Source organism: Cavia porcellus, unplaced genomic scaffold (genome assembly GCF_034190915.1).
Source record: "Cavia porcellus strain 051 isolate PalLab524CR breed Dunkin Hartley unplaced genomic scaffold, mCavPor4.1 scaffold_8, whole genome shotgun sequence".
NCBI lineage: Eukaryota > Metazoa > Chordata > Mammalia > Rodentia > Caviidae > Cavia > Cavia porcellus.
In genome coordinates this window covers 45297843-45367156 of record NW_026947491.1, presented here as the reverse complement: position 1 = coordinate 45367156, position 69314 = coordinate 45297843, and the positions used below count along the sequence as shown (strand labels likewise).

The 69314-nt window shown below is 48.7% G+C and overlaps 4 protein-coding genes across 4 annotated transcripts in view; all 4 read right to left on the bottom strand.

Moving 5' to 3' along the window:
• Positions 1–4159, bottom strand: part of Hoxc10 (homeobox C10) — a 5173-nt gene extending 1014 nt beyond the window's left edge. Inside the window, exons 1-2 of the mRNA XM_003476244.3 lie at positions 3292–4159; positions 1–76 (exon numbers count right to left, since the gene is read on the bottom strand). The exon at positions 1–76 is cut by the window's left edge and continues 1014 nt beyond it. Coding sequence (XP_003476292.1) covers positions 1–76; positions 3292–4042 — 827 coding nt within the window. The 5' untranslated portion in view covers positions 4043–4159. The remainder of the gene's footprint in view (positions 77–3291) is intronic.
• Positions 4160–12528: 8369 nt separating this feature from the next.
• On the bottom strand, positions 12529–16269 carry Hoxc11 (homeobox C11). The gene is made up of 2 exons (XM_003476246.4): positions 15252–16269; positions 12529–14032 (listed from the first exon to the last, which is right to left on the bottom strand). The coding sequence occupies exons 1-2, from the start codon at positions 15931–15933 to the stop codon at positions 13800–13802; spliced, it is 915 nt and encodes a 304-aa protein (XP_003476294.1). The 5' UTR covers positions 15934–16269; the 3' UTR covers positions 12529–13799.
• A 16094-nt stretch (positions 16270–32363) lies between these two features.
• On the bottom strand, positions 32364–33915 carry Hoxc12 (homeobox C12). The gene is made up of 2 exons (XM_003476247.1): positions 33312–33915; positions 32364–32602 (listed from the first exon to the last, which is right to left on the bottom strand). The coding sequence occupies exons 1-2, from the start codon at positions 33913–33915 to the stop codon at positions 32364–32366; spliced, it is 843 nt and encodes a 280-aa protein (XP_003476295.1).
• An 8502-nt stretch (positions 33916–42417) lies between these two features.
• On the bottom strand, positions 42418–50586 carry Hoxc13 (homeobox C13). Its single transcript, XM_003476248.2, has 2 exons — positions 49779–50586; positions 42418–44054 (listed from the first exon to the last, which is right to left on the bottom strand). Exons 1-2 carry the CDS (start codon positions 50509–50511, stop codon positions 43798–43800), a joined length of 990 nt encoding a protein of 329 aa, XP_003476296.1. The 5' UTR covers positions 50512–50586; the 3' UTR covers positions 42418–43797.
• Positions 50587–69314: the final 18728 nt, after the last annotated feature.

Below are 69314 nucleotides of genomic sequence, written 5' to 3'. Positions count from 1 at the left end.
GTATAGGGGCACCTCTTCTTCCTTCCGCTCTTTGCTGTCAGCCAATTTCCTGTGGTGTTTTCTGCCTTTATCTCCTCTGTTAAAAATAACATTATTTACATAAGTATCCCTTGAAGATGCAAACCCTCGCAGCAGTGCTGCAGCCTTGGCCAGCCTGCTGTGGGGCAGCTGAGGGAGCACTGGGGAGCTGCTCTTGCCCCACAGGCCTGGTAGGGGGTTCCTCTTGGCCTTGGGGCTCTTAGAATCTCTTTGAGGGTCTAGAATTTGGGCATGGGTGATAAAGGGAAAAGGTCCTTGCCTTCAAAGCATTTATTAAATTTTGATTCCCCAAGTCTACCTTAACCTGAGAGATTCTAAGTATTCTCACCTTCTCCCAGCTTGCTGGCTCTGGTGAGTGTCCTAAACCTCTCTAGGCAGCCCCCCCTTCAACTCTGGTATGCTCCAAATCTAGAAAAACTGAACCAGACAGAAAAGCACTTTTCCAGGCCTCAGACCTGAGTACAGAGTTTACCCTACATTCCAGGGGCAATTTCCAGAGCTTTGACCCTTTTCAACTTGGTGGAGGGACTTTGTCCCAGTTTTTGCCGCCAGAGGCCACTGACGCTGTCCTTGCACTAGGCCCCCAGGTCTTACTCCCATGTGAGCTGCCATAGAGTGAGCCTGCCCCAGTAAGCCTCCCATCACAATCTCTTCCTTTCCTGGCTCCTACCCCCGGGTGTGTGTAACTGAGGCAAGTGGAGGTCAGGGGCAATCGCTTGGGGCATGCTGAAGGGTCTTCAGACAACTTCCTGGCCTGAGGACCTAAGGTCAAGGTAGAGAGATAGCCTGAGGTATTCCAGCCTTCTAGAAATCTGCCCAGTCTGTACATAGTACATGTGTATGCCTGTAAACAACACATGTATACCTGTAGAGATCCATACACTTACACATACATACACACAGCACTGTGTACATATGTCTTCACTCATCTGAGGACATACGGTGGCATAGTATTTATTTCCCATTATGTCATTGACAGCTTCTTTCCTTGGCACACATTCTTTCTGAAATGGATAAGCCTTTTCTTCAAGCAACAGGAGAGAACTTGGCTATCTTTTTTTTTTTAAGGTAAAATATGGAATCCAAAGATCTGAAAGGAAGTACCCAGCAAACAACTCTGCTGATGACTCTGTGCATTTTTCTTTTCCCTTTGGCAAATGTACAGGCCAGGTTCCAGGATCTTATCTTGACTGGGAGTGGGGAAGGGAGCCCAAGGAGAACCAGGAAACACCAGAAAAATGCAAACTTGAAGCTAAAGGATAAAATCTCAGGGTCTTTAATTATTCTGCTTCTGCACCTGCAGCTTCCTGCCAAATTGTTTACAGGCTCTCCATAACTAACTCTATACAGTTTATTTTCTTACTGGGTTTGGGGAGGGATAAGAAAAATTACAAATGGAGAAGTTTAGCCAAAAGCTCTCTGTGGCTGGCCTGGTGGAGACACCAAAGAGTTTGGGGGGTGAAGAGCACAGGAGAAGTGCAGGCTAAAGGGATTAGGTAGATGGGAGAGCGTAAGTGGTGGCATGGACACCAGGAGAGAAAGAGGAGCTTATTCCAAAGGATGCAGTTAGAAGCTGGACTTGTTAACCTTGACTTTGCTTTTGGTGGGGCTAGAATACAGCTATTTCTACTTTAAATCGGTACTCCCAACAAAGCTCAGGATCTGCAGTGAGGGTATAAAATTAAACCTTAACACTGCAAGTGTGCCACACTTAAGGCTTAGTGCTTGTGTGTGCCTCACTCTCCTACTCAACCACACAAACATTGTGGTCATCTTCCAACCAGGGTCTCTGTGAACTGATTTGTCAAGGCAACCTTTGCAGAGAAGACCCAAGATGGTGAGGCTCTGTCATTGCTCACCAAAAGAATACATGTGCATATGTGAGTAGGCATGCGTGAGTGTGTGAGGAACATGCAAGAGGTGTGTGTGTGTGTGTGTGTGTGTGTGTGATACAGGTCACTGTCAGGCATGCGTGTGCGTCGCATCCATATACAAAGCAGGAGAAGACCCAGACCAACCCCAGCCTGCTCCCCTCTCCGTACTTCACATACCTCTCCACCTATGGAGCCCCTCTTACGTACTGCTGCCAGTAGTCACTGTCAAGGGGAGCACATTTATTCCTCCCTGTTGGGCCTTTTCCGATGTTTTTTAGTCCAACTTTTCGTTCCCTTCATGCTCCCTCCCTTGTTCCTGTTTCCTCCACATTCATTTCCCAGGTGTCACAGAAAGGTCTTGAAAGCCCCCAGTTCCTAAAGCAGAAATGAATCTTGAACCCTGAGCTTGAACTCTGTCCAGGTTTTCACTCTCTAACCAGAATCACAATGAATCCCAACCAGAGCTACACTCCTTTCAGAAGAAAACCTTCTGACACACACACAGAATATTTCCAACCACTCATTTGTAGGCTGCTTTTGGAAACCAATGGGGGAAAATGTGACTTAACTTAAAAAAAGGAAAGAAAAAAATTAAAAGAGAAGACAAAAACTTAAACGTTCCAAATGTCCTGTTCCAACGCCAATCTCAGGCCAGGCATCTGGAAGAGAGGGAGGGATGTGGCGGGCAGTCCTTCACCTCTACCTCTTCCGGCCTTAGTGCTGCTGCCCAAGGCCCCTGGCTGAGTCAAAAACCAAAGGAGCCCAAAGCGCACACAGAAATCAAACCCACAAACAACAAATCCTGTTTCTCAGGAAACAATTTCCAACCGAGAAAATTCAGAACAGAGAAATTCTTCATTTTCCAAGCCTTCCTTCGTTTCTAACCCAAGATCGCCATTTTAAGCTTTTTGTGAGCCTTTGACCTGAGTGGGGGACACTAGTTCCCCAGTATACCAGCGTTGGGAAGACAAACCAAAGCCAATACACGCCCCGGGAGCCGTCACCGACCCTGAGCAGCACAGGGCGTCCGCAGACTGCCTTGTGGTGCGCACGGCACCCACCCCCCGCCTTAGCACCCAGGGCCCGGGCACGGCACCCCCCGCCTTAGCACCCAGGGCCCGGGCACGGCACCCACCCCCCGCCTTAGCACCCAGGGCCCGGGCTGGCCCGGCACCTCCACGCCGTCGCCGCTTACCTTCCCCAGCTAAAGGTCGCGCCACCAGCTTGGCGCTCAGCAGACCCCTGTGGCAAGCCGGGGTCGCATTCCCCAGACATCACGTCCCCAGGCCTCAAGCCAACCCTCTCCCTTGCCCCTATCCCAGCCAAGAAGACCCAGTGCCCGAGAGTCCCAGCGGGCCCGCGGCCCAGGCGGCCTTACCTTTCGCTTCGTTATCCGAGGTGTCTGGGCTGGAGTCTGCGGGCTTGGCCCGGTCCTTTTCGCTCTCCGAGGGGCTGCCTTTTGGGCCCACCAGGCTCTGCTCCGTCTTGATCTCGTTAGGGCTGGGAGTCTGGCTGTCGGATTTGGGGGTCTCGGGAAAACTCACTTTGCCCCCAAGCTGAGGCGATTCCAGATGTTCCGCGCGCGGGTTGAGATTGGCCCGCTGCTCGAACGGGGCTTCGAAGTCGTTGGCCCCGGCACAGTGGGGCGTCTTGTCCAGCGCCGAGTAGCTGGGGCTGGCGCGGTAGTAGCTGGGCACGGGCACCTCGTGCTCCCCGAGGCAGGACTCCGGCAGGGGGTGGGAGTAGAGCGCTGCCTCGGGGCCACTTTTCGCCCGCTTCTCTGCGCTGTACATGCAGCAGACATTCTCCTCCTTGACACTAGGTGGGTAGGAGCAGGAGGACAGCGGCCTGCCAACAGGTTGTTCCAGGCGGTAGGCGGCTTTGGGGTCGCCCCAGGAGTCCAGCTGCGAGAGGTAGGACGGGTAGGTGTTGAGGGCGAGGTTGGGGCTGCCGCCCTCGTCCCTCTTGGAGAGCGAGGGCGCGAGCCCGCAGCCCCTCATCACCCCGCAGTTGAAGTCACTCCCCGATTGCATATACATGCCTGCGCTCCGGCTATAGCGCTCTCCTCCGCCGGGCGCAGCCAAGGGTTCCGCGTATGAGTTCGGAGTTACATTGCGAGGGCATGTCATTTTCAGAGAGAGGGGTTTTTAAGGAGCAATACTACAGCGGAGGAGCTGACATCTTTTTTTTTCCCCATCCCGGAAGGGGGGGCGGTTGGAGGGGCGGGAGGAAAAAGAAGGGAGGGGGAAATATCAGCTCCATAATTATCCGCGCATTCGGTCCTCACCATGTGACGGCTAGACCAATGGGATTTGAAAATGGCCTTGATGATTCAGACGGCCGTGACGTCAGCGGGGTCAAGTTGTCGGCAGGCGGAGCGCGCAGCGTGGAGTAACAGCGCCACCTAGCAGCTGCCTCGGGGTAGGGGCACCAGAGCCCTTCCCCGCGAACAAAGGAAGCGCCCCCCGGGCAGCCGGGGCGGGGGGTGGGGTGGTAGTGGAGGAAGGAGGTGGAGGGGTTCTGGGGAGAGTGGGGTTTGTTTTCCCGGGAACCAGCCAATAACTCCTGGGAAGAGGGGGGTCGGAGAGGGAAAAAATGCTGGACAGAGCAGCAAGGCAACCCGGGGCTCAAAACAGTCAAATTCAAATTAAAAGGTCAAGACACGACTCAGGTACTTCCTCCCCTTTCCTTACCTCGCCTTTCCTCGTCCTCAGTCCCAATCCCCACTTCCTCTTTAGGGGTGAGCCTTGGGTGAGGTGTTTTGCTTTTTGGTGGGGTGCTTTGGGAGTACAGAAAGTTAAAGAACTGCAAACAGGACTAAAGTTTCTGCTCTTCTGACTCCCTGGTTCTTCCGGTTTGGGCCTTAGGACTGGAAGCTTTGGAAACAAGGTCCTGGAGGTTGGTTGAGTTACAAGTTCCCTGTAAGGGTTGACGGGGAATCCCCAGTGTCTGGGGTAGGTCAGGGAGGGAGTCTCAGGCACGTTAGAGCTGTTGGGGACAGCAGGCACCTAGTGGAAATAAAGATCCCTGGAAGAGAAAACCCAGGACCAGAGGCACCCGGTGTGCTTCCTGACCTCAGCCTCAGCGCCCGGAGCTGCAGCTGCCGCCTGGGCCGGGCTGGGTGGGCAGCTCCTGGGTCACCATCTCGGGGGTTTGGCCTTGGAGCTGGTTCAGCTGCTTCAGGCCCTGGTGGCCGGTGCTTTCTGCTTGACCTTGCCCTCACTAAAAGAGGAGTATATTCCTGGAGCGAAAGAGAGAACCTGTGAGACGTTCCACTGGGTTGGGTGAGTTGTGAATCAGCACAGGGAAAAAAAGAGGACATGAGTCGCAACCAAATCCGACCCAGAGAATGTCCTTTACAGTTCGATTGGGCTGGGAGCCTCTTTGTAAGGAAAAGAGAGGATGATCTATTTTTTGTTTTAAGTAAAGGAAAGAAAGAAGGGGAAATGTTTGTTTCAAATATTTCCGTTTCTCCATTGCTTTTCTCCTAAAGCGAACTAAACTCTCCACCCCTTCCTCAGGAAACGGAATCCAGAAAAGAACTTGCCTTTCCGGTAGCCCCGCATTTTTCCCTGGTCAGAGCCTGGGGTTTTGACTTTCCGAAGGGCTAAACCCTGGCCGGGGAAAGGACCTCAGTGCCGGTACCCTGGCGTGGACGAGTGAGGAGGCTGGACTGCTTCTAAAAAGGCCCAAGCCAGCTCAACTAGAAGAGGACTGCAGAAAGAAATCTGCTGAATTCCCCGTCCCGGGGTTGGGAGATTAAGCACAGAGTTCCCGAATCCCCTTAAAACTGGAAGAAAATGAAGAGTATGTGTCTTGCTCGCGGGACTGGCTAGGGGAGATTTGAAATAGTTTTGTATTTTCATTTGCAGGGGTCCCGGTGGCCTCAGCATGGGGGTTGTCCAGGGCAAGGTTAGGCTGTTTAGGCCCCAGACCAGACTTGGGACAGCCCAGGCAGCAGTCAATCCAGGGAGCCATTTGTCCCATCACCCATCCCGCGGGAAACAGCCGAGACTTTATGGCCACTCTGTTTGTATTATCTGCATAAGTCTTTCCCCACCAGTTTGATCGAAACCGTTCCCTTTTACGAGGACCCAACGAAAATTTCCCGTCATATTTATCAGCTGGGAATAAAAATTTAGTATGGGAACTGATATTTCCTCATTTATGGGATGATGAAATTAAAGACCAAAGCAATTGAGAATTATATGGCATGGGGGTTCCCTCCCCCCTTCACATCTCCTTTATTTTCCTGCCTGGTGTGTCTGTCCCTGGAGTTTGTCTTCCCAGTCCTCTGCCCTTGCCTCCCATTTTAGAGTCTGGTGGGCCCTTTTCCCATGGCCAGGTGCCGCGGGGACACCTCAGCTTTTTCTGGCTTTTCTCTCCGTGTTAATAGCTGGGAGTGGAAGCAGCACCACAGAAGCCTCTGCCCAGGCCAGGTTAGGACCCGCGGAAGGTTAGGAGGAAAGAGCCTCGCAGGGGAGGAATCTGAGCTGAGTGTGGGAGGGAATAGTGGGAATCAGCAGGAGAGTCTGAAGAAGATAAATTTTAGAATACTCCTCAAAAACACATCCCTATGCATAAGCTGGGGAGAGGAGCTGAGTCACTGGCTTGTGGCCTGCCTGTTCCACCAGGCGGACCACAACCCAAACCCACGTCTAACCTCAGCTTTGGGAGGGTGTGGAGTTTATTCAGAATCCTTGCATTATTAATGGAAATAGTACCCCCAGGGAAAAGCCTCCCGCCTGGATTCTCACCTCCTCACAAGAACGAATAGTGTTTAAAGTTGAAATAATTAGAAGTATGATAAACACAGCCCATTAATGAAAAAGGAAATCAAATTCATCAGTCTTAAGTGGGACCCCCGGTGGGACAAATGTTTGCCTTTAATTACTCAAGATAAACGAAAACCTAGCACTGTTCAACAAGAGCCCGCCAGCTCGGAAGATTTGAGTAACTTGTTGGGTTTTTGCAGACTTTGTGATTCTGCCTCAGTGGAGGAAAAAGGAAGACAGAAGTGAATGTGAGGATACAGTGAAGAGGACATTCAAAGGGTCCTGGAAGTCCAGCCTGATCTGGATCCCACCCCTGCCCCCTCGGGCTCCGTCTTTCCCCGAGGCCACGAGCAAAGGCAGTTTCCATCCTATTGTGCCGGCCTGGCGTTCAAAGGCATGTGGGCCGCCACGGCCATACCGTCTGCTGCCGCTGCCTGGCGCCCACAGGGCCAAGGCCCCTCAGCCTGCACCCTTGGCAACTAGATGGGAGTCCAGGGGAAGTCTGTGTTACCAAAATCACCACCATACTGGATTGATTTAAGCCATTCCCCAACTTCCCCGGACTGCGGAGAGACTTGCGCCTTTCCCAGATTCCGGGGTTCCCCCTTCTTACCTCAGTTTGGGGACTTGAAAATCCGGGGGCTGCTTTCAGACTGTTCCTGCACCTTGACAAATCCCACCCACCTCTGGAGCCCTGGCCTCTTTGCTCCTCCTGCCTGGTACCCAGACCCTGAAGGGGCAGCAGAGACGGGGCTGGCCCTCCTGCCGCTTGTGCATCTGTGAGCAAACAAGCCGAGGAGCTTTCAGGAGCTCCTTGTGTGCTCCAGGAGAATCCAGCGGTTCCACAGGGCAGGCCAGGAGCCAAGGAGCTAGGGGTCCCCGTGCAAAAACAGAAGGAAAATGTAGCGCTCGCTCAAAGAACAGAAAGAAACCTTGACTGTTCTCTCAGTTGTATTCCTGAAGTCACTTTAGAAGTACCCTGATTTTTCCAATGAAAATTGCTGGAGTTTACCCAAGAGATTAAGGAAGTCATCTGGCAAATTCTAAAGGTGAGAAGAAAAAGCAAGAGGGTGAAATAATAAAATAGAAAAAAATAAAATGCGTACATAGAAATATTCAAGCGAAATGACAAACAAGGTCACACTAGTGATTGCAGGGTTTTTCTTCTTAGTTTGGATGCAGAGAGGAGATAACTTATTCTCTTCCCAAATCTTGAATACCAGATTTGTTTTTCTTCACTGGCCAGGCTCTATCCCAGCTGAATGGTGAGCAGGGCAATCCCAGACAAAATGAGGCATTCTCAGAGAACCAGAAAACAGGTTTTCAAACAGGTATGAAAACAGGAGGCCCAGGAGAATGAAAAAAGCCCATGATCTACCTCAGATCTCAGAGCCACCCGGCAGCCTGGCCAGCGCAATCACTCTCATATCTGGACGTTGTACACACTTGCACCCAGACGCTATGGACTTTAGCGTATGTCCAATTCGCATTTAACTGCAGATACACAGCCACAAACATTCGCTTTTACCCAGAGCGCTCCCTGAGATCCTGGAATCTTGAAGTCTGGTAATTTTCGCCAGCCTGTTTCCTGGCCCTGCTGAAGCCGAACAGTTATTTAACTTTGCTTCCTAAATCAAAAGAAACCAGACTGCAAACACCTCGAAGAGAAGCGTTGGGAGGAGGAGCCCACCGAGGAGGTTGTCTTGCGGGGAAGGCCTTGGTCCCCACTTTAATGGTTTGTTTCTAAGTTGCCCCAGTAGGTCATTTCAGAGAAAACCACCTCTCTTGCCTCCCTGAACAAAATTCTTTTTTGAAGATCTATTTTATTCTTTCTTTTGTGTTTTCTTGTTTTATTCTTTTATTTTCTCCTTTTCCTTTTTGTTTCCTTTGCTTTCTAGTCTCCTTTTCCTTCTTTTTCTTGCAATTCATTTTCCTTCCTCTTTTTTTGATCCTTTTCTTAATTTGTTGTCTTCACTCCCCATTTCCTCTTTTTCTTTTTCCTTTATTATGCAATGATTCCTTTGTTTTTTTCTTTCCTCCTCAGTTCTTTCCTTCTCTTTAACTTTCCTTCCTAAGCCTTCTGGCCTTCTGATTTTATTCTGTTATGCTGGGCTCAGTGTGTGTGTGTGTGTGTGTGTGTGTGTGTGTGTGTGTGTGGTGGGGGTTGCACCAGGATTATTTGCAGGCCTCTGGATCCTGGCCACTCGGGCTTGGAGTTGACCTTCTCCCGCCTTCAGCCTTAGCTCGGCTTCTCTCAAAAGGCGAAGTGTAGGACTGTCAGGCAGCAACCAGGCCTCAGCCGTCGCCATTAGAGGGAAGGAAAAAAATAAACCAGCTCTGGGGTAAACCTCCAACCAATGCCAATGGCAATTTGAAACGCCAGGTTTCAGGGGACGATTATCTTCATTTCCATTACCCCCAAGTCCACCAGGGTTGCCCCTGGAGAAGTTGCCCCACCTTTATACTGGCCATTAGAGCCACACATTAAAATGGCCCAAAGTTAATCCCAGTTATTTCCCCAAGGTTAAAAGAGGAAAATGAGGGAGGGGAGTCTGTCACTTGGAGTCATCATCCATGGACTTGGAAGCCCAAGGCCATGTCCTCACCTGGGCACCTTTGTTCTTTGTGCTCCTGGACTGCAGTCTGCTGGCCTCTGTTGCCTTTGGTTCTGTAACAACTGCAATCTCTGGACAGGAATTTCTTGGCATTTTTGGATTCTATTTTTCATCAAGCTCGTTTTAGATTTTACAGGCAGCAGGGATGCGGGGCTATGTGTGCAGAGACCATCCCAAATCAGCAATCTGAGTCAAGGTTAGGATCCTGTCCACTTTGTGGTGGGAGGAGGTGTTGGAGGTCAGAGTGTGCAGGGATGGGAATGGTGGGGAGAATAGTGTCCGCCAGACAATCAGAGAGTGTGATGGTGAAGGTATTGTTGCTATTGTTGAAATTTTAGGGGTGTATTAGGATATATCCCAAGAAGATAAGATAGCATACATTACTCTCCTGCTAAATCCTGCAGCCTCAGTTAGCTGGCAGCCCCCACAGCTAGGTCCAAGGCAGGCTTCAGGAAGGAAAGATTGATGTTAAACTTTAAGCCTTTTTGCCTTTAGCAAAGACAGGCAGCTTAAGATCCCCCCTCTTCCAACATATACACAATGAGCCCCAGAGCCCTCTCTGTTTTCCTTCTCGAAGACCTGAGATTCCAAACTAAAACTTTTAAGTTACTTTTTTTAAAAAAACAGAGGAAGGAATCTTGTAAAACTTTTATGCTAAACAAAGTTATAAAAACTTCCCGGGCGTTGCCTTTTCCACAGTTTTATATGAATAATAAAGAGAGTTAGTCGCGTGCACAGTGTTCTGCCTGGCTCTGAACTGGGAGGGTTTAGCAACAGCATTATCCAGCCCCAGGGCACCAGGAAACCCCAAGAGCTGCCCCCTTCAGGGAATATTGGCCCAAAAAGGAATTGTCCTACAGTGTCTTGAAGAGGGGGTGAGTCGGGGGTGGAGAAAGGAAGGGGTGGTGCCCTTGACTCCCTTGAAGTTCAAAGTTCTTTGCCCTGAAGAGGAAAGTTTCTGTGTTCTCAACCCCAAGATAATTTCCTCCCTCTGATTGAGAGCCCGCTGCAGGTAACCCCAACTCATCCTCTTTCAGACACCAAGTCTAGCCTTTTTTGCTTCCCCTTGGGTCCCACCATCTGGGATTTTTAGAACCCAGGAGTTTTCTCTCAGAGGTGCTTAGTGGTAGTTGTGAGCTTTCTTCCCAGGAACCCTTGCATTGCCATTCCCTAGCAACCTAAGGTTGTGATTGACAAAGTAACCCCAAACCCAAGGCTACTCCCCAACCATTTCTCATTTGGAGTGTCCCTGGTTCCCTGCACCCCCAAAGCCCATGGTGGGAGGAGGAGGGGCCCCAGCCCACACCACTTAATACCCTTGTAAACTCCCACGTGCGCTATAAACTTGGATTTTTACAACCAACATTCCTCCTTAGCTCCAGGAAACTTTGAACTCGGCCTCGGGTTTATTTACTTGGAGGTGGGGTGGGGAGCTGGGACTTGAGAAAGAATAGAGGAAAAGAGGGAAAATGTGGGGCAAAAGGATGATGGGGTGGGGGGTCGGGGTGTGCTGGGAGAGCATCCACTGCAGGTTTGTTTACTATTTAGGGCGGAAGCATTTTTCTAACACAGGCCAGACTGGGTCGTTAAGGGCAAAATGAAACTGGGTTTAGAGGCGCGGAGGAGGGGGGGCGCTTTATGGCGGCGTCTAGACGAGGATCTTTTGTTCCCGTGCAGCGCTGTGGCTGGAGGGGATTACCCCAAGAGGTTGAGCTCAGAGTGCCCCTGGCCGGTGAGGGGGGCTGGACATCCAGCGTTCTGAAGGTGGGTTTGCTTAGGGGCTAGAACTCCTCTTTTTTCATTTTCAGAAGGTCGCCAAGGAATGGCAGGTTCCCAGGCCTGGGTCACAGAAGCCTTTGTTTTTCTTTCATGACTACCGTCCTATATCCTTCAGAAATCTCTTCTGGAGCTAAGGTTCCTTTCTGAGCTCTACATTACAGGGAGAGTGGTAGCTGCCAGTTTTAATATTTTTCTCCAAAACCAAGAGCTCTTTGGAGGTTAATAGTTTGCTTTAGAAATAGATTTGCTCTATAGTTATCTTTATCGTATTTAACACAGAGCATGGCCGGCAGGCTAACCATCCTTGAGAGTGGCCACTGGACAAACATACCTGGAGAAGTGTCACACACAAACACACAGAGGACCTTCAGTTGCATTCCTGTACATGCTCATTAAACAGTGCTAATGGTTACACAGTACGGAGGACACAAGCTCTAGTTGTACATGTGGTCAGGTTTACTCCACACTACAAGCAAAAGCACACATAATATCCCTCCTCATGTGCAAGCATAGGTACACTGACTTAAATAAAATCTTTGTGTGTGGGCACATGAGGGGATTATGAGTCACATATACACTCTAGTTTGCAAATCATGTCTCAAAGACCCATATTACAAATTAGAGACTCAGACATCTAAGCTGCAGGGATCACTGCTATCAAAAACAATGGCAGAGCCTAGATTTGATAGTCATGGTGCATTTTCCTTTCTGCCAACAGAACAATACTGACAAAAGCTTTTTAAAAATTACACAAAAATAGAAAGAGAAAGGAAAGATGAGAAAATTGGTCCCAAACCTCTGCCCCCAAATAACGAATAAATTGAAAGCAGACACAGACTGTATCCTCACTGAAAGTGCTGAAAGCACCACAATTATCCTTACACAGAAGAAACATACAGCAAATACAGATGGGTGTGGCAGCTGCTCCCACGGGTCACCTCTTTCCCCAGTGCCCCACCTCATGCCAGGCCCTACAAAGCATATCTCTGCAGCTTTCTATGCTGGACACCTAGTGTATAAACACCAGGATGGCCCCAGCCTAGGCATCTGGTTGTGTCTGGAGGAGCCTGGCCATTTGTGCCCAGGGGGAAGGGGCCCTGCCCCACCTTCCCACACTCAGAGGCTTCAGAGAGGACTAGAAGGGGGCTAGCTTCTCCTCTTCTCCCTTCCTTCCTTCAAACTGTATATAAAAATTCCAATAGTCTTCTCATAGAGAAAAAAATCCCACGAAAATCCTACCCTCAACCCTACATATAACTGCGACAGACGGAGACATCTGGCAGGAGGGCGGTGGAGCCAAGAAAATTCCTATAAATTTAAATTTGATGATGGTTGCAATTAACTCCACAACAAACGTGTACTTAAACAGAAAGAATTGCTGGGCATTTGGATACAGCTCAAGCTGCACGTGGGAAAGGAGAGCTTAGGAGTAGCCAGGGAATGCCCTTTGCTTGAAAGCTGGAGGAAACCACTGCCACACTCCTGGCTCTGCCAGTGCGAGGGAGCTCCAGTTGCACCAGCACCTTCCTGCCTCAGCTCTATGTGCCCGTCCTCACTGGCAGGGCTCCTCTGCCTGCCTTCTCCTCCTCCACTGTCTTGGGAGCATGGAGAGTTTTAAGAGGAGAGGGGTTAATAAAAAGGTCAAATAAAATCATAATATTGAACAGAATGAAATATCTTTATTTGCCACCAAAAAATTCACAGCAATCCCACTGGGACAGAAGCAGGGTGGGGATTGCACATGTACACACACACTCACGCACATGGAGAGAGATGGGCGATTTGAATCTCATTCCAGCGCATACTCCCCCATCCTCTTTGGGTAGAAAGAAAAGCTTGTGAAATTTATTTACAAAAAAAAAAAAAAAAAAAAAAAAAAAAAAATCAGGCCCCAGCAAGGGAGAAGTGCCCAAACCCATCTACCTTCTGCCTCTTCCACTGCAATCTACCTTTTTTTTCTTTCTTCCCTTCTTTCTCTAAAAAAAGAGAGAGAAGGTAACAACTGCATAGACTAGTTATAAATCCATGGAGTGGGGCACTGCTTGGAAAAAGGTTAGGGCACCTCAATGCACCAGTTAAGAAATTTCAAAGGAGTGCTCTACACATTTAGAGGGAGAACAACTAGGCTCAGGTGAGGCCAGAGCGCAGACGGAGGTAGGACACGAACTTTGCACACCTAACACCAGGTTGAAGGTACAGGAATTTCACAGCAAGGCAGGAGGATCACATTTAGCTACCCCAATCGGTCGGGTAAGGTATAGGTGCAGGGAGCCGGAGCGGTGGGTCTCCCCTTGCAGTCAAGGTGTCTTAGCGGATTTTTTCTGGGGCAAGGGAAGGCTCGCAGTTTCAGGATTGTTCGCTCAGGCGCCCACCACGCTCGCCCCTCCCCCACCCAACTCGAGCAGCGAGACGTCGCGAGGTGTGTTTCTTTTAAATAAAGAGTCTTGGGGCTTCGGCGCTAACGGGGTCCGCTCGCCTTGGGTCAGATACTTCCTCTCACCCCTTTTGCCAGGCCTGGCCTCTGTCCCCACACTGAGAGTCAGACCGAAGGTGAAGGAGGTTCCGGAAGGCAGTGCCAGCAAGGGCAGTGGGGGCAGCCCTGGCCACAGTCTAGATTTCCACCCGCGGAAAGAAGACGAGTGAGAAAATAAAAAATTAAAATAAAATAAAATAATTTCCCCCTTTCCCTCCCTCCTCCAAAAGAACCCGGTCTGCAGTTACAGCAGCGGATTTCCCGAAAAATACTGCAGCCGGTCTCTGCTCAGTTTTTTTTCTTTCATCCTTCTGTTCTGAAACCAAATTTTCACTTGTCGGTCCGTCAGGTTCAGCATGCGGGACAGCTGCAGACGCTTCTCTTTGTTGATATACACGTTGAAGAAAAACTCGCGCTCCAGTTCCCGGATCTGGAATTTCGAATAAGGGCAGCGCTTCTTGCGGGTGCGGGGGGCGTCTGGAGGGAGGGGAGGGGGCAAGTGCGAGGAGAGGGGAGAGAGACACGTGAGAGCCGGGCGACCCCAGCCGCTGAGCGTGGCAGCCCAGCTCCCAGCCCTCCCGCCAGGCCGGCGGTCTCCACGCTCGGCCGGCCACAGGCTGGGCGAGCTCGACCCCCCTGCCGGCCTCGCTGGCCACTGAGCCACTCGCGCCCCGCCTCCCCCGCGCGCCCCTCGGGCAAGGGGCCCTAGCTGACCGGGTCTAGGGGAGAAGGAAAGCCACGTGCGTCCCCTTGGGCCCCCTGCCTGCTCCTTGGCAGCCCTTGCCCCTTCTAATGGTTCTGAAGGTCCACTAACGCCTCCCCCAGAAGTCTGGGAGGAATCGCGGAGAACAGGCGCGAAGAAATGAGATGTGGCGAGAGCCGGAGAAAGCCTGGAGGTCACCAGCGAGCAGGCACCTAGACACCCGCGAGCCTCTTTGGGGCCCCGGCGCCCCAGATGCCAGCCCGGAGCGCCTCGCACGGCGCCTGGCTAGGCCGCCCCTGAGGCCGCAGACCGAGGGCAGCGCGGGGACCCCCGCCTGGAGCGCAGCGGAGCCCGGACTCGCCTCTCCCCGCTCCCTTAACGCCGCTAACCCCCGGGCTGCTCGGGTTTCTGCTCAGACACCCACAAACACACAGTTTGAACCTTTACAAAAACAGTTTTCGAAAAGCAGCGAGCAGCGGAGCAGCCCCGGCTAGCTTCTCGGGTCTCGGGTTCTGCTCCATCGCTCTTCTCCTCCACTCTCCCCCTCTCCCCCTCTCTGGGTTTCTCCCTGTCTTTCCCCTGCCCTCCCCTCTCTCCCCCTCACCCCTCCCCTCCCTCCCACCCCTCGGCAGCCTGGCTCCCATCCTTCCTTAAATGCTCCTCTAAGTTCACGATCAAAGTTAATATCGCCCGCAATGGTGGCACTTCTAAAAATTTCACAGACCGAGGGAGATAACGGGGGAGGGGGGTTCACCCGGCTTTTCCAAAGAGCCCGTTTCCCTCCCTCCCCACCCCTTCTCCATCGTAAAAAGTCGAGTCGTTGGGAGAGAGGGCTTTGTAGGTTATAATAAAATCCTTTGAATGCTTATAAAACTCCACATAAAATCGGACTGACCCAAAACGCGAGGCTGCCCTGCTCCCCAGCTCCCCCCGCTCCAGCCCGCCCTCTGCTCCCTCCCGCGCCGCCCGCCGCGCCCGGCCGCCGCTACCTACTGGGGGCGGCTCCCTTGGCCGGCTCCTTGGTCGCCGAGTGGGCAGAACCGGACGAGCTGGGGTTCGTGTTCTCCTCCTCGGCCTCGGCCTCTGCACCCGCCTCTGCCCGGGACGCCAGTCCCGAGGCCGGGGGCGCCTCGGGCTCCCCCTTGGCCTCGCCCTTGCCGGAGCAGGGGGGCTCGGCGGGCGCGTCGCCGCCGCCGCAGTAGGCGTTGTCGAAGAAGCGGTCGAAGGCTTGGGGCAGGACGCTGTTCTTGCTGACTGAGGAGTAGAAGCCGGCGGGGGCTGCGTGCGGGGCGCTGGGGTGGTGGTGGCCGCCGTAGGAGCCTTCGTTTTTCATGAGGATCTCGGTGACGGTGGAAGGAGGAAGGCACTCCCGGTGCATGAGCTCGTCGGCCGCCGCATAGCAGGAAGAGTAGCTGTTCCGGGGGTGCCACTTGCCGGACGGTTCCAGGCCGTAGGAGACCTCCCGGACGGGGGGCACTTGGGCTGAGTAGGGATAAGAGATCTGACGAGAGGGGGCCTGGGGCAGGAAGGAGGAGACCGTGGAGAACTCGGGCACGTAATAAGTGCAACTAGGCAGATAGAGGTTGGAGGCGCAGCTCCCTCGCTCGCCGAAGTCAGCGCCCCTCTCCTTGCGCGACGGCGAGCAGAAGTTGCCCAGGTTGACTGAGTTAAACATCGTTCTCCTCTCCTGCCGGCTCCGGATGGAGGTTTTGGACCCGGTGTAGCGAGGGGGGAAAATTTGGGAAGGCGAGATGACGCGTTATCCGTCTTAGTCTCTCTCCCCGAGCACGTGATCCAAAGTAGATATTGTCATATATCAGTTCGGAGCACTTCGCAGACGTAGGAGGGGTTCTCTCTTAGGTAAGATCGGGGACGTTCAGGCGATTGGTTTGCAAACACCGCAGAAACATTATGAAAATCAATTGCAGATTTGTATTCGTTTTTCTCTCGTCACTCCCCTCCTCTCCATTCCACAGAGCGAGCAAAGGAGGAGAGAGAGGGTTGGGGTGGAGTGGGCGGTGGGATGGGCGGGGGCGGGGGTTGGGAGGGGGTAATTGTATTTTTTTTTCCTAGCTGCTGCTTTTTCCCCCAGGATTGGGAAGGAAGACAGCCTTCAGTATGGGGGTCTTGCCTCCGACCTGTGATCAGCAGTAAACTGGGAAGATAGTGAGGGCTTCTTTTTCTATTGCTTGATTTCCCCAAGAATAGTGAATCCTTCTCCCCGTATCTCAGGGACTTTTACCCTTCCAGCTGGACTCAGTGCCTGTTTACAAGAGTTTGAAGAAGTCAATTAGATTATGTACCTGGCCAGAGCTGAATGTCAGGACTGCAGGTTAGGTCTTTGGAGAGGCTCCTTGGAAGAGTAATCCGAAGTTTCCCAAAGGTGAGGCAGCCCAGCTTCCAGCCAGTGTCCCAACTTTGTCTGGCTTGCTGTGCTGCTGCTGGCTAGGGACTCCGATTAGTCATAAACCAGTAGTGAGCAGTGCGCCAGCCGCCCAGCCGGTGCCTGGCAATGTCTGGGAAAAACCTTCTCTAATGTTGTGTTAAATATTTAGTATGAGAGAGTGGCCCTGGGTGAATATTTCATGCCTGCCTTTATTGTCAATCAATGTGCAGAAAGCTACATCCACTGTGAATTTTTAAATCCCAAACCCCAAAGAAAAAAGACCAGACTGAGAGTCATGTATTTTCTGTCAGGGGCCCTTAGGGTTGGAGGCTGTGCCTCAGCTAGTAGGCTGAAAAGAAACCTCGTGTCAGGGCCCCAGGCAAGATATGATGAGGGGTTAGATTTGGGTTCCTGTCTGTAAAGGATTTGCGGGGCAATGAGGTGGGCGGTAGGTCCAAGTATGGGTCTCTAGAACAGTCTGAAAGCACAGTGGAGCTGTGGACCCTGAATTAGGCAGGAGAAGATGAGGGGCCGCTCCCCAGTGGGAGCCCCCAGACCTTTTCCTTATTGCCTCCTTCCAGTTTCTCAGTCCCAGTACCGCCCTCCCTCCTCCAAGTGTGTCACCCTCCTGGATGGCTGTGGCCCAACGGGTAGGCTCATGTTCTGTCCTTCCTGGCCTCTTATCTCTCTGGGCACCCTAAGACACACCTACGTGGCTAAGAGTCACTATTGAAAGGTTCTGGCCTGGGTTAAAGGAGCCAGAGCAACTGGCATGAGCAGAAGGCAACCTTGGAGACATCCATAGGGCAGGATTTGTTAGGGAAGGAAGAGAACCTGAATTCCTAAGGGTTCAGTTCACTGGGCTCTCAAAGAAAGCCAAAAGTGGCTCAGCACTCTCTTTATACCCCCTAACTATTGGCTAAAATTAGTTTTCACTTTTAAAAATGTGTTTGGATTTGATTTTCCTTACTGAAGTGAGAGGAGGTACTGAGGCCCCCAAACCAGGCAAGGAAGACACTAAAATAGTATCGTGTCTTCAAATACAATCCCCCAAATCCTTTCCTTCACTTTCCTGCCTCCCTAAAATTTTCTAAGCCTTTACAGTAATACCTCAGTGGAGTCTGCCTCAATTTTTTTTTTTTGGCCTCAATTATGAGTGACTCTGGAACAATCAAGAAATAGCCTCTCCCTACTCAGTGTGGGACACACTGAATCCTCCTCTAGTCTTGGGCAGAACTTAACTGAGGACAAAGAGGAACTAGATTGGAGCTTATGTATGAGATTCTGCTGGGAATAGACCACAGAAAGAAAAATCTGTTGAGTTTTCTCTTTCCTCTAGCCCTTTTCATAGGGTGAGCCAGAAGCAGCATTTTAAATTATAATGGCGAGAAACTATGGATTGTGGCTTTTATGGGGTTCTCACTGACCTCATTAAACTTGAGTTTATTAAGAGGCAAAATGTTCTCCAAATAGTGCTAGAACCAGTGTGAAGGAGAGAAGCACCCCTATCCTCTGCAGGGGTGGCGGTGAGGGAAGTCCTAGTATGTGCTTCTCCCACTTCCCTACAAGGTTTGTTTCCTTTCCCATCCTGGCCTCCTGGGCAATGTGGGGCCCTGTCCCCTAAGGCGCACTCTGTACTGCCAGGGCCAGAGAGGGTGGGCTGCTTCCTGTGAGGAGACAGCTGTGGGCCTGAGCACTTGAATTTGACCACCAAAGTTTATTCCCGGGCCACAATAAAAGTGAGCCAGGCGCCTGCAAGGAACTGCTGGCAGCCTGATTTCCTCAAAACAAAAAAGAAAAGCAAAAAAGAATGTTAAGGAGTTGATGCCCAAGAAAATTTTGGGGTCTCCCGATAGAGATAGACACTTCTGGAATATAATACTTTTTCTTAAAAATAAGAGGTGGTGCTTAATTTTATTTCTAGTATGGGTCTTTTAATTTGTCAACAACTTTTTAAAAATCCCAGCAACTGGCAGCTGCTGCTGGGGTCTCTAAGGTCAGCTAGCTGTTGATTGACAAAAATGGCCACGGTGTGGGGTAGAGGCCTCCCTGCCTAGTCTTGAGTCCAGTCCACCCCAAACATCCTCCATCCTTGGCTGTATCATCAATCTGCAGTGTCTGGTCAGGGTATTAGTGTCCTCCTCAGTGTGGGGCTCTTTTGTGACCTCCAACCCCATCCTTTGCAGGCCCCACTCTAGGTGGTGGCTATTTCTTTTCTCACCTGGAGGGCACCCAGTAGCCTCTCCATCCCCCTGGAGTCCGAGCCTTCACCTGAAACTATACAACAGGCCCATCCTTGCTGGCTCCAAGTCTTTGCTGCTAGCCTGCCTGGCATTAGCAGGCAGCTTCTGTGCCTTGGTGATCCGAAGCAAGGAGATTCTGGCGCCCTTCCTTCCCACACAGGGACATCAGGGGTAGCTTCAGAAGGGGTGTAATATCAACCAAATGTGGCCTGGGCAGCTCCCAGGCAAACTCCTGCACACGTAGGTGGCCTTGCCACTCCTCTGCCTCCTCCTGCTGCAGAGGGCAGATCTTGGTGTGCAAAGGGGTCCACTCCCCAGACTGTAAGCTAGGAAGAAAACCCTGGGACAAGAAATTCAGCCCCATGTTGTGTCAGTTTAAAAGGAAGGGAGTCCCACTGGAGGACACTCTCAGTTGTTCCTAGGCTAGTCCAGTAGGCAGGAGCCCTCATTATGAATTAGGTTGCACCTTTTTGCACATTCTCTTGCATATTTCTTTTCCTTAGAACACATTGCTGTGTTGAATAATTCCTTCAGAGTGCTTTGTGGGACCTTTAGGCCAGTGGTTTTTCTGGCACCCGGGGTGCCCACAAGCCTGCTCCATCCCCAGCCAGGAAACGGGAAAGTGAGGAACTTCGGATCTGCTGCTTTCACCTCTTCCCAGTTCTGATTATGCCTCAAGGCCAAAGCCCCAAGTGAGGCCACCTAAGCGGGTGGACACTGCCTACTCTTCGGTCTATGGAAGAGGGAGAGGGGCGGCAAAAGGGCAGCTCCTTGGCCTTCACAGCCCCACCCAGCATCCTCCACAGAGGGACTGTCCCTGCAGATCAGCAACTCGACCCCATTTCTCCCCATAAAAGCCCCATTTTACGAGCCAGTTTCACTGGCCCCCTCACCAAATGCTCTGAAATGAAGGAAATGTCTTAAAAGCAGTCTGGAAATGGAATCGCTGCCACTGGGCCTTAGTTTCCAAAGTAAGTTGAGGCCCCACAGAAAATACATTCTCTGGGGGAGGTGGCCCTCTTGGGCTACCGGGTCTCCCGCCTCACTGCAGAGCGGAGGACCGGCTGGCTGGAGCCGCCATTCCCGGCTTTAGCGCCTACTTAGGCTCCGGACCCAGTCCTCGCTGATCAAAGTGAGCTCGCGGCATTTTTATGAGATGAACTTCAGTGGCGCTTTACTTGTAATCAGACTCCTGAGTCGAAAATGCAGAAGGGAACAGCCCATCAGTCCAAAAAGGAAAAGGAGAGAGAGAGAGAGAGAGAGAGAGAGAGAGAGAGAGAGAGAGAGAGAGAGAGAGAAATTCAAGTGACAGTGAAGAGGAGTCTAGTCAGCAACAATAACAAAAAAAAGAGCTTTTGCCCCCAGCAAGAATGGTTTGTGGGTCTGTCCCAGCTTTCAGGCCCTGTCTTTTTGCCTGAACATTTCACCCTGATTTCCGGGATCCCTGATGCCAGGGCAGACAGCAGAGCCTTAATTTGCCAGTGCTGGTAAGCTTGGTGTTAGAACTTCCTCCACACTGTGGACTGCTGCACACACGGGGTAAATGTGACAGCCTACCCTGCTCTCCCAGTGAGCAGGATGACTTAAAAGTCTCCCCCATTTTGCTTTCCTCTAGGGTCTCCACGGTTCTCTCCTCACTTACAGACAGAAGTTGAGTTACAGGAAGATTCGCCTAAGATTTATCGCCTGGCCCCAAACTTGGAGAGCCTCGTCATAAACAGCCGTCTATTGTCTAGACTTTTATCTCCCAGTATGGATCTGGATCGTGCATTAGTGAGGCTCAGGGGAACACGGGCTGACTCTGGGGTGTACAGTGCCGCCGGTGCCTGCCTGTGTCACTTCCAGGGATTTCTCTGGGTCAGTTTAGGAGAGTGAACAAATTTGTGTGTTTTGGCGCTGGGCAGGTATACGTGAGTGTCCACCAGTAAAGGTAGGGAAGGTCTCTTTCTGTGTGTCTGAGAACATTTCTGTGCATGTAGTTGTGTGTTGGATGAGAATTTGTCACGGTTGTGTTTTGTTCTGGGGCATTTTAAGTGTTCCTGTCTGGGCTTTTGCGGGTTTTATTAACCTGCATCCGCTTGGCCTGTTTATGTCCCTTCAAAGCAGATCATCTGGTGTTTTTCAATATTGAAGCTCATTGTGTGTGTTCCATTTTCCTGAGGAAATGGTTTTGGGTAATGCCGGCTCAGCCTTACTCTCTCAGATTTCTCAACTCACCCTCAGTTACACCTCAGCCTCTGCCTTCACAAAGGTATCTGCCTTGCTTCCCTCCTTATAAGTCTTAAATTTCCAGAGTGCCTGCCAATTTTCTTTCACAGACATGCAGCATATTTTTGAGGGTCAGCTCTAGTCCTCTCTGTCTATCTCACACTAGGGGAAAGCATCCCAGCTGGTAAACCCTCTCGCTTTTTGGAGCACCTCTTCACAAACTGAGGCAACATCTCACCCCATTTTAACATTTAAAAATACTGGGCGTAGACCTCTAGAACCCGTCAGGCAGCACCTTCCATCCCCTCTTTGGGGCTTCCTAGTAACTAAGGTACCCATCCCAGCTAGTCTGTAGCCCTTTGAGCCCAGCTACCTTGTAACATCAGAGGCATTTTGCCCAGATTTACTATCTATGGGTGAAACATTTAATTTACCTCCTTCTGGATTGGGGTCAGAAGCTACGCTGAAAGCCAGGATATTTTACCATTAGAAATAATCAAATCATACCTCTTTGTTTTTCATAATCAGTAAACAGGGTAGGAGGGCACCAGGAACGAAGGCCTGGGAACTCTACCAACTGCACCCCCCCAGCTGCTGCTACCCAGGCCCCAGGCTCCATTTCAGTTTTCTAATTGTCCTGAAGTGCTCCTAACCAGGTGGGTAAAGTAAGAAGGGGCGATTTCAGGGGCCAAGTTTTCTAGTTAAGGAGGGCAGAGATGACAATTAGGGTTGTTTAGAGCATTAAGTTTAACCGGAACACCCCACGATTACTTCCTGATCATTTTCCTTTCCCTTGACGTTAGAATTCCCATTTAAAAAGAAATAATTGGAACTTAAAATGGCTGTGCCAGCCAAGCCAAAGGACTGAAAAGCAAGCTGTGAGGGCCAGGAAAAAGGTGAGCCCTTTGTAAATACCCCTACACTAACAATACCTTCTCCCAGCCTTTGCCAGGCAGGCTCCCAGTATCACTGCAACCCTGGAGGAAAAGGAGCGAGGGTCCCAGTGCAGGCTTCGTCTCATTCCCGAACCTTCAGCTGAGTCCACCCACTGTCCACTGCTGCCTGCCCGCCTGCTGTGCCTTCAGCTCTCTCTCTCTCTCTCTCTCTCTTTCTCTCTCTCTCTCTCTCTCTCTCTCCATCTCAGGCCGACCATGGCTCCGCCTTTCTCTCCATGTCTCCCCGTCTTCCTCCATTCCTGCTTCCCAACCTAGTTCCCTGCAACCAACAAATACCTAATATACTTGCTTCTTCCGTACCCAGGCCCGGGCCGAGCCGCTCTCCCTAGAAGATCCCTGCGGCAGTTCTGGGTCCTCACACAGTCGCACTTTGCTCCCAATCCCACCCACTGCAGCCTCCTTTCTCCACTGCTGCTGGGCACAAAACGCTTTTCTCTTACTTCCCTGCTTCTCTCCCTTTCTTTCAGCGTCTGAATCCAAGGAATAAATAAATCCGAGCCTCCTACCGCACCGCAGCAGCCCGCCCCACCCTGCTACTCCACACTTCTCCTTACCGAATATACTGCTTTGTTTTCTGAAGAAACCCGTAATATTCAGACATGTAAGCTGTAAATGAACTTTCCTTTATGACGTTTAATTTTCTTTCCAATCCTTACGTCCTGCTGCGCTTCGAGGTGAAATGAAACAGATTTAGAAGTCTGCAGTAGGGGAGAGAGGGGGAGTGGAGAGATTGAGCTGAGAGTTACCCTGTTGAAAAGACTCAGAAGACTAGAGAGAGAGAGAGAGAGAGAGAGAGAGAGAGAGAGAGAGAGAGGCGGGGTGGGTGAGGGAGGGAGCCCCAGCTGGCAGTGAGCGGAGCCAGACCAAGCGAAAGAGAGAGAAAAGTTTCCTGGAGTCTTCATTAGTGGATTTCCCTGTCCGAAGCTTCCCCCAACTGGAAGGACTCACCCCCAGTAAAGGAAAGAGGAGAGGTTTTGGTTTTTTTTTTAAGTCCCATACAGTCCAGTGTTTACAAGACCAGAAATACCACTGCAAGTCCTTCTGGAGAGAAAGGCTGAAACAGAGGACTGTCGCCTTCCTTATAAGGTACGATGCTAACTTGACCTTCACTTTGTCATGATGCCCCCGCCCACCCAGACTGCTGCGAGCCTCTGGGCAGAGCCCGAGCAACCACTGAGCCTTGCCTGGCCTGCCTCTGCTTTTCTCCCTCTTGTCTCTCTTTCAATCTCTGCATTTTGTTTTTCTACCTTTGCCTTTTGTATCCTTCCCTCCTTTCTTTATTTTCTGCCAGTGCCCTTTCTTTCACTTATTCTTTGTTGTCTTGCCTGTGGTTTCATATTTTTCCTCAATTCTCTTGCCTTGCTCTCTGGTTTTGCTTCTACTGCAATCTCTTCCCTCCTCTCCCAAAGCATTCTAGTTTCTTGACTCCCAAAAACAAGATGAAAATATTTTCAGTTTTCCCCTTATTCCACTTTGAACTGACCTTTGCAGTGCCAGTTGGGCTTTTGACACTTTGTGTATTTCCTTGGGATAGAGGCTCTAGGAAAGAAGGCCAATTTGTGATCAAATTCACTCTGGGGTGAATTACACCCACTTGGGGTGGGTAATGAACATGAACATGGATCGTCATAAATCTCTTCTTGTTGTCACTGATCTCACCTGGCACATCTCCATACTCCTAGTGGCTTGGTGCTGTGAGCTAAGTCCTTGATTGTGGGGATACAGGGAAAGTAAAGCCCTCTGCTCCCAGACTAAGAGGGGCAGAGTTCAAGTACCAAGTAGTTGTTTACTCTTCTCTAGGTTTTATACTCCTAAAACCCTAGAGATTTCCCTCTAGATGTTCAGGGAAGGAGTTTAGATTATTAGGGTTTCTGAAAGTTCCCACATATGCAAAAATAGGAAAGAGTAGGATTTTTAGGGCCTCTCTACCTTGGCTTTTGCTGCCTCGCAGGTCCAACAAATCCTCTGACATTAACTCTAATCATATCTTGTGTGGTTATAAAATAATATAATTGACACCCCTATAATTATCTATAACCCGCTTACTTGTGATGATTACAATACCAGAGGAGATAGATCTGTGTGGTGAAAGGGAAGCCAAGCAAATATCAAAAATGAAACTAGATCTCTTATATTTTCTTGTGTGTGTTTCAAAATCCCTAAGCTCTTTCTTGCCTAGGCCTCCTTGACTTAGGAGTAGCCATTTTGTAGGATTTAGGGTAATACTGAAAGACTACCATCTTCTTTTTCTCCATTTTCCATACACCCCTGGCCCCTCCTCCTCTTCCTCTGCACAGACACCAGAGAGGGTCAGACAATAAAAGGGAAATGCTTTCTCTTACTCCCCCTACAATTATCCGGATAATTGCATGAATTCTGCCTTGAATACCAGTGTGGAGTTGAGGTCGGGATTTGAGCAGGAAGTTCAAGGGACAGGATTCCAAATGGGGGAAGCTTCCTTCTTACATTCCCAGACTTTATAGTTCTGTCTAGTGTTACATTGTTTCTTTAGGCAAAGATCTTTGTTCTCCTTCAGTCATATTTTTCTCTTCCGCCTCCCTTTCTCCCCACAATTGGTCCCTTTAAAGAAGACTCAGATCATCTGCTCTTAATAGATAACTATAAAAGTAAAATTAATTCCCCCTTGCCCTTTAATATCAATATCTCTCTGTTAAGTATGCACATCGGCAAGAATAAACAGAATTAAGTGCTACAACCTACACCAGCAATTACACCCAAGGTGTTTCTTTCTTTCTTTCTTTTTTTTAATTTTATTTTTATTGGGTCTGGCTTATCTGGGGGTGTTCACTCTGGTGTGAGATAACCATAGGGTATTTGCATTTTTTTTTTAACAAGCTCTTTGGAGTCTGTGCCAGCACCGACCTGGTAGAAAAAGCAACCACGAAGCAGAGAGAGTGAAAGAGCCAGAGGAAGAAAGACGCTCAGCTCTTCAGAAGGACATGAAAGGAAACCACGCAGAGCACTGCAGAGAGGAGCAAGGTGGCAGGTCCCGGAACAAATGTCGCAGAGGGCAGAACAGGCACTCAGGAACAGAGATTTATGTAGTTTTAATTTTTAAATCTGATTTTGGGCTCCACCATGAAAAAGGAAATTTCAGGGAAGGGAGAGGGGGAAAGAAACACGCAAGGAGAAAAGAAGTGTGGCTAAAGCCAAGTGGGTACAGGGCAGCCCCGGCAACAGCCTTGCCTGCTCGCTGGCACACTGCAGGGCTGGGCCCTGGAAGCCCCCCCTCGTGGCCGCCTGAGCTTCCTGGCTCTACTTATCATCTCCATCTTTATGACGAAGCTTGTTAACAAGACCAGCGAGCTAGCCACGCACATCTATCTCAGCCGCGTGCGCTCAGCCGAGCAGTGGCCGGCGGGGGGACTGGGAGGCGCTAATTAATTGATTCCTTTGGACAGTAAAATACGACCGAGTGTACACGGAACCTGCGGACTCATAAACAATATCTCTGCTAGATGTGAGCACACTGTCTTTCAAAGAATTTTGCCATAGGTATGTGTCAGAGAGTTCTGGATTTTTAGTCGATAAGACCCAAGTGGGACTAATTTTTAGGAGGCTAGAACAACTCAGTGTCAGAAAATGACTCTCCAAAAGCACTGGAAGTGGCTTTTGTTGAGAAAAAGGAAACAAAATAAACAAAGAAAAAAACCCTTGGGTCATGGGCTAGTCTTTCTCTGTTGCTTGTGTAGACCCAGTTGAGTTTAAGCATGGGAGTCTGAGCCGGGGGCTCCCGGAAGGCCTGCATTGTTTCAGCCCTAACTAGGTTCCAGGGAGTGGGCCTGCTCCCAGATGTGTGAGAGACATAGAAGCGCACCCTTTGTTTCATGTTGCTTCCTAGACACAAGAATTAAAATAAAAATGTAAAACTTAAGGAGGCTTAGCCTTCAGGGATACTTGAGGATCCAACACACATCCAGGAATGAAAGAGCCTGCTACATGCCTCCCCAGATTCAGGAGGCTTTCTTATTCCTGCCTGGCAGCCAGAGTGTTTCTTATAATACATTTACCTTAGGCCTAGCAGAGTACATTGAGACACATGCGGTAACATAATTATATAGTGCTCATTCTACATGGTATGAGTATGCAGCAGACCGCACTGCAAATAAGACTTGGTATGTTCTAAATATGTACACAGCTTCAGGTCAGAGCTACAATGCAAATCCAGATAGGAGATCGCTTATGATAATGCTTAAAGCCAGAGGTAGAAAATAATAGGAATGTAAAACAGCAGGGGAAAAAAAAGGTTCCTCAGATAGAGATTGCAATTCTTGATGCCCAGACTCCCCTGCTACTCTTATTTTTAAGAAATATGTAAGAGAAATATATATTATAAATGCAATATTTGAACCCAAAGAATATAATTGGTACACACACCATTTGTGTAAACATTCTCAGAATATATTTTACACAGTGGGTAGATATGTACTTTGTATATGTATGATATAGTTTTCATACATTTTACCTGTATATTAATATTTGAATTCGTGTCCCATGCACTGATTCTATGTATCTTATGAAGTATATAAGCATATGGGTAAATAGCTTTGGGGTTGTATATTCTCAATGTAATATATATATATATGTATATATATGGGATGTTTATATATATAATATATATGGAATATATATGGAATGTTTACATCTGTGTGTATCTTTATATATGTAAATACATTTTTATATGTGGTGAATATATGTGCTGTATGTAGTCTTCCCCCAATATTTTGCTTTCCCATGCAGTAGATAAAAGTGCCGCTATTGTATATTTCATAGAGAAACATTTTTCATTCCTAAAGTGCACATGTAATACAGGCATCTGTGCATTAAGACAGCTCCTATGTATTGGTTCCAGCCACAACACTACCAGGGATGTAGTTTGTAGAACATGTTTCTATAGTACTCAGTCCCTGTGAACTGCATGTCTTCCCAGAGAGCTTTGTAACCTGTCCTTGGAGGAAGTTCTCCACTCATCAGCAGAAAAAACAAAGTGAAGCCTTGTCTCTAAGTACCCAGTAAACACTTTGGTTTGAATAGAAGAAATCGCCCACCGGCAATTGGCTGGTTGGAACTAAAGGTCGCACCGTGTTTAGTCTCATGGCAGCCTGGTTTCTTGGCTCCTGTGGTAGGCTCCAGCGGATGGCACAAGCTTTCAAATTCCCAGGTCGGAGCGCCAGTGCCCAGTACCCCGGTTGGAGGGCCGACGGCCACTGTGGAAATACCGTGTCCCTGCAGAGGAAGGCACCTAGAAGAAAGCTTTGGTTTCCGCAGCGCAGGCAGCGCCTCAGGCTCTGGCTGCTCTTGGAAGTGTCTCCCACAAGCTCCCCCAAGGTTAGGGTGCTGAGGACAAGGAACTGGGCGGGACGGGGTCTGGAGAGACAGTCTCCGCGGCTCCGGCCAGCAGGGGTCATCCCGTCCTTCCCGGGGGCCGGCTGCCCTCCGGAGGCGACCACAGCTGCCGGCGCTGCGGAGCAGAGAGCTGCGCGGACCCGCGGGCTTCGGGCACGCCGGGGTTCCTCCTCCCGGAACCTTGGACGGCGGCTCTGGGATGGACGCGAATTGGACCGGAGTCTCAGGGCCCTCTGAGGGACCTGGGCACCAGGGCTCCAGGAGTGAGTCGGGAGCAGCCCGCTCACCACCAGCTGCCGACTCGCCTTTGTCTCGGGCCTCCCCAGAGCAGCAGCCGCGACGCGGAGCCGGCCTGCAGCGGGAGCGGCGGGACGGCTGGGAAGCCTCGGTTAGCGGCGCGGCCGCCAGCCTCTCGCGGAAAATCGGCAGCTGCGTCTCCACGGAGGCAGCATACCGAGGGCCATTCGGGCCAAAGGCAGGGCATCTGAGGGGCTGCAGGATCCCCGGCCTGTAGCTCACTGCGCGCTGAATTACGCCAGAGCCTTCAGCTCCTCCAAACGCCCATCTTAAAGAGAAGTTGGGCGGTTCATGGGTGTTTCCCGTGCCATCCTGGAGCCTAAAATTCGCTCTTGCTTTCCTGGATACTAAGGGAAGGGTGGGCAAGGGCTCTAGCTTGGCCAGAACCCGAAGTTCCAGGGTTTTGCTTTGTTTGCGTATCTGGGCCCACAGTTCCTGCTGGGCTCTGGGTCTCAGTCATCCATCCGATTGCACTGGGTTTCCGGCTACATTAGCATCCACAGAACCCAGACTGCCGGCCCACCTCCTCCTGGTTCGCTGGATCCTAGCTTTAAATCCCCAGCTTCTGAGGGGGCAGATCAGAGTGAAGCAGAACAGCTTCATAGATGATCACACGAAACAGAATTCATTTGCATGATATAGGCGTAGATACACACAACAAAAGTGATTCCCTAAATTATTTAGATAATTTGCCCAGTTTCTTGCTTCTCAAAACTCAGAGACATGGAGTGCTTTATGTCTTAATGTGGAGTACATTGTAGTTTGGGATTTAAACTAGACAAATAATTGCAACATAGGCAAAATCTTCACCAGGACCCGAGCTTTGCCCTGAGTATTTAAGCGTTAGACCCAATCATGGCCTCCTTTTATTGCTGGAAGACCAAAAAAAAAAAAAAAAAAAAAAAAAAAAAAAAAAAAAAAAAATTGCTTTCTGTCCCAAGTAGAAGACTATAGTGTTTTCCTTCTCTGCTAATTCCCTCAGTTATTGAATGTAGAAGCCTGGATAGACGCTACCTAAAAAGGTGCTTTCTCTCTCAGATTAAAAGTGTCTGGGAATAAATTAAGGACCAGTTATCATGGTGTCTTTACATTTCTTCCATTTTTTAAAAGCCAGATATTTCTCCACTGTTGGCCCTTCCTGTGTAGACAGATCTTAAGAAGTGAATGGTCTTTTGCTGGACTCATGGGGTTCAGGCCACCTGCTCCCCTGACATAGCCACTAGCTCTTTCTCCATGTCATGGCTACAAGGTGGATACCCCAGGCTTTTCTTGCGTACTCTTAGGCCTTCCTATGAATACTCCCAAGGCTTGGGGTCTAATTCCTTCCTGTACTTTCCTGGCTCTGCAAGGCAGCTGGTGATTAGAAATAAAGACAAAAATGAGATTTGTTTTAAATTTGCTAGATTCTCTGATTAAAAGAAAGAGAGGGAGGGAGAAAAAGATTTCAGGGTAGGAGGTGTGTGGGTCTGAAGTCTGTTCAGCTGGGCCCCCTGGTATTCCTGGGAGAATGGAGGGGGAATTTGGAGGAGATTCCCGTGTCTGGAGCCAGACAGGGTAATTGGTGGGCAAAAGAGGTACAAGGATGGAGGCAGACGGAGTGTGTTTCATAAAGAAAGGGTGGGTGGAGGTGCACAAGGCTCATGGGGACATGCATCCCACTGCCACTAGCCTGGACCTGAGCCTATCTGTGGCAAAGCATGCTGGTTTCAAGAGGTGGAGCTTATTTCACCAGCTCCAATAGGCCTTTAGTCCCTTGCTCAGTCATCTAGCGATGTACAAAATGTCTTCTCAGAGTAAAGCCTCTGAATTAGAATCACAGCATGGAAACTCTGAATGCACCAACTCCCATTTCATTCTCTGTCCAAGGGACTCAGTACTCCCAAGTCTCAGCTCAGCTTCTATTTTTCTAGTTCCTGCAGTGTAGACCTCATTTTCTGCAGCTGGTTTCACACTTCTGGGTTGTCCACAATATTTTTACAAGCCCCTGAATCCTCAGAGCTCCCTCTCCTCCCCTAGTCTATCAACCCCCAATTTTCTCTCTGCCAGTAATTGCTTGGGATTTGAGATGGCAGCTCATCAACAGATCTTGGTTGGTAGTATATTTTTGTTGTTTCTGCAACTGGTCTTCCTTTAGTATACATTTATTATTTTTATTATTCACCTGAGGAGAAAATAAAGTGGGAAACAGCTGGAAGGCTGGAACTCATTCTTTTTGGGCAGGGGAGATTATACTTGGGGACGCAGTTTTAAAAATTATTCTCAAAAATCACATCATCATACATCCATGTTTTAATTATTAATATTAATATTAATATGATGAAGCAACTCTGTACAAGGACTACATAAAGAGGAAACGTGCTAAAGACTGACATTTGAATAGAAGAGTGCTCTACAGAGAATTGGCAAGAAAGGTAGGGAAGGGGTAACTATCCATAGGGGCTACATTAGGTATTAGCGACAGACACAGAACAGGACACAAATAGAGAAGCTCACTGAAGGTCAAGATTAAAGCAAAGAGAATATTGCATATATTTGCCCCCCACCCCACCCCACCCACTCCTTTTTGGAGTGTTCTGGTCTCTTTTCTATTAGGCTGTGGGAGTCAGGCCAGGGTAATGGAGCTTGAACCCAGCACCCTAAAGCCCACTAGTCATAGAAAGGGCTCCTAAAAAGGGTATAATAGTTGACCAGGCTGGGGTTGGAGAGTAGTGCCTCATTCCTAGACCCAGTCCTCAGAAGACTGTGTAGACAGTTGGAATGAAGGTGCTCTCTGCTACATGTACTTGGGTAAAACAAGTGGAGGTTGGTGAGATGCTTTCAGGGCTCAACTGCCCTGCCTGGTAGGAGATGAAGGCATGTGATTGTATCTCCTCTCTCTATAGGGCTGTATGGGCTATGAGGTTGCAGGTCTGTAAGTGCAATAGGGAGAGTGGGGTGGGCCAGAGGTTTGCTGGGTTCAGCTGTGTGTATGTGTTTGCCTATGTCTCTTCACAACCCTGCACAGGGACTTGAAGCTATGTGCTATTGGGAGGGTTAGATACTCTGGGGATTGCCCCAGGGGGGAATAGAAACCCTCTCTTGCAGGAAACACTGCAAACTAGCAAGCCACTTTCACACTGTCCAGGCTGCATTTAGGTCCCATCAGTTTCCTGTTTCTCACCCTCTTGCTTTCACAAGGGAGGGAGAGCAGGTGGGAGGATGGAGGACTCAGAAATACAAATAGAGTGCATGAGAACTGGAAGGGTCTTCCAACTGCTCCTTTCCAGGAGCCAGTCCAGGATCTAGGGGATCTAAGCTGGAGTTTGAAGGAAGTTTATGGAAAAAGCCCGTCCCTCTTTGAGAAGCCACTCCAACTGCTTCTAAGGGAAGTGCCTCCCAACCCCAGCTCTAGCCCTTGCACTCAGTGGTTTGCTGGCCTGAAGGCAGAGGCTGTGCCTTGAGACAAAGGGTGACATTGGGGGGGCGGGTAGGGAAAAAGAGAGAATGGAGTAGGGTGGGGAACTGCAGCGCCCCCCTCCTTCATTGTCACCAGCCTGGGAAATGGCTGAGCGGGGCCTCCGAAGCCGGGTAGCCCCTTTAAGGGCAGATTCTCCTCCTGCCTCGTAAATTATGCCAGTCCAGCCTCAGGCCGGCCGTGACCGTGAACGCCAGCAGGGAAGGGAGAAACAGCAGCGGCCGCCGTGGATATCAGAAACTGCCTGGCAATAAGTGCCTCGCTTCAAAGCCCCTTCCGGAGTCTCTTGGGCTTCTCAGAAGGCCAGACGGGGGTCCCTCGGATGGCTACTGACCCTGTAGTGGTGTCTTCTAGGCTCTCTTTCTTTGCTCGCCACTTCAGCCTTCAGCCTTAGGCGGCAGGAAGCCTGGTAGCATCATACCTGTGAGCCAGTGTTTCCCCTGGGGCGGGCAAGGGACTTGGGGCAGGGCTGGGGACCAGGAGACTGTTCTGGCAACCGGTCCCAGAGGGAACATAAAGCTTTGTCCATAGCCATAGTCTGCTAAAGAGGGTGCTTCAGCCCCCTCTATCCAGGCCTGGAGGACCCAGGCCACAGCAGAGATTAAGTTTGCAGATCATTCTCTTCTCCCATGCTTCACTTCTTCCTCAGATCCTCCCTTCCTTCCGCCCTGCCAGAGCTATCCTAACCCATCTGCTCTCTAAGTTCATCCTCCATTGCTGGTTTCTCTTCCCAACCTCATGTAACACCGCCAATAGCGAGTCTGGGTGCCTTGTTTTCACTGCCGTCACCTCCCTCTACTCCAGGTGGAGATTTAAGACTCTGAAGGGAAGCAGAGGACAGGGGCTCGTGGGCCACTGTTCCTCAGATTGTAGACTGAAGCAGAGGTGCAGCGCCCCAGTCCCGCCTCAGATAAACCAGCCTCCTCTGCAGTGCCCCAGTGTTTCCTGTCCCTGCCATCTTCTGGCATTTGTGGCCTTCCCTTTTCCTAGGCTGGGTTTCCTCTCTTCTCTCTGGAACCTGGCAGGGCCTTGGGGGGACGTGAGTGGGAAGGAACCTCAAACAAAACAGACAAGAGAGAGCCTGCCAGAGACAACTGGCGTTCTAAGCGGGGACTTTGTCCCAGGCGGCGCCCCTTCTTGCTCTTTGCCAAGATAGGCTCAGTCTGGGGCTGGCTGGCGCCCGTGTTCTGCACCCTAAAAGAAGGAGAGAGCTTGCTCCCTCAACAGAAGTCTTTTCTTTTTCATTCTCCGATTCTGAAACCAGATCTTGACCTGCTGGTCACTAAGATTCAAGCGGTCCGAGAGTTCCCTCCGGCGCTGGCGTGTGATGAACTCGTTGACCAGAAACTCGCCCTCCAGCTCAGCCAGCTGCAACTTCGAATAGGGCTTGCGCTTCTTCCGTGAGCGGCTGTGGATCGGGTACCAGGGCGCGCCTGGGTGAAGATGAACCGCAGGGTTGGCCAGAGGGTCAAGGGATGACCAGACCCCTTACACTTTGTCCTCACAACAGACCCCAGACCCTTCCTTTCCCTTCTTGCCTCCAGGTATTCCGATAGCCTCTTGTGCCCAAACCCCACCCCATCTGTACCCCCACATTATCAGTCTCTTCCCTTTCACTCCTTGCCTCTTCCAACCTACTTCCTGCTGTAGTATCTGTGACCCTTCTATGTTTCTATCTACTTATCCCCAAATCTCTCCCTATCCTGGCAAGGTCCCTCTACACAGCTGAATCCCCATCAGTTAGAACGAACACAGGCAACTGGTGAAGAGTGAACAGTGTCCACTGGTGTTTCCTTTTTTAAAAATGTAGGTGAGGAGGGCCTGTGGGAAGGCAGAGGGAGAGGCACCTGGGAGAGGAGAACCGGGATCTCCTTCCCACCTCCATAAGCCCAGGCCTGGGGAAGTCTGGATCAGAATACCCCTTCTCCGGAGCTCCCTGCCCCCTCCAGCCGCAGGCAATCTCTCCAGTTCTTTTATGGGGATATTTACATGTTTATAGGGCACCCCCCATACACACTTCTTTTAAAAAGAAGCGCCAGCTCACCGCGCGTTCTGTCATCCCAGGGGGCCCTAGCTTGGTCCTTCCCTGCCTGCCTGGAAAGTCGGTCTGAGTAAGCGGCACCCGTGGGCCGGGGTCCTTACCGCTGGCCGAGAGTCCACCGCCGGGGTTCAACGGCGATACCAAGCTGCCCGGGTCGCCTGTGCCGGCGCCCTTGTTGCCCTCGTTGAGTAGGGACGAACTGGAGTCGGATTCCAGCGACTGACACGAGGGCGGGTCGTGGGGGGGTCCCGCGCCGCCGTCGCCACCCCCACCTCCTGCGGCGTAGTCGTACTTGAAGCCCAGCGCCGGCGGCCCCGACGGCTCCAGCGGCAGCAGCGCCGCCCCCGGCCCGGCTCCCGGGTCGCGCCCGCGCTCCTCGCGCTTCAGGCCCCCGCCGCCGCCCTCGGCGCACGGCTCGCGGTAGTAGCTCTTGCTGTCCTCCACGCGTGCCAGCTCGCACGCGCGGCCGAAGGGCGGGTTGAGTGACACCGGGCTGCCGAGATAGGGCTGCGGGTAGCCATTGCACGGCTCCGCCGACGGCCAGGGCAGCGTGCACACGTTGTCGCGGCGTGGATAGGACAGCGAAGGCAGCCCGGGGAGTTGCGCCCCGGACGCACGGAAGTTGGGGAAGTAGAAGGTGTCTCCCGTGTGGATATTCACCAGCGGCCCCACAAACCCAGGATTCAGGAGATTATGCTCGCCCATTTCCGCGGGGCCAGACCGGCAGCTTCTACTTTATTGCTATCTGACATTAAACATAGTTAAACCTGCACCCGCCACCCATTGGCCGCCCTGCTCACGTGGGCGCCGCCGCCAGGGGGAGGGGTGTGGACAGCCAACTCCCCCCTCGCCCCGCACCAATTCCAACTTTCCCTTTCCCAGTCCCGAGTGGGGGTGGGGGACGAAGGGCAGGGGCAGATTTATTCGCTGGATTCTGATTTCTAAAAAAATCATACAAAACCTAGGGCAGAAGAGTGAAACAATCGCCTGACACGGGGCGAGAGGAAAAAAAGCCACACCAAAAATACCGGTACGAAACACACCCCTGCACCCCTCACACCCCCTCCGAGATGTATTATCTTATCGTTAACAGCTGGCCAGGCACAGCCCGCCCCTCTTTAATTAGCTCCTTTATTAACTAAAACCGTTGGAATTTACAATATCTCCCCAATAAATTACTATTAGATATTGTGTCATATAAAGTTTACTGGCTGTTTAAGGAGACGGATGAGCCCTTTGGCTCGGGTTTATTTACAGTGGAGGGGAAGCAGGAGTAAGGACAGGCTTCCCTGCAGCTACCTTTCCCAGCCTGGCTGCTGCTGTGCTCATCGTCATCATCAGCTCTTTTTCCTTAGGAATTTGGACAGATACTTGGGATCCTCATCCAATTAGGATTTCAAGAAAGTTGATAATTGAAATTGACAATATCTCTGTGCTCCTCTTACTGCTACAGGAAGGATGTGAAAGGAAGCAGAAAAAGGAGGTGCCCAGCTTGATATGGGCATCTCCTTGAAAATCTGGGAGTTTGGGCAACTCTTTCACTGTGACTCCTGGGGCACTGAAGGGTGTCTGAGATCTCCTGGAATTTTTGCAGCAGGAGGCCAAGGACCCTCAGCAGGGCTTGGCCAGCCTTAAAGACACCCACACCCCTCAACCGGGGGTCTACCTCAGGGACCACCAGTGGGCTACTGAGGTGAGCTGGGAGTGAAGGGCAAATCCTTGGAGAGTTATCTTGTGGAAGGGTTTAAAATTGTGTGTGTGGAGCAAGCCTCAGAATTTCTTTCTGGAGAATGTTGAGCCCAAATCTGGCCACTAAGGACATAATCCACATCTGTAAAACCAGTCAGATCTGAACTAGGTGCACAGAACATGATCAAGTGGATTTAAAAGAGAAGCAAAATCCTTCCCCAAACATGTATCTTACTGGAGCCATAGTAAAGATTTAGATTTCTGTGTGATTGTTTTAAGCTCCTATTTAGGCAGCCCCTTAAGTAGTACAAGTTTAGGTAAAAATAGCTTATAAAACATATATATATATATATATATATATATATATAAAACCATAGACAATTGGGGAGACAGAGAAAAACCCATATTGGTGAAACTTACACATCTGCAAATTAGCCGCAGATTCTTATCTCCCTCTTTTCTCTCGCTTCCTCCCCTCTCTCCTCGGCAGGACGCGGCAGAAGGAAACACGGATTCTTCGAATTCCACCGTTCCCCGAGTGATTTCATATCCCAAATCATAGCTGCTCACTCCGACAGAAATGTGTCCCCGCGGGCGCCGCCCTTACCCGCGCAGCAGTTCGCAGCCTGCAGCTCGGCGCCCGCCCCTAGCCCCGTTTGGAGTTCCCCTTTCTCGCCTCCGCTCCACCGCGGGGCCTCTGAAGGCTCGCCGGGCCCTCCCGCTCCCCGGAGCCCGCACTGTGCCTGGCCCACTTGTCTAACCGAGGCCCAGCTGTGGGATGCCAGCCCCGCTGTCAGCCTCTGGGCACAGCCGGGAGAGCCACCGGCGCCAAAACTAGAGATTATCCCTGGATTAGCCTTTTTGTGCTGAATTGATTAAGGGGCTGGGAGGCCGCAAAAGGAGCATCCTTCAGCTGCAAATTCCGTGTCAAAACATCTCCAACATTTATTTATTTCTCCTTTTTAACACACATTAATGAGTGTCATTTAAAATTTGATTTTTAAATTTTTTACTTGGGGGTCATTTCTTGTCATAAAGAGGGTGTGGCTTTAATATTGCTGATTTCAATCACAACACTGCCCAGGCAATGAGGTCTCCACCCAGGCTCTCCAATTCTGGGCTCCATTGCTATTGTTGCTGTAAGGCTTTGCAGAGCTGTCCCTGTTGAACAATCACTAGCCTTTGTAGGGTAGAGTCTTGTCTGCATTCTCTTTTTCCTTTTCAGGTAACTCGAATCCCCTAAAGAGAGAGAGAGAGAGAGAGAGAGAGAGAGAGAGAGAGAGAGAGAGAGAGAGACAGAGACAGAGAGACAGACAGAGACAGAGAGAGAGACAGAGAGAGAGACAGAGAGAGAGAGAGAGAGAGAGAGAGAGAGAGAGAGAGAGAGAGAGAGAGAGAGGGAATGGAGAATCTAAGAGGAAGATCTCAGCCTCTCTCCATCCCTTTCCAGCTCAAAAATCTTAGCTCTCCGCGCTGCCGCTGCGTCCTGGGCCTGACGCTGAGTGCGTGCCGCAGCGGCCACAGGGCGGCAGATGCAATGCTGGGGAAATGAGGATGGGAGAGGTTTCCTTCTTCCAGACGTGTATTTCTCCCAGTCTGATTCGGCCCCATCAAAACATGCACTTTTCTCCAGGTTTCAGACTCTGGGCACAGATGGATGCGCCCATCCATCTTCCTGCAGCGGGTCCTAACTCCTTTCAGGGAGAGCTGCCAAGACCATCAGAAAAATTCGAATCCCCAGAGTCTGGCTCCCATGAGGCCAACGTGAACTTGGGGATTTTTCAGGACCCTTTGGCGGACCCAGGCAATGTAAGCATTGTCTCCCCATCTATCACGGTGGTTCTAAGTAGCCCAGATGCACACGCAGCTCAGATGCCTCTTTCTCAAGCAGATTGGGGGGAGGGGAAGCCGCTCCCAACCTGGATCCCCGGGGCCGGCGGGAGGCTAGGGCAAGAAGCTACAAATCTCAGTCTAGCCTACACAAGAGCTGCTGGGGAGCAGGCTGACGGTGGACGAGGAGACTAGGAAGGACTCGCAGCTCAAGGCGTGCACAGCTGCGTTTAGCGGGATTTAATGCCCTGGACTCCGCTGCTCACGCGCAAGACTATCTTGGTCAACGCAGAGCAATTGGACGTCCACATCCAAACTCTCCTACACATTCATCAAATCACAAATCTACAAGCAGTGGCTTGCCTGCTGGTCCCTAGGCCACTTGCTCCCGCAGCAGCTGGCCACGCTCAACCATGCCCGCTCATTAATTCGAGGGTTAATTAAAATTGAAGGCAAGGATGCAGTCCGAGGCTTTCCATGAAGATCCGAGGCAGCCCGCGTCCTTCAGCTCATCCACCAGATGCCCCTCTGTCTCTCCATTTCTCTGCCTGTGCTTCCATCCCTACAGCATCCTCGCGGCCTCTACTGCCCGGCGACAGCAGTTAATTATAAAATCTACACCGCCGGCTCCAGTGGCTGGGGAAAAAAAGCTGCGGAGGCATAGGCCTCGGGAACCAGCAGCTGCGTTCAGGCTCCCGCGACAACCCAGGGTCGGGAATGAATGGCGCGGAGCTGCCTTTTCTGGATGGCCCAGTGGCCGCGGAGGCTCAGTTCAAGGTCACTGTCTAGTCTGCAAAAAGCGGTTCTGCCGCGTATGCAAATGAGACAGGGCCGGGACCCCTAAAGAACTGGAAGAAGGCGTTGCGCTAGCTCAGGACAGGATAAACTGAAAAGCGGTAGTCCGCAGTGCCTGGGCCCCGCCCAATTCCTTGACCTGCTCCGTCCATCTGTCTGTGGAACAGCGCAGACTTGGGACCGGACCTTAGCTGGGTTCAGAAGGGCTGGGTAAGGGTAAGGGGTTCATTCTCCACTTCCATCGCTTCGTGGGCTCCTCTGGGGGTCGGAGCTCACCTGGCTCCCAGGCTTCCCTGCGGGTGTCCAAGACCTAAAGATCATGTTGGGCAACCCTTACTCCAATGCTGCTTTCTGGCGATATGCAGGTGGGAGGATGAGGGCTTAGAGTAGGGTTGGGTGAGGGAGCCCAGGCAGGCTTCAGCCCCGAGTTCCTCTGAGCTTGCTGCACTTCTGGACCCCCTCCCACCAAATCCTCCCAGCCTAATTGCCATTCAGAAAATGGGGAGGCGAAGAGAGTCCCTAGGCGAGACTGTTTCTTCACATACAGGCGCCCCACCTGATCCTTGCTAAATGAGCCATCTTCCCGGGTTTTCTCCCTGGTTTTGGCGGCGCGCTAACAGTTAAATATAGCACAGCTCTGACATTTTCCCCCTCCGCCAGCAGAGGATCTCCTCTGCCTAGTGAATTACTGAGTGTCAGGAAAGGTGTGGGGAACAAGTTTCTTAAAAAGACAGAGTATGCCACACCCACAGCCGTCTGTAGAGCAGTTCCCAGCCCTAGGCCTGGTCCCCACAGGACCTGGAAGCTGGGGTCCCGGTGGGATAAGGATTGCCCCAGGTGCCCTAGCCCCTGGGCCGGGCCGCTGACTCTGTGTCCACAGAGCAAGCCCAGCTGTGGGAGAAGCCTGAGATCTGCATGTGTAGGTACCTGTCTGTTTCCCAAACCGAGAGCCAGTCCTGGTGCAGGGGTGCCAGGAAATTGGGGTTGGAACAAGCGACCCTGGAGGCTGGTGGGGGCGGGAGAATGTACTGCCAGCGCTCAAGCTGGCTGGGCTGGGAAGGCGGGGGTCCACTTACCTTTGGAGACTGAAGAGGAGGAGGGGCGGGGGTTTTCAGCCTCCTGAAACCTTCCGGATGCCCCCTCCCTCAGGCCGCCGGCGACCATAAGGAGGGATCCGAGGGGCGGGGCGGGAGAGGCGGAGGGATCGGCCAGCGGCTGGCTCCGGAGCTGAGTTGCTGCAGCATCTCTGGAGAGGCCGCCTTTTATGGGCGTTATTAGCGCCCCTGTCTAGACTGGAGACGACACCTCCTCTGTGTGTAAACAGAGGCGGCGGGCCCAGGCGGGAAGGGGGATGTCGCCTCAGTGGGGCAAGCGGGCCCTCCCCTTCTCTGGCCACCGGAAGATCAAGGCCTTTTTTACCCTCCCCACCCCCCTTCCCCCTGTTTCTTGTGATGTCAAGGTCAGAAAGACCTAGTCATGGTCAAGGCTAAAAGAAGAGCCTGGTTGGTTGTGAAAAGGTACTGGCCCCCTCCCCCTCCTCCTCCCAGAAGCCTGGCTCCCCAGGGCCCCTCAATCCTCCACCAACCTAGGTCTAGATATACATCTGCCTGAACCAGCACTTGGAGTTTGCTTGAGGATGGCCCATACCCACACTCAGACAGATCCTCCAGTTTTGTCTTTGGAATAGGATGAAGCCTCAGAGGGGGCTGCTGTAGAAACCCCCTTCAATAGGAGGACTTTTTAGAGAGATTGGGCCTAGCAACCACACTGGCCTGCTGAATTCTTCCCTCCAGTGCTGACCCAGCTGTCTGTGGATCAAACTTAGGAGAAGATGGTCTCAGGAGCAATCTGCCAGAGAACTGTTGGTCTTGTTCCCTCAGGTAGGTTCTGGGCATGCGACTAGTGGATAATTGGCCTATATAGCAATGGCCCTGGGTCTGAAACTCTTACCAGAGTTTTTCCACGACATTTTCTCCAAAAAAAAAAAAAAAAAAAAAAAAACAACAACAACAAAAAACCCTTTGGAAAGGATTTGCTGAGCACAACCTCTAAGTCTGGGAGAGTGACCTGCATATGGAGAGTCCTGTGAGGCCAAGCTCATCTGGGCACTCAGCCCTGGCATCAGACTGTAAGAACTGTGAGAAAGACAACAGGAGCATCAGTCCTTCACTCCGTCAGTTTTCAGGAGGAAGGCAGCCGCATCAGCCTTTTAGATCCCTCTTGACCCCCTCATCCTCTCTCACAAAGCTTTATTCTAACAAACACTAGAGACTAGACTCAGAGAGAATGACTTCTAACAGTACAAGTAAAGTGGAGAAAATTTTCTCTACACTATGAGATGGGTATCCAGAATGACAACTTTGTTATTTATACATTCACACATACAAGAGACAGGAATTCTCTATGGCTCAAAGCCATGCACACGCACATGCACACCTACCTTACAGAGAGCCTCCCATCACAATACCAGCTCTTATTGGGAAGATAAGAGGCTAACACAATCAGGCAAAGAATAATATATTTCTCAACTTTGTCCTCCCGGAACATGTACACATACACAGTGTTTGCTTGCTGTTACAAAGGATGCATCGGCAAAGCCAAAATTAATCCAGGCCTTCGCCTTCAGAAACAATCTGGGTGTGTTTAATGGGGTGCCTGGGAGAGTCCTATATACCCTCGCACACTAGAACCGCAGTCTTTCCCTTATTGGTATCCCAGTACAATCCAAGTAAAGTCCCAAAACTTTCCTCATTTTTCATCATCCCTTTGGGGTCTGAGATGGTTTCCACAGTATGGGAAGGCTATTTTATTTTCTTTTTTGAGAACAGGGGGCCAAAACTTCTGTACACAATGATCCTTTTATCTCAGCCTCCCAAGCACCTGAGACTGCAGACACACATCATTACACCCAGATAAGACATAATCATTTGTTTAATTGTGGGTGTGGTTGCAGAAGGAGAAAAACTGCTGGGAGAACTCTAGATTTTTCTTTATCCACAGAGTCCCCGGCTTTCACTGTGTCTACAGTTTTATCATGGGACTACCCTAAACAGTAAAGAGGGCTGGAGACTGATATCAAAAGAGCATCACTGTTCTTGCCCAAACACACATTGGGTCTCTAACTGAGGAGAGAACCAGGGGTTTTTGGAGTGAGGGTGATTGGTGGGAAGTTATGGGAAATGGAATTAAGAGTGAGTGTTATGGGGCTGGGGATTTAGCTCAGTGGCATAAGCACCTGCCTTGCAAGCAGGCGGTTGTGAGTTCAACCCCCGGTACCGATAAAAAAGGGAAAAGGGAAAAGAAAAAGACAAAAAAAAAAAAAAAAAAAAAAAAGAGTGAGTGTTATTCCTTGGAGTCTTATCTATTCCCTCTCCTCTGCCCTGTGTGTGGTTCTCTGGTGCTCAACCCAGAGTTCTGATGACTAGAACAGAAGTGGCAGCCACATCAGTAAGCAGAACCTCCAAGAGGATGAATTACAGGCTCTCCAGTCTCTTTGTCTTTCAGACTCTGTATATGTGTGTGTGTGTGTGTGTGTGTGTGTGTGTGTGTGTGTGTGCATGCACACATGTGTGAGTTTCATCTCATTTAAATAAAATTTTATTTATTTATTTACTTATTTATTTTTGGTACCAGGGATTGAACTCAAGACCTCATGCTTGCCAGGCAGGCATTTATGCCACTAAGCTAAACCCTCAGCCCCTTAAATGAAATTTTAAAAGCTTCAGCCCCATCAGGCAAAGAGACAACAGAGAACTCTGATTTCCAACCTGGTATATCCACCTCCAGTTTTTCGGTGTCTCAGGAGAGGAAAAATATTATATATAAATAAAATTGCTGCAGTAAAGATTTAATCTGAGATAACATTGTTTTAGGCTATATTGCTTTTAAAAGTCTCTTAACCTGACAACTTAATGATCTCATTAACTCTGCCAGATAGGGAGATAGGCACAGATGCGACAAGCAAAACAAATTAGAGGCAGCATCTACATGGGTTCCTGATTACCTGGAAGAATGGGTTCCCAGGAATGTTAGAGAGTGAAAGTAGATCTGGCTTGGCAAACTAGGGCCCAAAGGGTACTAGCATTACAACCACTCTGCATAGGTTGATAAGGGAAAAGATGAGTTCAAAGCTGCCCCTAGCAGGTGTAAACCCCATTCCAACCCTAATCCCAGTCCTGAACTGGCCAGAGATTTGAGACCCTCAGAGCAGTAGGGCCCCAGGGGCCTAATGTTAGTTTCCCATTCCTGTGGGTACCCCTAGGTTACTGAGCTCCTAGCTGGGATGCTGCCTTCTGAGCACCCAGAACCAGATCTGAGTCCCAGGTGGCCTGAGCATGCGCATGTGCATGTGCATGTGTGGGTGTCCCTGTGTGTGTGTGTGTGTGTGTGTGTGTGTGTGCTGGGATCAAAGCCAGGGCCCTGTGCAAGGCACAGTATCACTGAGCTATATCCCCAATCCTCAGCCCCAATTATCAATGGAATGGCTACAAAAATCCTTTTCTTACTTACATACTTCCAGGGCTTTTCAATGGTAGATCACATCTCCCCCTACCCTGCTGCCACATATGCACCTCTAAATTGGGGATGAAGATAAGAAGTTTCCTTTCGTGGGCTGGGGATTTAGTTCAGCAGCTCAAGTGCTTGCCTGATAATTGTGAGATTGAGTTTCTTCCCTGGTACCTCCCCAAAAAGTTTCCTTTTGTCTAGATGGTGCAGACAACCAAAATAGCTAAAACATGTAAGTGCAGCAAAATATAGATTGAAGATCTACCAATCTAGGGATGATGTCTATACTCGTTCCCCTACCCATTCTGGCTGGAGATGGATCTGGTAGCCTGTACCCCAGTGAGCCAGTAGATAGAAAGAACTTCATAAGGAATCTGAGCAATAAAATCAAGGCCAAAAAAGATATTTTATTTTAAAAACAGGTTTATGGAATGTTTTTGCATTCAGTACACTGTCATCCAGACATCACAATACTATATACAGATACAGAACATTAAAAAAAAAAAAGAACCTATTTCAGATGGACATTTCAAAAGAACACTGTTTTGTAATGTGCCAGTGGGAAAGGAAGAGGTTGGGGGGGGGGGTCTCCACAGCACCAAGTAGGCTTTCAAGGAAGGTAATATTAGGCAGCATCTACATCTAGGTAGCTAATTGGGGCCAGTTATTTTAGGCTTCTAAACTAGCTCCTTTAGCTTTCCTTGGGAAATCTGTAGCAGTGAAAGTGTGAAGCCTCTCCCAAGGTATTGCTTTGATGGATGGGTGGCTGGAGAGGCGCTCTGCTGAGGCGCAGTCTCTCCATCTCCTCGGAAAAGAAGTTTATCCTTAAGACAAAGTTCTGCCTCTGAGTTTGGCCTAATTCCAAACGTCACTAGGAGACTGGAGAACTAAACTGCATTTAGCAGCATGGTTAGAGTTTTTGTCCTCCCTGGATTTCCACATGACTGCGAGAGCAGAGCAGGAGAGGGCAAAGACAGCTCTGAGAAGAGAAATTACTTCTGGGTTGGGGTGGAACTAGCGGCTGCACCAATTCTAGCTTTTGTGGAAACATGAAAGAAAGAAAACCTACAAGCTCCAAGCATGGTCTGTACTTCAATCACGCTGCCAAGTCCCTAATCATTATCATTAACACGATTTTTAAAATATGCACAGAAAATCGTAACTGGGAAATCTTGCCTACAGAGTGTGGCAGGGATGGAGGGAAGGAGGCATTGGAAGGAGAATATGAGCTCACCAAATCCTGCACCCAAGCTGCAGCCTTCAAAAAGGTCATCTATCCTGGGCATAGGAAGGGCAAGGATTAAGTCATTTAAGGGCCAGGGATTTAGCTCAGTGGCACAAGCACCACCTGTCTGGCAAGTGGAAGGTCGTGAGTTCCATCCCCAGTACCAAAAAATTAAAAATAATAATAAAAAAATTGAGTCATTCAAGATCCCAACCCTGCTTTGGTTGGAATGCTTGGGCTCTCTGCTGATACGGAGCTAGGGCGAAGGGGAACAGAGCTTTCCTCCCATAACCCACCCAGACCCTCTCCAAAGCTGCTGGTACACCGTGGGTACCCTCTGGATGGGGTGGAGGTGGGGATGGGAAAGGGAGTAGGGTAAGGCTGAGCGCTTCCTTTAAGACTCTGCCTCTGGCGCGTGGTTCCTCTTTCTTGTTAACTTTAAATACTTTCCGTACCCGCGCAGGGTCCTTTGTCCTTCAATGGGTTCGGTTATGGTACAAAGCGGAGACATAAATAGACGGGGCGGGTGGCCTGGTGAGCCGTCAGGTGGAGTGAAGATGAGGCGCTTTCGATTTGCTGACCACCTTTTTCTCTTTCACCCGCCGGTTCTGGAACCAGATGGTGACTTGGCGCTCCGAGAGGTTCGTGGTGGCCGAGATGCGCCGGCGCTTCTCTTTGGTGATGAACTTGCTGGCCGCGTACTCCTTCTCTAGCTCCTTCAGCTGCACCTTCGTGTAGGGCACACGTTTCTTGCGCCCACGTCGGTAGCTGCTCACCTCGGGCTGTAGGGGAACCACGTCTGGGAGAGAGGGGAGAGAAGCCGGGCGGCAGGAAATGAGGTGCGAGGCCAGACTGGTGGGGCCCACCAGGCTGCCCAGGCGCAAGATTTGGGCAGCGATCCAAAAGGTGCCGGCGGATTTCTCCGCCTGATGAAGCCCTCTAATCAATCCTCTGTACCTCAGTTATTAGCGGGCTAGGGATTTAGCTTAGGGCTGGGGATTTAGCTCAGTGGCATAAGCACCTGCCTTGCAAGCAGGCGGTTGTGAGTTCGATCCCCGGTACTGATAAAAATGAAGAAGTTACTAGCACAAAACTGGGAGGTCGCTGAGATAGCCTCCTTGGCTACAAACTCTAAGGAAAGGAACTCCCAAAACTAATCAAGATAATATTTTGATACATTTAAAAAATCAAATGGAATGCCATTGAATGATAAACAAAGTATCAATTTTTAAGCAAACACAGGATCAGTATTATAGATTTTTCCTTTTTCCTCAGGCTTCAATATGGCTCTTTAAAATTAACAAGGAACCTAAAACCCTTTGAGATCTTCCAAATTTCCCCTGACCTGCCATGCTTGCAAGATTTTGGGTATATGGAAAAAAATCTTTTCTTCCAGTAGATAGCTCATTGGATGTCTATCAGCCTTTATCTGCCCCACTAAGGAAGGAGTATGTCTGAAGAGGGCATAGCAGGCACAGGTCAGCTTCAGTAGGCACAGACCAGGAGGGTCTTCATGCCTTTGGGCACTGGCCCTGCACTAGGGACTGTAAGTACCAAGAGAGGAAAGGAAGAACATGTCCAGGTGAAGGCAGCTTGCATGGGAGGCTGACTGCTCTAGAAATGGAAGGCTCAATGTTGTGAATTATACCCAAATTGAGAGATCCTGTCTTGAATACAGAGACTTAGGCCCTTGTAAGCAAGGGATTCACACTGGGGTCCCAACAAAATAGAGCAAACTCCATTCCAACCTTTCACCCATTCACTTCCTTCAAAACTGAAGGAAACTGTCTATGCACCAACTCCAACCTGAAACCCTAGCATCCTCATCTCAAGAACTACCAGTTCAGTTTCTTTAGGCTCTGAGAATTTCACAGGAACTAAAAACAGTATATGCGATTTATTCCCACCTTCCACTCCCGGCCCTCACCCCAGCAGTAAAAGGTCATAGAAGGTGGGGGGGGGGGCAGAAATGAAGATTATCTGAATAATGGCTCTTGATTTTTCCCATGTGAGGTTTCACTGGGCAGAACCTAATGAAAGGGACAGGATAACTGAGGCTTTCTCTTCAATCATACTGTTCTCTGAAACTGGAGACACAGCCCAGAGTGAAGACACCATGTTCCTCCTGAAATGCTTCCTGACACTCTCCTCTCACAAAACACTTTCCTTATACCAGTTCCCATTTGGTCTATAGGATACAGGATGAAGAGAAAAGAGACCACAATCAAAAACAGGGAGAAATAGCATTCAAGAAAAAAACGGGAGTAGGGTGGGGGTGGTCCAGTGGCATGCTCTGGCTTTCTTCATGATAAAAATTTCCCAGGAAAATTGTCCAGCCTGTCATTTTTCTCTGCCTTTGTGTAAATAAGCCAAGTTTCTTTTTTTAAATCTGAAAAACAGAACACCTTAACTTAAACAGACAAGGTCATTTGGGCTAAAAAAAGAGATTTTGTGCAAGATCATTTTAAAAACATCTTTCAGTTCTCAATTGTTTTATTCTTTTTAAAAATTGTTTTATTCTTATAGATATACCCATGTTTGGGGAAACTGATGATTAAGAAACAAGAAAAATGAATGTGGCAAGTAGTAACATGAGTTTCTGATTTTGTTTTTAAATTCTTCAAGCATTTTTCAGGTTTATTTTATTAAACCTCTTTACAAAATCTGGAACCAGAGACTAGAGTGGATAAAATAATTTAAATCACAGGATTTAATATATATATATATACACAAGATTTTAAATATATATATACATACATATATATAGTAAATATATGTATATTTAAGTACAACATTCGTATTTAAATATTGATACCAGGGATTGAATTCATGACCTTGTGCTCAGGAGGCAGGTGCTTATGCCACTGAGCTAAATCCCCAGCCCAATACAGTATATTTTAAAATGGAAATAGGCCACCTAAAACAACCCAGCTTTAAAATACTTCTTTTTTCCTGGAGAACAAAGTAGACTAAAGGTGGGTTTTGCTTCTGAAGTAGGCACGTATTTATTCCTGGGTTTGTTTTTCAACTTCAGTTTCTGAAAACTCATAATTAGTTATTTAATTTTAGTGCCCTGAACTGCAACTTTAAATTTCCAATGACGTTTAATCAACCTAAGCCTTTAAAAAAAAACAGTTTTAAGAAGTAGGCAACTGGCTCGAACTGATTATTTCTCTCTACAGGAAGTCAAGGATCGATCTGGCTTTATTTCATGGGTTAGAAAACTGAAGATTGCTCCGATCTCCTCTGGAGATAACTTCAGTCTTGCTTTCTCAAAGAAGCCCTCTTTCAGGGGGCTAGGGATTTAGCTCAGCGGCATAAGCACCTGCCTTTGCAAGCAGGCGGTCGTGAGTTCGATCCCCGGTACCAATAAAAAGGAAAAAAGACAAAAAAAAAAAAATTAAAAAAAAAAAAGAAGCCCTCTTTCATTGTCTGCTACTATGAAAAGGAAGTGGAAGCTACAGATATGAAAACATCTGTGTCTACACTGGCTACAATGAGTGGGGATTTGGCTAATTTCACCCTTTCCCTAGTGTCTTCTAGGTCTCATGTACTACTCCCTTTATACCTGGGAGCATAATCAACACCTTGGAGAAAGAATAAAACTTAGATCAATGCTCAGCCACAGCATTCTGTGGGGACCGCAGAGGACTTCCTATGTACAAGTTCCCACAGTCCATCCACTCTTGATTACCCACCTTCAAGAGCAGGTTCTGGGCTCTGAAGAGTATATTGTCCAGACAGAAACCCCACCAGCTGCTTTTCTCAACCTAAATGCACCCACTGTTGTTTTTCTCTCTTTTTCTCCTTCAACCTCATCTCTTTTTCTCTCTTCTGCCTAATTCTCTCCTGGAAATTCTGTTTCTCTTAGGAAAAGAGAATAGAAGAAAAATATGTCTATACTCGCTGTAGGGAGAAAAAACCAAAAACAACAAACAAACAAACAAAAAACCAGAGCACTGAAGCAAGGGTCTGTATAATTGGGAGAAGGAAGAAGCCACAACACATCTCAGCGCTAATTATCTGGATCTTTCTGAACAATTGCCTCCATCTCTCACACCAGCCCAGACTGCCATAGATGAGGTTTCTCAGAGCCAGAGGCGTTGAAGAGAGACAGTGGTGTTTATGCCTAGATGTTGCTGAACAAACCATAATTGCATAGACAGAGTTATCTGGAAATCTCACTACTTCTAAAAGATCTGTGTGGGTAGAAAGATGGAGGGTGTCTGAAGATAATTTCTTTTTCATCTGCTTCTTGCCTGGACCTCTGCACTCACAGAGATATACCAGTCAGGATGTTTCCACACAGACAGGGTGTGAGCACAAAGCTCATGAGGCATGCTGGGTTTTATATCCATCTCCATACTGTAATTTGCAAGTGTATTAAATCTCAATTGGGTTGTATTTTTTAAATTTCAGAGATGTTTTTCTCTGGGAGGCTGTGAACAAAAAGTGTTTATTTTAGACAAAGTTTTTTCTTTTAAAAACCTCTGAAATGTTTGTTTTGCTTAAAGATGTTTTTGAGCTTCTCTTGGATCTTACCCTTCCTGAGATATCAGAGCATCTTTCTCTTTGATCTCCTCACACTAAACCTTTGCCCATTGTTGTGAGCCTCTGCTCCTGACCACAGTGGGCCTGGTGGGCACCTGTTCCCTGCCCAGGAGCCCTTTAGCATGACGCACGGGCTCTACTGTCCAGAAATTCTGGCTGGACCCTCATCTCCTAAGAGATTATCTGTTTTGGTGAGATAGAGAAATAAAGGGCGCCCTCTCTATAGTATCTCTACATGTACAGTATCTTCTAGAAATGCATTATGTGTTTTATATTAGGTGGTTAATAAAATTCTTGCAGCTAATTCAGAGATGACTCATGATACCATATACTAAAATGCCATCATTCTCAATGCTGCAGTCAGAAATGGAATGCCTTGTGCTGAGTCCACCCTGGTATTGAGTTGTTATCTTAAGTAATCTCATAATGTTCACACGAATGCTATTTACTACACTAACAATATCCAATCACTTATGGGGGGGCAGTACTCAGGGCCTTGAACCCTTTGGGAGGATTGAACACAGGGCCTCGAACCCAGGATCTCATGCCTATTAGGCAAGTGCTCCATCACGGAGCCAAATTCCAATCCTCATTCAGTGATACTTCACTGCCTACTTCTGTTTCCAATCCCGGATGCAGAGGAATTTCAGGCCCACCTTTAGGAGGTCTTGGGGTTTATGCTTTCTAATGAGAACATCCCTGGGCCCAGCATACAGGGGAGAACCTCTGGGTGGTATTGGGAAGACATTTATGGCTGTTCAGCCCCTCCAACTCTATAGGCCTCAGAAGAGACCATTTCCCACTGAGCTCCGCTTACACGACAAGCAGCCTCAATTTTGTTATTCTGTAGACCTGGAGAAACTCTGATTTTTCAAACAGAGCAGAATCTAAAGCTCCCAATGTGATTCTGGGAAACCTGGGACTGCTCTTTCTTCCCTGGGGAATGGTGGGAGTTGCTATCTTATTCAGACAGCCTGGGTTAGAAAAGGAAAAGGACTTCAGAGAATTCTCCCCTCCCATACACAGCCATGTAAGATCCAGGAGTCCTAGCAGTAACCTGGACCCCGATTTTCACAGCTCTCCTTCCTCCACCCCTTATCCCAGGTCCCTTTTCTTTCTCTGGGGCATAGTAAATGACTCTCGCCCACTTTGTGGGAAGTTGTCAGTGAAAACACTCATAGTATTTGAGTTCAGCACACGAGAGAGGTACAGTCAAAGAAAAATTTATATCCCAGGAGAGAGGATTGAGCCCCCTCCTCTCTACTCCTCCCGAAATTATAGCTTTTCTCCCTAAAGGATCAGAACATTCGGACTGAATTTTAAAAATAAATCAAGAGAAAAACCCTACATGCCTGCAGACTGCAAATTACATCCTTTTTGGTTTTTTTTTTTTTTTTTTGTACCGGGGATCGAACTCACGACCTCGCGCTTGGCAGGTGCGCGCTTACGCCGCTGAGCTCAATCCCCGGCCCTACATCCTTATTTTAAAAATTTTTTTGCGCCTAAATGTCCTGAAAATTCAGGCAAACAAGATGAAGTTTCTTATTTTTTACCCCAGTTATCCAGTGGATTGCCCATTTCGCCCTCAATTTCAAGGCACTGGAGATCCACTATAACCCATTCCTGACCGGAACCGGGTGTTTAGGGTCTAGAAACTACTTGAGGATAGAGCGGGCTGGAGGAGGAGGAGTAGAGCGAGCTCCAAACGGGGCCCGAGCCGGCGGCCGGGCGCTCGGGCGCCTGTGATTGCTTCACTCCCGACCGGGCAGCTCCGAGGAACGTGTCGGAGCAGATTTCTTCCCCAGCACATTCCTCAGCTCAGCTCGCCAGGCCGGCTCCATCGACAGCCCAGCCGAGCCGGCGCGCCGGGGCCAGACGGCGGGGGTGGCTGGGGCGCGGAGCCCCGGGGCAGGCAGGGCGGGGAGGGGTCCCCGCAGCGGCGAAGGCGGCGGCGCTAGAGCCCCTTCCTTACCTGGGAAGGGAGACTTCCAGAGGTGGGCGGACTGAGACTGCTCCTTGGAGCAGTACACCTGACTGTCCCAGCCATTGGAGAGAGCCCAGTGTTGGTAGCCTTCGACGGGGATGAGCGCATCGTGACGCGGCTCCGGGTGGCCGCTGATCCCGGGCACCACCGACACGTCCAGGTAGCCGGGCATCGCCTGGTAGGAGCTGGCGAAACTGGGGTAGAAGGCGAACTCCTTGGCCCTGGAGGACAGGTCGTCACCGGGCAGGGCGCCCGACGGCTCCGGGTACTTATCGCCCGGGTGGTAAGCGCAAGGCTTCTGCTGCAGGTTCACGTTGTGCGACAGGCGGCAGCCGTAGTAGCTGCCGCCAAATGGGTAGCCGTAGCCCAGGGTGGCGCTGGACGAGGTGGGGGGCGCCGGCGGCGGAGCACATTGGCGCGCCGCCTCGGGGGCCGGGATGTCCGTGTAGACGGCGCCCTGAGGGGCGCCCAGGGGAGCCGGCGGCCGGCCCAGCACCGCGTGCGGAAGCAGGTCGCGGCAGTGGCTGGCCGGGCAGCTGCTGCCCAGACCGTCCATGCTCGGGGCTTTGCCGGGGCTCGCTCCGCTGCAGCCGCCCCCTGCTCCACCCGCGCCCCCGCCGCCCCCGCCGCCGCCGCCGCTGCCGCTCTCTGCCGCGCTGTCTTCATAGACGTACATAAGGCTCTCCGGCCAGCGCGGATGCAGGAGCAGCGAAGTCGTCATGACATGATCTGCTCAAGCTTTTTAAAAACTCCACTTGCCAGAGGCTGCGAGCTAGGGAGACACCTCGCTCTTTTTCCCTCCCCCATGCCTCCTCCCTTCCCTCTCCACCCCTCCCCTCTTCCTCCTCCTCCTCCTCCTCCGCCTCCTAGCCGTCCGCCTCCTCCACCCGGTGCTTTACCTCCCTTCGCACGGTCCCTCTACGCATGCGGAGACACTTCATTAAGAAAGCCTCCAGCTCCCGCCCCGCCCAGCTCAGCGCTTCTCCTGCGCCCACGTGACGGCGGTCAGCGCACGTGATACCCCGTCTAGGTCTCCTGGGGTCCCTCCCCTAGAGGTGGGGTGGGGCCAAAAGAAATGAGGTTTTAGGTGATTGGCTCTCTGGAGGGGGCAAGAAGGAGGGAGTTTGGACCTTTAAAGGGACAGGGCGACGCCCCCTTGGCGAGCCGGGAAGGAGGGAGAGGCGGAATTTGGCCGACGCAAAGTGGCCTGGGGAGGAAAGGGCCGTTTCTGGGCGCCTCCTCTTAGGCTCGGGATGTGCACCAGGGAGACGGAACGCTATCCTTAAACCGACCGCTTGGTCTGCTTAAGTCCCTAGGTAGGGGCTTGGAACTAAAACTGGGGACATCACTGTATTTTAAAATAATAATGAAAAAACTAGAAGCCAGGCAAGATTGCTCCAGCTCCGGCAGGTTTCGCTCCAACTCACGGTTGGAAAAAACCCGACGACCCCTTGCTTCGAGTCTTTAATGCAGAGATGTTCCATTCCCGACCGTCACCGCTTTCTCCAAAGCTCCAGTGAAAAAGATCCGCTCCTCTCCTCGCTGGTAGCGAGAGAGCTGGCGACCTGTGACAGTCCCCACACACTTCGTCTCGGGGGTAGAGGGTAGGGGATGGGGATCGTGCAGTGATGCAAGATAGTCTGAGCGAGAAATAGAGGAAGAACCAAAGGAGAAAAACGGGGGCAATACTGACGTTTCAACACGCAATAGAAATAAAAGCCTGAGAGTGAGATTTTTTTCCCCCCAAAGAAATAGGACAACAGGATTCGGTCTAGGAAAGCAAAATCCCTTCAATGCTTATCAGAGCTTCTCCTCGTATAGCAATACGCTAGCAAATGGGGAAAATAGGGAAGAATGACGCTTCTTGGCGGGATCGCTCCCACGTGCGGATCTGGGCCACCTAGGAGGTCCCCGCTCGTCCCCGCGGGACCCGCCTCCGACGCAGTCCCCAGCTGAACAACTGTCTAGCTTCCAGTTTCCTCGGAGGCGCTCCGTTTTAGCGCGGAGCATTTTCATGTCACAAAATCATCCCCCATTTCAATAAATAAAGACGAATTTACTGATTTTTCAGAAGTCCTCCTCTTTCCTTTTAATCCCCTTCTTGTCCAGGACCTCAATGGAGTCACGCCCTTTGCGGGGGACATCACCGTGGATCTGAGCCAAGTTCCCTTCCAGGGCCCCTCTGAGGAGAAGAAATGATAAAGAGAGGGGAAAATCAAAGAGGGGAGGGGGCTAGGATCCCTTTTTTCTGCTTCTGCCACAGGTTTTAAAAATCCTGGGTGTTCATGTTCGCGCAGGCTGTCGCCACGCATTAAGCCACCCCACCAAGCCGTACCCACTGGACCCCTCAAACCTGAGAGCAATGGCCAGAGACCCCCACAGCAGCAGCCCTCCTCACTGAGGGAGAAAGTGGTGTTTGACGTAGGTTGGGAGCGCCCAGAGGCAGGTGAGTGAGGGTGAGGAACACAATTCTTATCAGTGTGATCTTCATCCAGAAGGGTCAGCTCGGAGTTCAGAAAGCAGATTCCGGCTGGGTAGCAGGAGAAGGAAAAACAACAGAAAGGGGTTTGAAGCATGAGCAGGCTAGCTCACATGAGTACTAAGCCATGGTGGGGGAGAGGAGAGACAAGCCAAAGGGAAGGTGGGATGTAGCTGGGAGTCTGCTCTGCTGGGAAAGCTGCTGTGCGAGTCCAAGGTCAAGGCAAAATGAGCAAACACACCCTGGTGGTCTAGACTGCATCGCCTGACCTTGGCCCCTGGCCCAAGGCCTGCCTGGCATAGGGGTGGGAGGACAGGGAGGTCAGTCCTGCTAGTAGAGCTGGTACACAGGACCTAGCTGCCCTTCTGGTAAAGCACCAAGCCCCGAGCTCCCCGTGCAGAAACCGGACGCTGTGGACCCATCTTCCTGGGCTGCCAGGAGAAACAAAGAGCCTGAAGGGCCTTCCCCACTCTTGGGATGCGCTCTCCGGCCCTGTGTTATGCCAGTCGCTGTGCCAAACCCACAGACGTGGCTCCAGCCTTTGGAAATAGGACCAGAATGGCGGGAAGGATCTGGGTGCAGGACAGCCCAGCAATAAATAAAATTAATAGTATGTTCTTTTCCAGGTTTATATAAAGGCATTAACTATTCCTATTGCAATGAGATATAGATTTAATTAACCCGGCAACTTTACAATTCCGTTTATTAGGGCCACTGCGCGGCCAAAATTTAGCTGCGACAGGAAAGAGAAGAAACCTAATTGCCTTCATCAGGAAGACCTGATGAAGATGTAGGCTCCCCAAATCCTTAGGAGAGTGGGAAACCTGGCCTGGCGGGGTTAGGAACTGAAAGTTACTGAAGAAGTCAGCAGTCTATAACTGTCTCCTCCCCACCTTTGCTTGGTTGCCCAAGACCCTGGTGCCTACAGACCCAGGCATCACCACTGGGGCGCTCCAAGATCCCAGAGGTAGGAGCGGCCTGGGGCTGAGCAGCGGAAAGTAAAATCTTGCTGGTTAATTAACTTTAAGCCTAGGGTTCCTTCCTCCCACCCCAACAGCTCCCAAATATATGGATCTCGCTGAGACACAAATAAAATCAAATTAAACACTCCAGGAGAATATGCACCACCGGAAAGGTGGTAATTACATCTCTGAGGCAACTCCACCCTGGAAAGCTGGGTACTGAAACCTTCCACTGAGACACTCACCTCACTGCCCCAAACCCCCTAAACCCCACGCCACACCCCTATCCTCCTGTGTTAGGGTGGGAGGCCACGGGCCAGGGGCTTGACTGCAATGCAGTTTAGGGAAAATCAAAAGAGATGTCGTTTCACCAGCCTCTAGGTGAGCTGCAGGTCTGGAGAGAAAAAACAACCTTTAAACATATGGAAGGGAAATGGAAAACGACCCCAGCCGCATCGGAGTCCTGGCTGTGCTCTAGCAGCCTTTTTAGAGAGATAGCTGACTGTGGCAGCCACTCTGCCCATGGCTTCATCTGGGGAATCAAGTTGTTAGCTAAGTTCAACTCATCCAACACATGAAACACATGTTTAATGTACTTTTTCACTGTGCCTGTGTGTGTGTGTGTGTGTGTGTGTGTGTGTGTGTGCGTGCGCACGCACCTAGACACTCGTGCATGTGGGTTTAGGGATGTAGTTGGAATAACGGATTGTTCCAAAGCATGACTCTGTGCACACAGCCTAAACATGTTCATGAAGATACCTGGCTCTATGGCTAAATCCTCTGAATCCAAATAAAGGTCTCCATTTCTCTGCTTATCTGTTTGCACACTTAATTTACATGCTCACCTTACTCTCTACTTACACATCACTCCAAAAATGAAGGAGCAGATACAGCTATGTCTTTCTGAGATGGAATTCCTGACCCATTGTATGAAAGACAAAATCAGAGGTGTAACTTAGCATCTGCAGCATAAGATGGCAAGCCTGGCACACACCCTGGAGGGCTGGGTATATTTTGGATTCTAGGGTAGGGAGAAGAATGAAAGAAATAAGGTTAGTATGTGCCTTATCCAAAGCCCAGATTTTCTCCTCTGGAAATCAGGCATCAGTTGATTTTTTTTTTCTCTGCTTCTTTTTCTGCTTCCTCCATATTTCTGGGGTAGAGGGAGGAAGGAAGGATAAAAAAAAAAGGAAGGAAAGAAGAAGAAAAAAGCAATTACAGAGGCCACACGCAGAAAGACACAAGCTCTGGAGCTCCTTTTTTTATGGGAGAAATTCCAGTTTAAAAAAGGAGGGGGTGGGTAGAGATTGTAGGAGAACAAAGAGCCTCATCACTATGGGGTCTGGACTCTGGCCCAGTCTTGGGGCCTTGTAGAGCCCGTATAGAGTTTGGGGGGCCCTTTCCTGCCCAGATTTCTGAGTGTAGGCTGGAAGAGGAGATCTGTGCAAGACAGAGCATAGGGTCTGAGCTATTTAGGTAAGAAAGAAATGTTTGCAATTGAGAGGCCACGCGCAGAAAGACACAAGGATGGAGGGTTCAGAAAAGGTCTCTGAGAGGGCACCCTTGAGTTATGTGTCTGAGTGAGGAAACTCTCCCACACAGGGTAGGAGGGTGGATTCTGCCAACAGTGATATTGGTGGAGAAGGAAAGAAAGCGGCTGTGCTTGGTGTTCTTGAGCCCAAATACCATCCATCCCCTTCCTTCCTCCTCTTGTGGGAAGGTTAGGGGGTCTGCAAGGAATATGTAGATGCAGGTGCCATCTCCCAGGCTCCAGCATCTCCCCAACCTGCTCTGTTTTGCCTCTCCATCCCCACAGCCTGGCCTCAAAGGAGGGCCACTGGCCTCTTCTCCCCGCTTGGTAACTCACCTTCTGCACAATGTTGTCCTCTTTGCAGCTTCCACTTTATTATCCTCCCTGCCTATGTCCAGAACTTGAGGAGAAATGGAAGCAGATGGCTGAGGCATCACCTTGCTCCTTATAACTGTCTACTCTCAAACCTAAACTTGCCTCCCTTCCAAGCCCCACTGTTTTCCTTTATGTAGATATCAGAGAATCCACTTCTCTCTATAGCTAATTAGGACCACAGTGCTGGCTCCGGTTTGGGGCCAGCCCAAAGATTTCCTCTCTGATTCTGCTTCCACACAATGGTTCAGGCCTAGGGTATCAGCAGTCTTTTCCTGGACCACCCTCCAGCGTGTCCCCAGTTGCAGACTCTGTCTAGTGGTGCACTGGCTTTGAGCAGGGATATCAGGTGGCGTCTTCCAAAGGGAAACTGTCAAGAAGCCTTTTCAAGTGCTCACCAGAGTCAGCTCCAGGCCTTTGCTTCCCTCCTAGCCCCATCAAGCTCACCAGAGCCCCTTCCCAATCCTCTTGGGCTCTTTCCCCAGTGCTTCTAATCCTTATCCCTCCAACTCCCTTTTCTGTTGAGGCAGGCAGCATCTCTGTCTATCCCTTGCCTCTTCCTTTTGACAAAAGAAGTTCAGGGAATAAATGCAGAGTTAAGAAATTAAAGTGTCTCCTCCCTTGCAGGCTTCCCCAGAGCCTCCCACTGTATCCTCTGGCAGGAAACTGTCCTTTGGACCCTTCCTCTCCCCATAAACCCTCCCCTTTTTAGGAAGCCCTTCAGAAACAGACAAATAAAATCTCTCCTGGTTTTAGGGCCTGTCTGAGAGGGAAGTCCAAGTTCATTTTCAAGTTAGAGAGGGATCTGAGGGGGGTTGGGGAGAGGTGGAAGAGTACTTACTGGGGGCTGGATTTGGCTTCCTTGCAGAGATCTAACAAAGGCCCCTTTTGGTCAGAAAGCCAACAAACTGAATGCCTGGAAAAGGTATTTATCACTTTCAATCATTTCCTCTATCTTTTAAAGTTTAGGTTTGGAGCTCCTAGAAGGGAGGCAGACCAATCACTTACTTTTAAAACAGAGTTCCAGTCACTTTAAATCCAGGTATGCAAAAGTAACATTTTTCTTAGAGCAAGGAGGAATTGTGAGCCCCAGTACAGCTTTCTCCTGAGTAAAGGTGGTCTATTTAACCTGTTCACAGAGTGGCTAAATATAAAAGGCATAGATGAAGGGCTGAGCATCTTATCTCTGATGAGGCCAGGATTCCCCTGAGGACTTCCATGATGTGCGAACCAAAGCTTCTCGGGTGTGATATATTTCGTTGTGGGGAAGAGAGAATGGATTACAGCCTAATTCTTCCTGTGACCAGACACTTTCAGCATCCTAATCTGAAAATAACCAAGTAAGTAGAATATAAGAAATTAAAAGACTTTCAAAAGATACCTCATCAAAAGAAGAAAAGTTTAATCTTCTCATCTTGAAAAAGGAGAAATCTCAGTTAAAGGGGTAAAGAAACACTACTCTAAAATTACCAACCTTGATTGGGATCCATGATGCAAAAAGGTAAAAGAGATCTTGTATCTGGGCACCTGGGACAAAATTCCTATGGATGACTAATTAAATCTTCCTAGAAAAGATGTAAGTTGGAGCTTGGCATGGTGGTGCATACGTACAATAGGAGAATTCTGAGTTTGAGATCAGCCTAGTTACAAACTGGAACATATCCTCAAGTATGAAATAAATCAATAAATCACCCAGCTATAGTTTGGTGTAGTTTCAACAAATGGAGGGAAAGTATTACTCTTTTACCCTTGAGATGGGGGGTATGAAAGTTTCCCTCCCTCGCTGCCTCCTCTCTCTCAGCCAAATTTCTCTCATTTTTTAGGAAGTATTCCTTTAATAGCATTGTTTCCTTCTACTTGTAAGAAAGCTGACAGAAGGTAAAGAACTATAAAGAAGGACTGGGATATTCATTTTCTGTCTTCCCCAAAATTACTGCACTTGCTAGCACACTCAGGAAGTGTTTAACCCATATAAGAGGGAGTCTCTTTCAAAGCAAAGAGGCCACCCAGGCTCCTTGTACTTGATGGTCTTCAGCATTTTGGGGGAATTGCATTGCTGGGTTCTGATTTTGGGGCGATGCACATGCTATGCTGGAGAATGGTGTTGCAATGTATATTTATTGTGCTCCACTGACAAGAAGAGAGCTGTGGATCATCATAACAAAGGTACTGGCCAGAGCTGGTTTAGAAGTAGGTAAGCTTGGAAAGAAACCCAGTTAAGGTGTGAGCTTCAGAAAGGTCTGCGGATCCACCAACCCATGTTTTCTTTCAAGGCAATCATTTCACTTTAGCTGAGACCCCATAAGTAAATAAATGGGGTAAAAGATCATCCTCAAGTTTTGCAGAGGATATAATTCTTAAGAGAGAGAACTTGCACAATTACTGTCCTACTCCAAGGCCTCAAGAAAATCATTTTATGCTATAATTTGTAGTTGTGATTTAAAGCAATTATAACTTTGTTTTCAGTGTTTGTCTGATTAATGTATTTCCCTCCAAAACAGCAATACAGATTTATTTCTTTCTCATCTATTATGGAACCATCATTTCTAGTCAAGTAAGTATGTCATGTACACTTTGTTGTTAAGTGTTAAGGCACTTCAGATCAAAATTAATAAAAGATATATGCTTTTGGATATACAATTAGGTAATCTTTATTTTTTTCTTAATGTAGTATTTCCTTTGAATACAACAGCATAGCTGTGTTTAATTTAAAACATTTAAGCCTTACTCAGTTTTCCTTATGGCTATTCTGAGGTGGGGCAGGAGAGGCTGGTGGACCCATAGTTCTATGGGTAAGTTATGTATTTGCCACAGACATGTTTGTTAATTCAGCTTCGTTAGTATTTTTTCTGAGGAAGCTGGCTATTAAGCAGACACCACATGCAGCGTATGTTCATGCAGAGATGTGATGCTGGAGCACTCTGCAGCATACAATTCTCAGATATGTTTTTCTCTCATCTATCACTTAGCAGGATTTTGTGGCTGAAAACTTTTGCCATTTCCTCAAACTCAGCAGAATTCTGGTGTTGGCTGTTGTTTTGGCACAACTTTCTTGCACAGATTTTGAGATATTTGGGTCACTTTCAGAGCCTAGATAGGAAAGATTCTGCTCTGCCAGAAGAGTCACTGCTGCCTTGGTCTGCAGTAGCTTGGTGCCAACATCTAATTCTTTTTTTTTTCTCTTTGAATTGTTCCCAAGACTTGCAGAGTTCTGCAGTTTATTTGAATATACTGATTATAAATTTTTACTTGGGGCAATTACTTAGTACTTTATGTCACCACCGCTGACAAGCTTAAGCTTGGTGAAGGCTGTGTCCACACAGGACAATAAGTGGCTGATGCGGGAGGATAGCGAGAGGATAACGGGATGAGCCCGCATTAGGAAGCCTTTGCTTCTCTTTGCTACACCAGAGCAAACTGAGGCCCGCACAAGCACACCTGTGTAATCCTGACTGATACACTTGTGTGCACCCTGTAGGCACCTAGAGCTGAGTACATTTCTTTGTGGAGTGGAACAGACTTCAGTGGGATCCTTGGGGCTCTGGATGTGTGAGCAGATGCACTGCTTACCCGACTGCCTGGCACTCATGGGCTGCTTTTGTGAACAGAATAGAGGTGTTGAGAGTAAAGTCCTTATACTTCCAGGAGCTTCAGTACCTGCAGGAACATATCTTGACAGTCAATTTCTATTGGTCACATCTGTTACCAACACCAATCAGTTTGCCCCTCCCTCCCCTCACCCCTGACTATCTGTTGGTCTGTATGGAAAAAACCCTTGCAAAATGGGAAAAATAACACACACACACACACACACACACACACACACACACATACACACACACCACCACCACCACCACCACCACCACCACCACCACCACACCACACCACACCTTATTTTCTCTTCCTTTTGCCCATTCTTGGAATAGGAAAGCAGTTAGAAAAGAATCACACACCTACAAAAATTTCTCAAAAAAGGTTCAGGTAATCCCTGGCTTTTAAAAAAAATAAAATAAAATAAGTAAGGAGGCTGGGTTGGTGCATGGAAAGGACCAACAGCCAGAGGGAGAAAAGCCTTGATAAAAAAAAAAAAAGTCTGTAAATCTTAGTTGGCGTAATGGCAAAAGAAGAAAGCAAATTATTCAGATATGAAGAATCAGTATTCCTAAAGGGAAGAAAACCCAACCAACTCTCTTTCTTCCAAAGATGACTTTCCCCTCATCCTTTGGAGGTCTGGCCCTCTGATCAGAGCCATTAGAGAAGCAAGCTTATTGCCCGATCCAGAAACACCCCGAGCCCCCACATTACCTTCCTAGGACTCCCTCCTTAACCTCTGAACTCAGCACAAGTGCTCTGCCCCGTGTGCCTGGAATACTGACCTGAACCTACCCGAATCTGTGTATAAAGTTAAACTTCACCTGAAGACAGTGTGGGTTGACTCCCCAACTTCATTCTGGAGGTGAATATTCAGTTTAGAGACTGGAGGAGGGCGGGTCCCACTCAGTTTCTATCACTTCGTGGGGTGGGGGACTGGATTATACTCACTAAGAAATCTTTTTCTGTCAGCCTAAGTAGAAAACGCTTATTCTCCCCACTCATATATTTTATAAGTGCATTTTTATTACTTGATTTTGTCCCATGCCTTTTATCACAACAGAAAGCAGAAATAGTTTTTGTAGGAACTGATGCCCCAGTAAAATGGACCCTACCCTTTTACATTAGGAAAAATGCACAGACAACCCATTCCGCCGCCGCTCAGCATATTGTACTAAGTGTTTAAATTTCCTCCCCTCTTCCTTTTCCCCCTCAGCAACAAGAAATCTCCATAGAAAGTTAGGATATTGCTGGTTGTGAATTTTTCAGCTAATCAGAAGGTAAGTAAGGAAGAGTTTGAGTGCTTTAAGATATGTCTAGAGGATATAGAGGATATTTTTAAGAAGAACATTTAAGGAGAACATTTTCCCCACCCCACTCTGGGGAGAGCCTACAGTCTGTCACCTATCTCCACACAGTGGACCTTGGAAAATGAAGTCTACTGTATTCAAACAGGGAATTTATTTGTAATATGTCAGAGAGCTACCTTGGTCACAAACATCTAAGGCAGTGGCAAATCCACCTTGGGCATATCTTTCTCCACCATTTATTTCTGCAGCCTCTTACTTGGTAGCTTCAACTCCGCCATCAAGCCACAGGGACAGGGTCCTGCTTCTCAAGGCTAGGAAGGTGCCTGCCTCTGCGCCCCAGCTCACAGCGGCCGGTTAACTCCAGGGAAGCCTTAGAGGAAAGCCAGTGGGCTCCTAACCTCCCTCCACTTATTTATCGTGGATTAGTTGCGTGGTGTGGTTTCTCTCCTCTCCTCTCCTCTCCTCTCCTCTCCTCTCCTCTCCTCTCCCCCCCTCCCACTCTCCCCCCCCCCCCAGCTATTCAGAGCACAGGAGTATTGCTTTCCTAATTCCCCAGCGGTTTAGTATCCTGCCACCAAAACCCGATAGCCTCCTCCAGCTGAAATCGGGGGTGGGGACCGCAGGAGCTGCGTGGGGAGCCTGCAGTCGAGGACTCTCCTGCTCCTTCACGCTCCAAGCCGCACGCGGTGGACCCGCGCTTGCCATCTGGCCATTTGGAGAGATGCGGCCGAGATGTTTAGGGCTTTTTTTTTTTTTTTTTTTGTCTTGCCCCACCCTGATCTAGTGACCAGTACTTTGGGGGAATCTTCCTTAAGCTTCGGGCACCTGAAAAAGCTCGGCTGGCACAGAGGGAGCCCCAGACGCTCTGCACTATCCAGATATTGAGGTCTCCACGCTCCACGCTTAGGACGGGGCGACCCTTATTTTCTCAACTTGACCCAAAGCAAATCCCCGGCGGTCACAAACTTCAGCTTCCAGACTGGGTGGCGCCTGCTGGTGGTCCACGTCCTTGGTTTTTTTTTTTTGTTGTTTTTTTTTTGTTTTGTTTTGTTTTTTTTTAATGGATGAAGGGAATACATTTTTTAGAAAAAGTCAATCGGAGAGAAACTTGCATTTTCAACCGTTCCCCGCTCACGTGTGTTGGTGCCCCCTGGGCCGGGCACCCGCCCAGCGCCTGCCCGCCTGGGCGCCGCTCGCCGCTACCTCCGGGCCGCGAGGCTGCGGGGAGCAGGCCGCCGCCTCCGCCCGCCTTCGGGGGTTCCGCCTCTGCCCCTGCTGCGGGGAGCCAGGCCGCCTAGTAGGCGGCGGTGGCAAAGGGACGCCAGGACCGGGACGCAGCGCGGCTCGCCCAGACCTGGGGTGGCTTCGGACCCTGCTTGCGCGTAGAGCTGTGCGGAGGAGCCTCGGGAGGGAACGCTGCTCCCGAGCCTCCAAAGACCGCATCGTGCTGCTTTGTTATCCTCGTATCTGTGCACACCGAAGGCGCTCGCGAGCATCCTTCTCCACGAAGGCATCGTAAGAATCTTTGGTGTCTACACTGATGGATTATTTCTTCCCCAAAACACCTCCTTTACTGAGCCTTGGCTACAGATTGCTTTGGAATTCGATGGACGTTTCCCACTCCACCGTTCTGTTTTTCTAGCTTTCATCCCTGGTGTTAAAAAAAAAAATGAGGCGGGCATGGTGGTGGTGCTTAAAATAAAACTCCAGTGAGACTTTTAAGAGAGGAGAGTTCGCTACACACAGGCATGAATAAAGCAGAGAGCCTGGCTGCAGAACGGGACTTCCTGGGGGAAAATGGGGACGCCCTTTTATTTTTAATAGCGAGCTAGACGCCCAGATATAGGAACAGGGGGAACCGAATTGCCGGAAGCTTTGCCTTCGTGATTAGTCAGACAAAGCGGTTTGCTCCGTACCACGAGAGAGAAATGAATGGAGGTGGCTGGTTTTTTTCTTTTCTTTTTTTACTGTAGTCAAACTCTTCTTGCAATGACCTCACCCCTATCAGATGTGTCTTCTAATCCTTCCAGAATGAGGCACTTAAAAAAAATTAAGTCCACTTTTGGAGGTAATCTGATGTAAAACATGTTTATTTTATTTCGGGTTGCAGAACTAGACACTTTTTCCTTCGTGGATTTACTGGTCTTTGTGTCCAGTGGTGGATTTTTTTTTTCAGTAGCAAACAAGAATATTTAGGGTTGTGCCCCTGCCAGGCTCGCTGGGATCTGGGAGTTCAGGTGCATCTTCATTACACAGGAGGCTGGAAGTTCCACTGGGGAAAGGGAGCGTCCCCTGTAAGTGGAATATCTCAAAAGGGCAAGTTACAGAAGCCCTGTCCACCTTACTCCTCGCAGTCCATCGACCCGCACCCTCTGGAGAAAGCCCTTTTGGAAAGCAATGAGCTTCCTATTGAAGAGGGAAGTCTTCTCACAGCATATCTCTTCAGCACTTGGACTATTGGTGATTCAAGGGGAGCCCCAAGGTTGGTCTTCATAGCAAGTGCTTTTCCCCACCACCAATCTGTAGCTCTGCTGGGCCCACAATTGAACTATATTCCCCAGCTTTCTTTGCCGTTGGTTGTGGCCATGTGACTAAGTTCTAATCTATAGAAGATGTGTCCCATTTCCTGACCAAAGATTTTAACAAGTGGGTGATGTGTCCCCATCTCCCCCTTCTAAGACTTTTCTTCTCTTCTTTGGATATGATACACACTGGGAGTTCCCAGGGAATATGCAGGTACAATATAGGAAGTGCCTGGGTCCCTGCATCATATACAGAGAAGAGCTACTCACAGACAAGAATCATCTACTCAGGCTTTTCCCTAAAGGAGAAAAAGTATTCTACTATGTTTGAGACACTGAACATTTTGGAATTTGTTATCACATTCCAGTTCAGTTTTGACTAACATACACTCTTTGAAAAGCCAAATTGAGCTTAAAACATGTCTTCTGTTACCCTTGCTCTTGGATTAAATTCCAGGAGGCCTAAGACTCCTCTACCTGCTCTTAAGTAGCAGACAGTTTTGTAGCAGTGTCAGATTACAAACACAATGTCAAATCTGTAGTTAGAATATTCAGTTCAACATATCGTTAAGAATCTGAGTTTGGTTTCATGTGAAATTATTTTCCTTCTCTAGTTTAGGATTGCTTTACTCTAAATGTCTCTGGAGGGGAAAAGGGTTGATTTTGGTTTCTCTATATCTTTACCCTATGTTCTTCTGTTATCCTCAGTTGCTGGTTCAGACATATAGGGGACTCAAGGTATGAAAAGTGTGGTGATTGGGTCAAACGATCTAGTAATTTTGAGTTGTGGAGAAAAGCTGGCTAAATCAGGAGTACTGTGGTGGACACTACGTAATACAAAATGAAGTCGAGTTTTGGCAATTCACTACTTAACTTCACATATCAACAGGAATATAGCTCAGTGGCATAAGCGCCTGCCTTGCAAGCAGGCAGTCATGAGTTCAATCCCCGGTACCGATAAAAAGGAAAAAGACAAACAAAACAAAACAAAAACAAAAAACAGAGATATAGATCCTGATGATTTAGGATTTAAGATTTGCTGACATACTCAGTTTGGCACATTTCAGGTCTCAGTAAAGAACCACCATTCATTTTGCTACATTTTGGGGGCCAGCCTCCTGTGTTCCCTTGCAAATGTGGCTGGTATTAAAGCACTTTCTCCAAGTGAATGAGAATACTTTAAATTGGCTCCCCAAAATTCTCCTATTTTTTCCTCTGTATATGTAGACTACATTCACTCTCAAGAAATAAATTTCCATTTTTTAGCTCTTGCCAATACCAGGAACTGGGCAGCCTTCTCCTCCTCTTTGTATATGGCAGCAATCTTACCGCCAGGCTGTTTGCCAGACTCTCTGGCACTTCTGAGACACTGACATCTCTCTTTATAACCAGGGCCAAGCCACTCGGGCCTGATTTAGGGTTACCAGGTGGGGAGAAGGCCTACCAACCATTGGCTGTCAAGTGGAAAAGTATGAATGATGAACTTAATTTTCCTTATGGATACTTCTCAACTATAAGATTTTAGGGCTGTTTATGTGCTGACAAAGGAAGATTTCAGTCTTTCTGAGGATTATTGCCAAATATTCAGATATATGGTAGCAAGCCAGGTAACTTTTACTTCCTGTTTGCAAATAGTTACTTGGCATTACACAGACCCTTATGTGCACTATTGAATGGCATCAGCACTCTCTGGGGCTGGGGTGGAGGAACAGATATCAAATAGGATATAGACAGACAAAAAGCATTGAAATCTGTGCATAAGACTAATCCAGACTTGGAAATCTGCTTAACATTGTGAGCCAGGAGAAATTGTGGATAACCACAATCAATTCTCAATCCATCTGGAAATTACTTAGATCTTTAGAAAGAATGTAGGTTTTACTGAAGATTGAATTAATCCCATCATAGATGCCCACTCGTCTACTTTCTGTGGATTATTTCCAATCCTCTAATGTGCTTTTAAAAGTAAGCAGCAGGGTATATTCACTATTATCCACCTTCTGAACATAACAAGCAGAAAGAGTTTAGTATTAAAAAAAGAGATGTTGTAAGTCTATATAATGAAACATACTGTTCTGTCGGGCTGCTAGAAAATGTACGGAATTTGAAGTGTGTTATATCCATTTTCACTTTGAATACTAGATATTTTCTAATAAGCTTGGACAGAAATGGATGAACGCTGAACTGGAGACAAGGATATGTCCAAGAAATGTTTTGATTTTTTTTTTTTTTTTTTTGCCTTTGGTTTTTATAATTTCTTGACAAGAGCTGCACCTGTAAAATGTGTGTCATTCAGTAGCAGGGTCAGGGGCTGCTGTCACTTGACAGACTCCAACAACATGACCCTGACAAAGACTTTGGAATAAAAACATCAGAAAAATAAACACTCAATGTTCCATAGCCAGAGGACCGACTGGGAGCTGTCAGGTTGAAATACTGGTCTATTTGGGAAGGGAAGGAAAAGGAGCAAGGCCTCCAGTGCTCCTCTGCCTCCTAGAAAATTCTCTTGGAGCAGCATGGCTGATGCCAAACACATCAAATTAATTAAGAGAAGAGATAGGAGAAGTATTAAGGCTGAGCTTCTACTGCAACCACCATGGCAATCAATACCTGTCAGGAAGAGGGCATATCCTGCCTGGGCTGGAGAAGCACAGGGAACAAGAGGTAAGGCGAACCTCAGCCCATCCCTCTGTATCGAGAGATGGAACACAGGACTCTTTATGGGTGTGCCTTGCCCTACATAAGAGGCATTGGACCCTCTTCTATCTGGGTCTCTACCTACCCTCACCCCAAGTGTCAGCAGGAGGATTTGTATAGGGCTCCCAGACTAGCCACATTCGGAAAGCCTATTTGTACATGGCAGTACACCTAATCGACCAGAAAATATTAATGCCCCCTTCCTGGGAGTTAAATTCAGGATCTTCTCATTGGGCTATACATTCTCAGCTTGTTTGTTTGTTTATTTACCTTTTGAGTTGCTAAGTTCCTCAGACTGGGCTCAAACTTGCAATCTTTCTGCCTTAGCCTTGCAGAGATATTGCTCCCACTGAGGTACTGTTACATGTCACAATATTCCATGGCAGGGAAAAATGTTTGTAGCTGGTAAACTTCATCTTGAATGTCAACATGGGGCTGATCCCATAATGCAGCAGCCTGAGATAACCTATATCACAAAGCCAAACCTGGCTTTGATTACTTAGCATTTATATAGTGCTTTATCTGGCTCCTGGATGTCAGCATCATTAATGGGAGATAACTCACCAGGAGTTACAGCACAGAAAAAAAATTCATGACCAGAAAGGGAGAAAGCAGGGGAAGCTTAGAAGATGTGAGTAATTTCATAGGGGCCTGTGGTTAGTAATGGAGAGGGAGCAAATAGGCTGTGTAAAGAGGACAGGGAGAGCTCTTTTGTTTCTCCCCCGTGAACAGGAGTGTCTGAAGGTGCTGAAGGAGAGAATGGGTTCAGAACTAAGGAATAAAAGCCCTGCCAGAGAGATTCACTGAGTCTATTAACTAAAAGAATAATCTTAGAACTCTGGGAGCTAGAGGCAAGAGGGTTGCAAGTTCCAGCCCAGCCTGGGGAAATTTAGCAATTTAGGTAAGACCTGCCTCAAAAACAAGCAAACAAACAAACAGACAAAAACAAAACAAAAAAATAAAAACCAGAAGGGCTAGGGATGTAGCTCTATGCAAAGGCCCTAGGTTCGATCCCCAGTATAAAACAGCATGTAACTGATAGTTTGTCTTCTATAGAACATTAGATTGCAAGGAAATGAGCCTCCTTTAATGATCATGAGTAGTTGTTGGAAAGTAGCTCTGTCTGGAGCAAGGAGATGGAAAAGTGCCTTTTAAAAGTGACTCCTGAGCCCAGAGTCCTTTTTTTTTTTTTTTTTCAAACCGGTACCAGGGATCAAACTCACGACCATGCGCTTGCAAGGCAGGCGCTTATGTCACTGAGCTAAATCCCCAGCCCACCAGAGTCCTTTTTAAGAAATAGAATATGCAGTAATTCATAAAAGTTTTATTACAATGTTTTGGTAAAGTGCAGGTCAACTCAAATATTCTCTTATGGTAGATAAGAATATAATAATTGCTAGACATGGTGCACCTGTAATCCTAACGCTAAGGAGGCTGAGGCAAGAGGATTGCTGCAAGTTTGAGGACAGCCTGGGCTACATACTGAATTCAAGACCAGCCTGTACCACAAAGCGAGACCCTGTCTCAAAAAATATATGTGCACAAATCATTAAATTAACTGAGAATATGCAAATAATTGCCATAGTACCAAGAAACTGAAAGTTAGCAAGTCTCCCTAACTATGGTTCAAGGCTAAGAGTATGGCTTTTGGAGACAAATGGCTTCACTTTGAATCTTGGTTCCTCCACTTGTTATTTGTGTGAATTTGGAAAAAAAATTTTTATGACGATCTTCTCATTTGTTAAATGGAAATTTTATAGTGCATAATTATGTGCTGGACTTTTGATTCCAGGATTATATAGCAAAGAAGAATGCTTTATTATAAAACACTTAGGATTACCAGATAAAGTATAACACTTCCAAGCTCAGTGTGGTGCCCATATGCCTATAATCTGAGCACTTCTGAGACTGAGGTAGGAGGATCAGGAGTTGGAGGTCAACCTCTTCTATGAAGCTAATTTAAGATCAGACTGGACTATACAGTGAGATTCTGTCACAAACAAGCACATAAATATATGTGTATGTGTGCATGGATACAGATAGTTATAACATCTTCCTTTAGATGCATAGCTAAACTGATTATATAGAAAAAAAAGTCCCCAAAAGAACCAAAAATTTAAAAAGTTGAAAACTTAAATGATAAATGCAAAAGCTAATCTTGAAGCTACCCTGGATTGCATTTGGCTGCAATTGTTGATTTTTTTGTACCAGGAATCGAGCTCACAACCTTATGCTTGCCAGGCAGGCATTGTGCTACTGAGCTATATCCCCAGATTTTTTTTTTTTTTTTTGAGACAGGGTCTCGTGCTGCATTTCAGACTGTTCTTGAACTCAGTATGTAGCCCAGGCTGGTGTCGAGCTCACAGCAATTCTCCTACCTCAGCCTCCCAAGTGCTGGGATTATAGATGTATACCTAATTGTCGATCTTGGTAACCAAAAGAATTGTGTTTTTGTTGGTTTGCTTTTTGAGACAGATCTCACTATGTAGTTCAGGCTGACCTTAAACATTTGGGGATCCCCTATCTCAATTTCCTAAGGGCTAGGTGTTATAGGTGTGTGCCTCATGGCCAGCTAGAATTGGGTTTTCATGGTCATGTAGGAAAAAGAGTCAAAGCTAAGCCTAAAAAAAGGGTAAGAAAAAATATATACCCCTGGTAAAGGGAGAGAATGGAGACTTACCCATCTCTGGGCTAGAATAGAATTGTAACATATCAAAACACATTTTCCTATTAGACCCTTTTTCCTTTCATGCATTTTGGATTTGAATTTATATCAGATATTGCTGAGAAGTTAATATTAAAGGTGACCCCAGACTGGCTTTTCTGGTAGAAGCAAACATATAAAACTTCTCTAAAGATAGAAATCTTTAGCCCATGCCACACAGCCTCCCCAGAAATAAAATCTTACTTATGCTCATAAATCCAAATTTCAAAAGGCTCAAAGAAATCATCCAGGAGAACAATGCCCGAGGTAGGCATGGTGGCACTCATAATCACAGAAACATGGAAAGCTAAGGCAGGAGGGTGGAAAGTTCAAGGCCAACCTGGTTAACTTAGCGGCTTACCAAGACCCTGACTCAAAATGAAAAATAAAAAAAAGGTGGAAGATCTAGGGTCAATCTGACAACTTAATACATTATCACAATGCATTGCTAAATCCCGATAATGAAATAAGAATACTTATGTGATTAAAGAGGAATAACATACCACTTTAAAAACTGATAAATTTGAAAAAGAATTTAGCAGACTTTTTATACATACAATACTTCATTTATTCAAAGACTTATTTTGATCACTTTTTTGGTTTTGTTTTGTTTTTTGTTCTTTTCTGAGGCCAGGTTTCCTTATATGGTTCAGGCTGACCTCAAACTCGCTGTGTAGCCCAGGCTGACTTTGAATTCACAGCAATCCTCCTGCATCAGCCTCCTGAATGCTGGGATTACAAGAGTATGCCACTGTGCCCAGCTTTTGGTTCACATTTTAGCATCCCTGAAGCTGAGTTATTTCCTACATTTACTATTGATTAAGCAGTCCTGTGGCAGGTAGTTGTTGTTGTCCGTACATACACATCAACATATGCAGCATAAATTACCTTTTTTAGTTTTTGCTTGTTTGTTTTTGGTACTGAGGAATCAGCTCAGTGGCTTCACACTGAACTATGTCCTCAGTCTGCCTTTATTTATTTATTTATCATGAAGTCTTGTAAGTTGCTAAATATTTATACATGAAGTCTTGTAAGTTGCTAAACCTCTAATTTGTGATCCTCCTTCTTCAACTTCCCAGACTACTGGGAACACAAGCAGTGTTTCTGAAGTACCACAGATAATGTGGTGCATTCCTGTTAAAAAAATTTTTTCATTACTAATAATCTTGGCACCATAGAGAGTATCACTGCGTAGAAAAACACACACTTCAAAAGTCATTCAAGTAAGCCGGGCATTCAGCACTTGGGCAGAAGAATCATTGCAAGTTCGAGACCAGCCTGAACTACAAAGTGAGCTCAAGGCCAGCCTAAACTGCATAGTGAGATCCTGCCTCAAAAAAGCAAAAACAAACAAAA

What these genes read in the sequence shown, in the direction of transcription:
- Hoxc11 (XM_003476246.4), bottom strand. Translation starts at nt 15,933, where the DNA reads ATGTTTAACTCAGTCAACCTGGGCAACTTCTGCTCGCCGTCGCGCAAG. An exon ending in GGCCAAGGGAGCCGCCCCCA is followed by an intron (nt 14,033 to 15,251) that starts GTAGGTAGCGGC and finishes CCCTCCCTCCAG; the next exon opens with ACGCCCCCCGCACCCGCAAG.
- Hoxc12 (XM_003476247.1), bottom strand. Translation starts at nt 33,915, where the DNA reads ATGGGCGAGCATAATCTCCTGAATCCTGGGTTTGTGGGGCCGCTGGTG. An exon ending in CGGTGGACTCTCGGCCAGCG is followed by an intron (nt 32,603 to 33,311) that starts GTAAGGACCCCG and finishes ATCTTCACCCAG; the next exon opens with GCGCGCCCTGGTACCCGATC.
- Hoxc13 (XM_003476248.2), bottom strand. Translation starts at nt 50,511, where the DNA reads ATGACGACTTCGCTGCTCCTGCATCCGCGCTGGCCGGAGAGCCTTATG. An exon ending in CTGGAAGTCTCCCTTCCCAG is followed by an intron (nt 44,055 to 49,778) that starts GTAAGGAAGGGG and finishes CCTCTCTCCCAG; the next exon opens with ACGTGGTTCCCCTACAGCCC.